This window comes from Phoxinus phoxinus (genome assembly GCF_949152265.1).
Source record: "Phoxinus phoxinus genome assembly, chromosome: 6".
NCBI lineage: Eukaryota > Metazoa > Chordata > Actinopteri > Cypriniformes > Leuciscidae > Phoxinus > Phoxinus phoxinus.
Window position 1 is genome coordinate 22276166 of NC_136881.1, and position 59757 is coordinate 22335922.

General features: G+C 41.7%; 2 protein-coding genes across 10 annotated transcripts; both read left to right on the forward strand.

The window, feature by feature from the left end:
• Positions 1–12440: 12440 nt before the first annotated feature.
• Positions 12441–14074, forward strand: LOC307000706 (nicotinamide N-methyltransferase). Its single transcript, XM_079616489.1, has 3 exons — positions 12441–12742; positions 12834–13041; positions 13400–14074. Exons 1-3 carry the CDS (start codon positions 12583–12585, stop codon positions 13824–13826), a joined length of 795 nt encoding a protein of 264 aa, XP_079472615.1. The 5' UTR covers positions 12441–12582; the 3' UTR covers positions 13827–14074.
• A 4610-nt stretch (positions 14075–18684) lies between these two features.
• Positions 18685–41625, forward strand: LOC306999741 (glycerol kinase). Of its 9 annotated transcripts, none has more exons than XM_079614674.1 (21): positions 18685–18942; positions 20722–20795; positions 21066–21172; positions 21277–21354; positions 21492–21571; positions 29280–29417; positions 29722–29831; positions 31583–31649; positions 32003–32020; positions 32719–32754; positions 32971–33038; positions 33224–33266; positions 33341–33421; positions 36571–36649; positions 36745–36841; positions 37088–37172; positions 37574–37694; positions 37849–37992; positions 38168–38254; positions 38819–38905; positions 39529–41625. In XM_079614674.1, the coding sequence occupies exons 1-21, from the start codon at positions 18850–18852 to the stop codon at positions 39540–39542; spliced, it is 1707 nt and encodes a 568-aa protein (XP_079470800.1). In that variant the 5' UTR covers positions 18685–18849; the 3' UTR covers positions 39543–41625. The 9 variants fall into 9 exon arrangements, with proteins under 9 accessions (XP_079470800.1, XP_079470799.1, XP_079470803.1 ...); XM_079614673.1 differs by having other exon boundaries at positions 18730–18942; positions 39532–41625; XM_079614677.1 differs by lacking the exon at positions 38819–38905 and having other exon boundaries at positions 18730–18942.
• The last annotated feature ends 18132 nt before the right edge of the window (positions 41626–59757 follow it).

Here is a 59757-nt window from a genome sequence, read left to right on the forward strand (position 1 = left end):
AGGACGGGCTTTTCGACGGAACCGATGGTTGCGCCCAGGGCTCCTCCCAGGGGAGGGAGCTCGACCAGCGAATCCTTCACGCCACAAAGTGCACCTCCGCTCTCTCCACGCCAATCGCTTGACCCGCTTCCTGCCGCCAGTGCGGCGGTAAAGTCTGGGCCGGCCTGTTGGCGCTGCAGGGATCCAGGACATTTCATTAACCGGTGTCCAGTGATGGAGGTGGGGACACTGATCCGGGTCCCCAACGCACCACAGGCTGCCACCGATCAAGCTGGCCTATACCAAATACCAGTGAGTATCAAGGGGGGTACATATCTGGCTTTGGTGGATTCAGGATGTAACCAATCCTCCATACATCAAAGCCTGATTCAACCTAGGGCATTGGATAATGGCCGCATGGTTAAGGTGCGGTGTGTGCACGGGGAAGTGGTGAATTATCCTATATTGCCTGTGGAAATTCAATTTAGGGGAGAAAAGCATATAATAGAGGTGGCAGTTAACCTGCACCTCCGGCATCCGATAATTATGGGGACCAATTTGCCTGCGTTTAATCAATTATTGGGGCATTTATGCGCGGATGCCTCTTGTGGAAAAAGAGATGAGAGTAGAATAGCGGTTGCTCAGTTGGGAGAGGCTGAACCGGAACCTCTGGGGTCTGTCTCAGGGGAACAGAGTGCTCTGGAGTGAACAATCCTCACAGAGCACAATGATTTTCCCCTGGAACAGTCCCAGGATGAAACGCTGAAAAACGCATTTGATCAGGTTCGCTCTATCGATGGTCAGCTTCTTCATCCTGATCAACGGCTCTCCTATCCTTATTTAAAAATTTTAAAAGATAAGTTGTATCGGGTGACCCAAAACGCCCAGACAAAACAAGATACAACTCAGTTATTGATACCTAAAAGCCGTCGGGAAATGCTTTTCCAGGCGGCTCATTGTAATCCAATGGCCGGGCATTTAGGACAAACGGCTACACTTAACCGGCATTCACGAGAATGTGCGCAGGTGGTGCACGTCTCTTCGTGAATGTCAGTTGGTGAATCCACCGGCCAACCCAAAAGCACCGTTGTGCCCTCTACCATTAATGCAGGTCCCCTTCGGACCAATTGGTATGGACCTCATCGGGCCATTAGAACGGTCAGCGCGGGGACACCGCTTTGCTTTAGTCCTGGTGGATTATGCAACGCGGTATCCTGAAGCAGTGCCGCTCCGCAGTATTTCCGCTAAAAGCGTGGCGAGCGCACTGTTTCAACTAATCTCCCGGGTGGGAATTCCGAAAGAAATTCTCACCGATCAAGGCACGGTGTTTATCTCACGTACTATTCACGAACTTTATGAATTATTGGGCATTAAATCGTTTCGAACCACCGTCTATCAACCACAAATGGATGGCCTGGTGGAACGGTTTAATCGCACGTTGAAAACCATGATTTGAAAGTTCGTACAAGAAGACGCCAAAAATTAGGATAAGTGGTTAGAACCCCTCTTGTTCCCTTGTACGAGAGGTCCCACAAGCCTCCACGGGGTTTTCCCCCTTCGAGCTTCTCTATGGACGTCAGGACTGTGGGGTGTTGGATGTCCTTAGAGAGACTTGGGAGGACGGACCTTCTAATAGTAAAAACGAAATTCAGTATGTCCTGGATCTGAGAACAAAACTCCACACTTTGGGGCGGCTATCCAGGGAGAATTTGTTACAGGCACAGGACAAACAGAGTCGGCTGTTCAACAGGGGGACTAGACTGCGGCAATTTGCACCAGGATATAAAGTGCTTACTTCTAGTTCAAAATTACTCGCAAAGTGGCAAGGACCCTTTAAGGTCACATGTATAAATTATTTGGCTGTTGATAGCGCAATCACATTTATTTATGTTGCCAGTTAAGTTGAAAACCCGCCACAGGGTGTCTGGTAAGAGACTGGTCAGTAGATGTCCAATATTTGGGAATAACCCGTTTATTTGTCACCACATCAACTCAGATAATAAAGCAGTTGTCCTTAATCAGGGTGTATAAGTGGGTGTGGTTTTTCTATAAAAACAGAAAATGTAGGCAAGTGTAAACATACATGATAATAACATTAAATGTTTTAAAACAGATACATGAGTATGAACAAAATACAGAAATGAGATTAATAATGAAAGAAAACAAACTTGCCATGTCATACATTAAATTTCACGCATTAAGTTGTTTACAACTTCAGAATACCTCAAACGCAGTCTTTGACAATTGAAATGCACCAAAAACTGATGAAATATACATAAATTACATCAATATAAACAACTAAGCAGAAATATAACATCCTATATACAGCGCAACATCGTTCCAAAGACGTGACAACTCCTACAACTAACCTTGATGAGCTAATGCCTGTTATAACGGCAAACTAAATATTAAACAGGTCTAGGATTGCACATATGTGAGATGCTAGAGATATAAACACTTACTTTGCATTGACGCACAACACCCATGAAAAGAACAAACTATTTGTCATTTACAACAGCAAAGTGCAGCGTTAGCATCCGCGCTCCGACAGAATAAACTCTCAACTTCACACTGAGCGCTGTGGGCGGGATGTTCGCATACACGTAGATCAGCGAACGCTGATTGGCTGCTGTGCGTCGATCAATCTCAGCAAAAGAAAAATATTTTAGTCAGAAGGCATATTATTAGTAATGGCCTTTTTAACAGTCACACGGCGAATTGGTGATCTCAACTTATGAGGTAGCTCGAATAGATAGGGGCGGAGCACGTCTAATCTATCACCTCAACCTGTTAAAAAAATGGTCTGAGGCAGAATCAGTGATGCTGGCGATGGTAGTGAGCGGAAAGGAGGATCTCGGTCCAGATGTGAGTTCAAAGTCCCAATCTCTCGCTCTGGCCCCTGGGGGAGACCACCTCTCAACCTCACAGCTCACTGATGTAAAAACAGTACAAGCTGAATTTGCTGATATATTCTCACCCCTGCCTGGTCGAACAAATCTCATTCAGCACCATGTTGGGACCGAGCTGGGTGTGGTTATTCGCAGCCGGCCGTATCGCTTGCCAGAACACAAGAAAAAAGTGGTTCAGAGCGAATTAGAAGCAATGCTAGAAATGGGAGTGATAGAGGAATCCAACAGTGACTGGGCAAGCCCGATAGTTTTAGTTCCTAAAACGGACGGCTCAGTACGGTTCTGTGTGGATTACAGAAAGGTGAATGCTGTGTCGAAATTCGACGCATATCCAATGCCCAGAGTTGACAAAATGCTTGATCGACTGGGTACTGCTCGTTTTTATTCTACACTGGACTTAACCAAGGGTTATTGGCAGATCCCCTTGTTTCCCATGACCAAAGAAAAAACAGCTTTCACAACGCCGTTCGGATTACACCAATTTGTTACTCTTCCGTTCGGGTTGTTCGGGGCTCCAGCGACCTTTCAGCGTCTGATGGACAGAATTCTCCGGCCGCATGCTGCATATGCCGCTGCATATCTGGATGATATCATCATCTATAGTGGGGATTGGCAGCGACATATGCAGCATTTGCAGGCTGGTCATTAAGACGCTGAGAAGAGCTGGGCTCACGGCCAAGACGAAGAAGTGTGCAATTGGGCGTGTGGAAGTCAGATATCTGGGTTTCTACCTTGGGTCATGGACAGGTGCGTCCTCAAATTGACAAGACAGCAGCAGTTGCGACTTGTCCAAGACCCAAGACCAAAAAGGAGGTTAGACAGTTCCTGGGGCTGGCGGGATATTATAGAAGTTCCCTTTCAAGAGTACTCTCTGGTTGCGTAAGCTTGCTTACGCATCGGGAAAGCCCCTCTCTCGAGAAGATTGAAGCCTAAAATTATCCTTATAATTTGCTTTAATTTAAAACGCACTTGCTGCAGCAAGCAGACCCAAGCGAGACGGCTCTCGCGCTTATTGGCTGCTCTGCAGCAATTGCTGCAACCTATGGAGAGGCGCGACTGACATGAGAGCCAATAGGGGCGCTTCGCGCCCTCTTATGGGTCACAGCCCGCCAAAATGGGCATGGTTTCGTATTATAAAATGCCGCGCCACCCATAGATGCCTTGATTTCATCTCCTTCAGTGGAGGATCCTCTTCGCTGACTCCGGAAGAAGCCTTCACACCGTCGAACGAGCATTCAGCAGGACTGCAGAAGCCGGCTAGGAGACTCTCCCCATGCCGCCTTCAGACGCCGTTCCAGCTGCGCTATCCGGCGCGTTCATATCCTTTTCACAAGCTCCGTCTGTGACGCATGCGGTTTTTTCAATTCTAAAAGAGCAAATTGCAGGCGTCGCTCGCTCCAATGGCGGCTGCCCGGAGTGCGACGAAATGGCCTTATCGACCCTGCAGGCTCGATTAGCCTCCTTCGGCGAAGACTCCACACTGCTGCTCTCTCAAGGGCCGCGCCGTAAAAAGCGCGCTCTCATAGAGCTCCAGAGGCCTCAGCGATCTGCGAGCTCACGCCGGATAACTCCCCGCGTGCCTCGCTTTCTGATTCGCCTTCACCGGTTGTCCCTGATGGCCAACGCCCATCTGCTTCCGCCTCCGTTCTCATCACTTTCGGTGCACCAGAGGGTGAGGACGGCGACGAGGACAGCTGTTCACTTGCCGCTTTGGGAAGCGAGGACTGGTCAGGCTCCATTCCGGACCCCGCCCCCTCAACCCAAGCCAGCACCAGTGGAACTAGGGCCAGCATGGAACTAAGGCCTGCTGACGAAGGCCGTCGAAGACCTCGGCCTCGAGTGGTCTTCCCCCCAGGAGCCAACACGCAACAGGCTCGACGAGTGGCATATGCAGGGGAGCCGCCTGACGCCTCAGCAAAGGCCCGCTCCGTTTCTTTCCGAACTCCACGACGAGTTGACGAAGTCATGGAAGGCGCCATTTTCCGCCAGGCTTAAATCATCTGCTTCCTCGAGGCTCTCCGTTGTGGACGGCGCTCTGGAAAAAGGCTACCAGCATCTTATCGAAGAGGCTGTGTCCGCGCACCTTTGTCCGCCCTCCTCTGGATGGCAGTCGAAGGCCGCCCACCCCTCTAAAGCTCTTGCCGGTCGCGCTTACACCGCCGCCGGTCAGGCTGCATCAGCACTCCATACCATGTCGGTGCTTCAGGTGTTCCAAGCCAACCTTCTCCATACTCTGGACGAGGCTGGCCCCAACCCTGAGGCATTCAGAGACCTGCACAGCGCAACAGACTTAGCCCTGCGAGCTACTAAGACCACTGCTCAAGCTATCGGCAGGAACATGGCGGTTCTCACTGTTTTGGAGCGAACGCCGTTTTCACGGCGACCCAAATAAATCTGAAAAAGAGCAAAATGTCTTTTTTATCCAGTTTATGCCAAATGTGTTCTAAATGTAGGAAATGTGCCCTCTATTCAGTGCTCACCCCTACTCATAAACACTGCCCATTCAGTGTCCCACACACACTTAGGGCTCCCTCCCATAACATTTCCCCGCTCTCGCGGCATGTGTATCATATGCAGAGCAGACACCCATAACTCTATGCGCGCCTCCTCATATAAGCGCTGTTAATACAGTGTCACAAGCACCAACAGTTCAGGCCACCGGATCCCTCTCACACAGCGATCCGAGCCCAGACATCATTCTACCCCTAGCCATACATCAGAATGGGTGCTACAGATAATAAAGCGAGGCTACTCGTTGCTGAAAAACGAAGTAGCACATCTGCTTCGCGCCGAAATAGCGAACCTGCTGAAAAAAGGGGCTATAGAAACCGTCCCTCTGACACAGAGTGAGGCGGGCTTTTACAGTCGTTATTTTCTCGTCCCAAAGAAGGATGGCGGTCTCCATCCCATCCTAGATCTCAGACATTTGAACAAAGCGTTCATGAGGCGATCGTTCCAAATGCTGACGACCAAACAGATCCTCGCGCAAATTCGCCCGGGGGACTGGTTTATGTCAGTGGATCTGAAGGACGCGTCAGTTTTGTTACTCAGTCATTTGGTAAATCTGGGTCTCAAAATCAATTGGAACAAGAGTTTGTTGTCACCCAGTCAGAAAATCTCTTTTCTGGGGACATAAATAGACTCTGTGTCAATGAAAGCGCGGCTTACGTCACAGCGCGCGCTCTCTATCCAGCGCCTAGCGGCATCATTCAGAGCCGGCAACGTCACTCCTCTCAAAAGTTTTCAGAGGATTCTGGGCCGCATGGCCTCAGCCTCAGCAGTGCTTCAGCTGGGGCTGCTACACATGCGCCCCCTCCAGCTATGGCTGAAGTCCCGAGTCCCGCCCCGCACTTGGACGACGGGTTGCCTTTGTCTCAGGGTTACCCAGCGCTGTGTCGAAGCACTGGAACCTTGGAAGGTAGCCGTTTGATACCAGTCAGGCGTCGATGTGGGAACTGTCTCAAAGCTAAAAGTAGTCTCGACAGATGCATCCAACCTCGGTTGGGGGGCCCTGCACGAGGGCAGGCCGATCTTCGGTCTATGGTCAGACCCGGAGAAGTGCCTACACATAAACTGTCTAGAGATGAAAGCGGTCGAGCTAGCTCTGGAGTTTTTTCTCCCACGCTTGAGGGGTCACCACATCCTAGTCTGATCGGACAACATGTCGGTGGTATCCTACATAAACCGCCAGGGCGGTATCAGATCCCGGAGCCTGTTTACCATGGCCAAACGCCTTCTCGTATGGGCTCAGCACAACCTGCGCTCGCTGAGAGTGACGCATGTGCCAGGCATCCTGAACTTGGGTCCGGATATGTTATCCAGAGGCAACGTTCCCCCAGGGGCATGGTCTCTTCACCCCCAGGTGGTTCAGTTGATATGGAGCATCTTTGGCAGGGCAGAGGTCGACCTCTTCGCCTCAGAAGACAATGCTCATTGCCCAACATATTTTACAAAGAACAGGGACGCGTTGGCCCACAACTGGCCCAATCGCTCGCTCTATGCTTTCCCACCGATCGCGCTGTTGCCACAGGTCATCATACGGATCAGGGAGAGCAGGTGCTCCTAGTCGCCCCGCTCTGGAGGAACCGAACATGAACATTGGCTGACGCAGCTAGGAGGGACAGCCCCTTAGCCGGTCCCAGTAGGAAAGACCTCCTCTCTCAGGCCAAAGGGACGCTCTGGCATCCCCCCCCCCGAACTGTGGGCCCTGCATGCATGGGCTCTCAACGGGTCCCCGTTAACCTCCCAGAGGGAGTGTTAAACACCATCACAGAGGCTAGAGCGCCCTCTACCAGGCGGCTTTATGCCTTAAAATGGTCAGTGTTCTCGAGCTGGTGCTCAGCACGAAACATGGATCCGAAAAACTGTGGAGTAACGGAGTTACTTCTCTTCCTCCAAGAGCTTTTGGAGGGTTTTTTTGGTAGATCCCCCTCCACGCTCAAAGTATATGTGTCGGCCATTGCGGCGTTCCTAATGCCAGCGTCTGGTCAGTCACTGGGAAAAAATTACCTGGTCATCCGTTTTCTCAGAGGAGCCAGGATGTTAAACCCTCCTCGACCTCCGTTGGTTCCCGTTTGGGACCTTTCCACGGTCCTAGAGGCCATGAAAGGTGACCCATTTGAACCAATTCAGTCCATAGACTTAAAATATCTCTCACTCAAAACAGTCTTCCTGATGGCCCTTGCCTCAGTTAAGCGTGTGGGTGACGCTACCTGTCTTGAGTTTGGTCACAATGACTCTAAACTCATTCTCAAACCGAGACACGGTTACGTACCCAAAATACTTGCCACTTCGTTCAGAGCGCAAGTCATTTCACTGTCAGCTCTCCCTGTATCTGACTGTGAGAGGGACGTGAATTTTCTCTGCCCTATCAGGGCCCTGAGAATATATGTGGAGCGCTCTGCTGAGTTCAGACAAACGGAGCAGCTCTTTGTCTCCTTTGGTGGCCGCACTAAAGGGCTGGGTACAGAGTCCTGCAACGGGTCCCGCGGGTGCCCGCGTAAAAGTGTCTAAAACGGGTGGATTGTGTGACATTCCTAAAATTCACGGGCGGGGATGCGGGCAGATAATTATCTCATTGCGGGCGGGGAGTAGCGGATTAAAAATATGTGCAATATTTGTGTCTAAATTACCATTGCACACATACGCAACGGAACGCAACAACAATATGACCTTTGGACCCATCACGATCACGTCACCACTGCGACAGTGCGACTTTCGTTGATGCTTCTCATAGCCTCGTTGGAGCGTTGCAGGAGACAGGAGTAGCTATGGATGATGTAAAAGTAAAGTTGGCGAGTGGAGTATATAAAATTGTTGACAACGAGTCTTTAAGGGCAAAATCGGATGTGTGGAGAAAGTGTGGTGTAATAGTATTTTTTTTTTTCATGTCTATTTGCGCGTTTTCAGGTTCCATAACCTATTTAGGTGCTGAACGATGAGGCTACTTGAATGGCGCAAAACAAAGCGCACTTTAGCCTGTTTCATTAGCCCATTCACAATGTGATGTTGAGAGGTGCGAGATAAAAAATAAAGCACTTTAATTGGAATGATTTTTGCGTGTGTGATTTATAGCGGGCACGGGTCGCGTAACGGGCCAAATATTAACGGGTCTGGGCGGGTGCGGATTTAATTTTGATATTATCACGGGTGACGGGTCGGATCTGGTGCTGAACTTTGCGGGCACGGGCGGGCGCGGGTCTCCAAAAATGGACCCGTGCAGGACTCTGGCTGGGTACCACTAAGCAGAGCCTTTCACGTTGGATAGTCGATGCTATTTCATTGGCTTATGCATCCAAAGGCCTCTGCTGCCCTCTGGGCGTCAGAGCTCACTCTACTAGAGGCATGGCCTCATCCTGGGCTTGGTCCAGTGGGATTTCACTACAGGATATCTGTACGGAGGCAGGCTGGGCCTCTCCGTCTACATTTATCAGGTTTTATAATCTAGAAGTTCCCGCGCTACAAGCTAGACTAAGCAGTCTAGTCGTGCCATAGCAGTTATTCTGCCCGACTTAGGTCCGGCATAAGTGTGATATAATGTGTCAAGCATTCTTTATTCATGTAGCACTTAGGGTCCAATCACATTCAGCTCCATCCCTACATACTCCCTGTTCAGGCCCCCCGTTGGCCTAAACATTAGTTACTCGTCATATGAGCCCCAGGCACTTGCCCTGGGACGGAGATGAAGGGAGTTTTTGTGAGCACACACTGCGTTTTACACGGGGTTCCCGATGCGTAAGCAAGCTTACGCAACACGAGAGTACTCTCGAAAGGGAACGTCTCGGTTACTAACGTAACCTCGGTTCCCTGAGATGTGGGAACGAGTGTTGCATAACCTTGCCGTGTTGTGCTCCGTTTGGTATCACTTCAGTCGATGAAAACAAGGCATCTATGGGTGGCGCGGCATTTTATAATGCGAAGCCACGCCCATTTTGGCGGGCTGTAACCCATAGAGGGCGCTTCTCTCATGTCAGTCGCGCCTCTCCATCGGTTGCAGCAATTGCTGCGGAGCAGCCAATAAGCACGCGAGCCGTCTCGCTTGGGTCTGCTTGCTGCAGCAAGTGCGTTTTAAATTAAAGCAAATTATAAGGATGCAGGCCGGACGGCTCTCCGGCCTGATTCGGGCGGTGGGGGTATGTGGTGAGGGGGGCGTGGTTTTGCGGAGTCTGTAGCGGGAGAGAGAGGACGGAACAGAGCGGGGAGTAAGTAGGTCAACTGCAGATGATGAACACCTGTGTCTAATTGGCGTGGAGAGACCGAATATAAACCAGAGTGAGAGAGAGGGTGGAGAGAGAGAAACGGACTGGGACCTCGTGAACTGTTGCTGTTGACTCCTGAGAGAGATCACCAATTTAATATTCTGAGTTATTGAGTGTTTTGTGGCTGTGCTTGTGCATGGTGAATGCGCTGCGTGCGCGCCTTTTCTTTTTGTTTATTTCAAACGTGAATAAAACGAGACTCCCAGTTCAGCCGACCCCTGTCTTCTTCCTTTACTTACAAAACTGTAAGTAAATAAATAAATAAATGTCTCAAACCACTCTTGCACCATTACTTAATGGTGACATTGGAAATTGTGGAAACACCAGTGGATTCCAGGGACATTGACTGTGGCAGAATGTTTGAGCTTAACTCTCTGTCCAGCTTCTATCAAGGAAAGACCATAATTTATGACAGTCAATTAAGGTAGCTCTGATTTCATTTGAAACTCGTCTGTACCCTATCCTTCTACCTCTCCTTCCTCCTCTTACACCTTGCTCTTCCCTTCCCTTCCATCTGTCCATGTCTTATATTTTCTTTGCTTGCTCTTTCCACTAACACCATTGCCTTCCAATCATCTCTTCTCCATCTACTCCTCTTTCTACATCCTCAGCTCTTCTTGCTTCTACATCCTCAACTCTTCTTGCTCCATCTCCTCTTCCTATACCATCTATTCCTTTCCCCTCATCTCTATATTCTGTCTCAATATTCCCTTTCAATATTATCCTTCTTCTATCCTCTCCAAAACCTTTCACTCTTACACTTCTTCCTTTTCCCGTTCTTCTTTTTTGTAATTTTTCTTTTTCCCTTTTATAGTTTTTGTAATTGAGATAGCTGTGTAAACAATTGGGAAATTTGTATTTCCTGTGTGTATTACTAACTCAGCAGATATTTATTTAATGTGAAAACATTTGAGAATTTTGTGCTCAATGTTTTGAAAAATATGCATGTGATTTGTAATTTGCATGAAATTAAGGAAAATGTATAACCTGATTATTAGGACAATTACAAAGTGTTAAGATCACTGTGTTAACTGTTTTGAGAACAGTGACCTTAGTTTGGAGAAATGTGTCAAATTGATTGAGAAAAACTGTAATGTCTTTGTATCTTTTTGTTGTTTTGAGATATTGCATCATTCAACATGGCAGAGGGACCAAGTACCAATAAGTGTTAAATCCTTTTATTCTCAGAAAACCAGACAGGTACAAAACATTTTTTTTTTCCAGATAAATAAGATGTTAGAAATACTTTTATGCAGATTTTAATAATATTTTTCTTGTAAATTTTTTTCTGTGACAGAAAATACATCTGTCCACTCCAGTGGACACCATGAGCGAAAGGGTATATTGTGCCTATGGCCTATGTTTAGATTCCGCCTTATTTTGTACGTTATAAATTATGATAATTAACACTTAATAGTTTTATTTTATTTCTTTTTTTATTAAATTATTTTATAATTCATCATCATCATAAACAGCTTTTGAAAATTGATGAAATACAAGCTATGTTAATAGGCTGTCAAGTGTACATTTTTAAATTAATACATTTTATTCATAGTTTTATTGGTGGAAGTAGGTGAATCAAATGATATGATACTGTTTTAAATCAAAGTTGGCCATTTTTTAAATTAATAAAATGAGTTTCGAGACAGAGATTTTTTTTAAATGTCTGCTCTATTGTTGGTGTTATATTAATGTTCTCATGTGTATTATTCATACCATTTGCTCTTAATAAATGTAAAAAAAATCAGATCAAATAACATTGCCAAACAATGCCAAAAAGTTATTAGCATGATATTCACTTGTTTAAAAGTAAAAACAAACCTGAAAAAATATTAGCCTACTTTGTGATTCAATAAGTCATGCATGTGTGGCAGGACGCAGGTATCAGACACAAGGAATTTCGACTACGCCACCCTTGGGAATTTCACCCAGGGGAATATGAATGACACCTAAAAAAATTGCTATTAGGTGACCCAGATTCGACTCTCTTAATAAGGTAGGCAGAAACGTGGGTATCAAAAAGTACTAACATTTTATTAATAAAGTTGAATTTATAGAAAGAAGAAAAATCACATTAAAATAGCCTTTGTTGTACTAGGCAACATCTGATGACTTGTTAGAGGTGCATGGCTGACAACAAATTCAACTAAACAAAAATAACAAACAACACGTACACGACACTTTACATAACTCATATTTAGACAGCACAAAGACACAAAACTACACGAACTTGCAGGGCTGAGGTACACCACAGGAGGAGTGATCACCAAGCTAGTTAGCCAAAGCACACGGTCACACACACAGTGACACACACAGTGACACACACCATCGAGCACTCAGATCACACAACCAAACCACTTCAAAAGTGTCACACGGCAAACGTTGGAGGGACACCACCACCAGATGATTTCCTTCACCCGTGGGACCCCAGCTGCAAAAAGGAAATAAAAAAATAAACTTCAAAATACAATTATAAACCCCAAATGACAATGGAGAAATTGTATTGAATTCTTACTTCCGGCACCGGCTGTGGGCGGGACTGTGATGCTCTATAGCCAACCAGCTGTTAAATAGGAGGAATTACTTGCTGATAGGTGCTCACCTATGTCAATCACCACCACTCACCTCATTAATTCGGTTACACATGAAATACTGGTGATTTATTTAATAAACAATTTGCGTGTTTAAATACTGTAAAATAATAATAATAATAATAAGTATGTTCATTAAAGTAATATTGTTGTGTGCTCTGCTCTTGGTCCTACCAAGCAATCCGCCCCTGCACCAGCATGTCTTTACGTGCACGCAGATGTCAGTTGCGCAAGTCTGGCAATCCCATTTGCGCCTCTTCTGCTTACTGGTCCACTAAGGACAGGACAGTTTACGCTTAAAAAATAACTACAGTCGTCGTCGACATAGGCGTACGTGTTGTAATCATGAGTGAATGCATGAACTTCACTGAGGGAGAGTTCTATCAGCGGCATTTTGATTCGCGTGCATATGTTAAAAATTTCTATTCCTGCCCTCGCGGTCACTCTGACGAGAATGATTTTCTTACTTTCGTTTTAAAATGTCTTAGCCGAGTTTTCTCCACGGGTAAGCAAACAAACAAGCCCAATCAATAATCGCTTGGTCTAAATGTTTTACTTTTCGTAAATATGTTTAACACAAATGTTTGTTTTTAAAGGAGAACATAGAGGTCAGAGGCTGGTTGATGTGGGCAGCGGACCATCTATCCACAGCGTCTTAAGCGCGTGCGAACACTATGACGAAATTGTGCTGTCTGATTTCGCTGATAACAATCGAATAGAAATTGAAAAATGGTTGAAAAATCAAGAAGGCTGTTTAAATTGGAAACCTATTTTGCAGCACATCTGTGAACTGGAGGGGAAAAGGTAAGGTTAGGCTATTTGGGTGTTTCTTCAAAGGCAGTTTTTGGTTCTTTGGACTTTTAAAAACAAACTCACTCTCACGTTTAATTACTTAACAATGCCTAGGAAAATTCATTGTTAACAAATTGTTATTTTCATCAAATTTCAAACTATATAACCATTAGGCCTAATAACAGCGGTAGCATTACGCTTTTAAACAATTTTGGAATTAACTTGCAGGCTATTCCATTGGTAAAACTATGTAAGGATGAAACTAAACAAAAAACACCCATTTATAAAAGAGCCAAGCCTATTTTACACATGTTATTCTTCTTAGTATTTTGTTATAATATCGCTTTTCATTCATCTTTGGACTATTCAGCCCGTCTGATTTGGAGGCTTCGCTTAAGCAACGAGTCAAAAAGGTTTTAAAATGTGATGTCCGGTTGGAGAATCCGTTCTATCCACACACATTGGAACCAGCTGACTGTGTCATTACATCTCTGTGCCTGGAAGCAGCGTGTAAAGACATTCAGACATACCGTCGCGCTTTACATGGGCTGACCAAGCTCCTGCGTCCTGGTGGACTTCTGGTCATGGTTGGTGTTCTGGGTGAGACCTTCTACAAGGTGGATGAACAGTCCTTTTCTTGTCTTAAACTGAGTCAATATGATATTGAGAAAGTGCTCAGAGGTTTAGGCCTCTCTATCCACGAGTTTAATCTACTGCCTGTAGAAGACCAGAAGAGCAACTCCGTGTCTGACTTTGAGGCTGTTTTTCATCTTGTGGCGAGAAAACCTTCTGACTGAATAGAGGCATTTATATAATAAAGCAAAATCGGTTGTATATAAAACTTGAGCATGTAATCAGTCCTGTTTTATAGCCTATATGCTTTTTTTGTTTGTTTATTGCACAAGATGAATATGGAATGCATAACTCTTAAAACTATACACACATATATTGATTGTTTGATGAAATAATGTTTTTTATTTTTTTTTATATGGCTTTTATTTACTAATGAAATAAACATTGGCCTACTGTGAAATAAATTTCATGACTTATGTTCTTTACATAACACACTTTAAAAGGGAGCTTTGCCTTTGGGAAATAATAGAGAATTCATCCAAGCATTCCACTCTAACTATGAATTTTAAATTTTAACCATTTTAAAAACAGAAAGTCACAACATAAATATGGGAAATAAGTTATTTCTAACTCTAACCTTGCAGTTTTTCATATATCATGTAAGGCTCAATTTCTCAATTTTTTGCACAAAACTCTCTAGAAAGTGCTTAATGGTTTATTTCTCAAAAATCCCCGGACCCCCCTAGGAAGAGCCCCCACACATAATAAATCCCAATTTAAACCCTGGAAATAACCAACACAAATTAATTAAGCCTTGTATTATTTGAAGAGTTTGGTGACAGACAGTAGACCAATGTTGGTTGAAAGTATGATAAAGCTTTGCAAACTTCCCACTTCCCCTCGGGGGAATGAATCCCTGTCGCCATTTTGAAGTGCGTTCCACTTCGTGAAGTGGACGAGGGAAGTTTAGATGGACAGACCCGATCGTTCCCTCGATTTTGACAGAGGGAGCGAGTCTACTTCATACACTTCAGGCACCTAAATGTCCCACAATGCAGTATGATTGTGTCTCCACAGATCTCGTCTAATCACCACCACAACAAACAACTCTATGATTAATTAAAATTTGTTTTAATTTAAAACAACCCAAACACATATACATTTGGATGCTGCATTAAGCAAATTCTTAAAGAAAAAAAAAATTGTAAATAAAAAATCAACTCCAGCTGATTCCAAGTGAGTGGGCACTCGTGCAACGTAACCAATGACGTATCCGAGGGAACGAGACGGAGTGAAGTTAGCAAGTGAAGGGCATGACAATAGGCTTGTTTGAGATGCGCCTTGCCTTGCCTGAAATGTAGTCGAGACTGTAGGGGGACCCCGAGAGCACTTGGGGAGCACAACTACTTGGTGTTGCTTTAAGTCTCTCACTGGCAGAAGTGTTAAATGTTGGTCGATTTACATTAATGGGCCATTTCTCCTCGCCAAACATTAGTCAAAGACTGTAAATGGGTGTTTACAGAGCAATAAAATATCTGATAAGCATCTTATCAGCCTTTTCTAAAACTTCTCCAAAGCCTCCCATGATATGACCTTACAATAGGCTTCATAAAATGCATACTTTTAATGATATCATCCTCAGATTTGAAATGAAGTATGACCACACTTGTAGCTACACTTTAGTTGTGGTTATAAGTTGATATCCTACATTCAAACAAATATTATTTTTACATTTAATAAATATATTCTTAATATTTGTGGTTTTTGTTTTATGTTTGACCTTATATATCTCAATATTTATAACAGTTTGATGAATTTTGAGTTGAACTGTAAACTCTCAAGGGTTGGCTTTCTAAATATATGTTGGTTATGTGTCTATTCAGAAAGAGTTCTGAAATCTTTTTATTTTGGGTATGTCATGAATGCATCTAGGGTGACTAGTAAGGGGTTAAGTTGTTATTTTTAACCTTTTATAAAAATAGCCTAGGGCTCTTTGTGTTTACAGCATTAGTGATTTATTTTGTGATTTATTCATTAGTGATTTAACATGTATCTACTGTAACTAATAATTATCAAAATGAATCGATATTGAATCAAGACGTCAAGCGATAATAATAGTATCCTGCCAGTAATTGTAACCATGCATCTAAACATTGTAACATGTTGCCAGTAAACTTAATAAAAATAAGTTACCAAATGTTTTGCCAATCACAACTTATTGTGATGCAAGTTTTTTTTTCTTCACATACCCCATCACCCCCCCCCCATCTCACTCCAGCTTAACTCAAAAGTTGGCAGCCCTGATTAAAGCTAATGCCTATATATATATATATATATATATATATATATATATATATATATATATATATATATATATTACTTTTTGTAAAGCTGCTATAAAACGATGTGAATTGAGCGCTATATAATTTTTTACTTCACCTGATATAGACCTATATATCGTGGCCACGAATGAAGAATTCGTTCCCCAGATTTAGCAGCACGTAGGCTATAGACTATATTACACGGCGGTCTGCCTTGAAGGGATTGTTTGTTGTACAGTAACTTCATTTAACTTACCCTTGTGTTATGTTGCGGGTCAATTTGACCCGTTTCGATTTTCTAGTTGTTGGAAATACTGGTTAACCTATGTTTTTTTTCTTGATATTTTGTGACTTTTTCTCATTTATCATCATGAACATGCATGCAAAGTTTCAACAGCTGATGTGTTTTGACATATACAAACAAAATTACTATTACGTTCGTGATGTTCGCGGGTCAATTTGACCCGCATATTTTAACGCTCTAAGGCAACTGTACCGACCCAAAATAATAACATTTATTGGTTATATTTTGTTATTGTGGCTTTTTACTACCGTATGATACTACAAAATTAGCTTGTCCATATTTATTTCAATACAGAAAAATATTTTGTCAGCCAGATTGTAAAAATTAGCTATCATTTATTTTTTCAAGATACCTGAAATAAAATTAAACCTTTGTTTTTTTTCTTGATATTTTGTTACTTTTTCTCATTTATCATCATGAACATGCATGCAAAGTTTCAACATGCTGATGTTTTTTGACATATACAAACAAAATTACTATACGTTCATATTATTACTAATGTCAATTTGACCCTCATAGACAGCTATTCAAAAGAAACTGTACAGACACAAAATAAAAACATTTATTTTATGTATGGCAGGGCACTTGTAATGTGAGGTGTGCCCATCCAAGTGTGAGAGCAAAACCAGCACCGTGTGTGAAGTGCAAGAAATTCATATGCAGAAAACACACACTTGCTGTGTGCTCATCATGTCAGAAGTAACTTCTTGACTTTATGAAATGAGTCTACAAAACAAAAGTTGAGCCAACTTAGGAAAAGTAAACATTATTTTCATTATACAGCTAAATTTAATTAATCAGTTATGATGTTCTAAGCATAAAATGTAAAAAAATAATAATAATTAAAACGTAAAAAAAACAGTATAATGTTAATCAATAATAATAACATTTTGTCAAAACAAAACAGTTTTAAAAAAAGGTTAAAAAAACATTTTCATAAATCATATGTTCTTATATTTTTTGTTGTTGTAATGTTTGACAAATGTTTATATTAAAAGTTTACAATTTGTACCTGAATCTTTGTTGTTTTTCATAGTGTCATTTTTGAGGAATTGTATTGAATCCAATTAGGGTCAATTTGACCCGAACCATAAGGGGTGTACACAGAAATCCAACATAACACAAGTTAAGTCGTATTAACTGTTTAACTCGTATTAAGTTAATAAACACATTATTTAATTGATCGTTACTGAAATCGCCATGCAGTTTGGCCGTAGGCTATACGTAGAAGATCATTCATAAACTCGTACATAAAGGAATGCGCATGCTCATGCCTCAAGTCTGTCTACTCCAATAAGATTGCTGTATTATAAACCAATTAAATTGTGGGTGACGGAGCGACACGTGTCGCCCCACCTTAATGTGTCGCCCCGCCCCAATCGTCCAGACTGCACTCTGGGGTTACTCAAGTATCCCCAGATTACAAAACCCCAGGCACCTAACCCCAGATTTATAATATTGCTGTATTATAAACCAATAAACCAATCGTGGGTGGGCGGAGCAACACGTGTCGCCCCACTCTGGCCCCACCTTAATGTGTCGCCCCGCCCCAATCGTCCAGACTGCACTCTGGGGTTACTCTAGGCCCTGTCCCAAATGGCACACTCCGGACTTGCCTTTAGTGACGTCTTTGGTGACGTCATGTAGTGCAGACCTATAGGGCCCTTGGCGCGAGTCCACGAGGACGCATTGAGAGGTATTTTTGGGACAGACTCGATCGTCACGCCGGAAATAGGAAGACGGTCCGGTTGTTGTTTAAATATTATATTTCTACATGACTCAGTAAAGCCCTGACATTCGGTTCTATTTATTTAATGAATCATAATGCGATCGTAGCCTATTATTCAACAAAGCTATTTATGTTTATTAAATCTAAATATATATTTAGATTTATGTTTGAGACATCAACCACTGGTTGATGACCATAATGTTTGTATAAACTGTAGGTAACAACTGGTAAAATGTACACCTAGGTCATACAAACCATAATGATATTAACACTTAAATATTTTCTTCTCAGCCATGTTAACAACTGTCCCGAAAGCTCCTCCCATCCGTTGTCTGATTGGCCTTTCGCAAGGATTCCTGGGTAGTTAAAGTGCGTGGTGAAGCCTGCATCCATACGGGCTTCGCGGAAGACCGCTTCAAGGGTACAAAGGGGGCGCTGCTGAGCACACTTCAGAGCGTTAAAATAATGAATGGGACGGACTACGGACTCGTAGACCAGCGAGCACGTGCAATTTAAGTCCACGAGACCGAAAGTCCACATGAAGTGTACCATTTGGGACAGGGCCCTAAAGGCTTGCTTGGGCCCTGAGTGCAATAAAAAGGCACTGATTGTATTCTAATATGATATTATACGTATGTTACATAATTCAATTGCGTCTGTGCAATTTGTTATTTTATTACATTTCACTATAATTAAAAGTATAAACTCCAAAGTGTAGATTTCAAAGTGATTGCTATTTCGTTAGAAAAACTCCTCCCTCTCGGGGCATGTTTACGTCATCATCATGGCGTCAGTGCCGCGGAGAAGTCTGAGCGGGAGTGAGGGCGGGGCGCAGAGGCGAGTGTCCAGTGTTATATTTCTGGCTACTGAAGGCACTCACGCTCACTGATTCAATGAACGGTATAATGGCTGCATCGTCGAACAGAATCATGCTAGGCCCCCTCGTAGCTGCTATCGACCAAGGCACAAGTTCCACACGTTTTCTGGTAAGTCGCATCTTGAAGACATGTCATCTGGTTGTGGTGGAGCTTACTGAAGTAGCTCGCATACAGACAGAGATTGGAGAGTCCTCCGTGCCCTTGCCAACATACAGGCAGATAAAGATGCCGAAGCCGGTTCAGCAGGAGTTCTGATTCAGCCGTCATGGAAGTTACCCAAATTAATTGCTTTTAGTTTCTGGGTCTGCTCTTCCGTATGATGACAATTGAACATTAGCTGAATCTTTCTAGTTTAGCTTTGTTTACTCGGAGCTTGTGTCTGAAAATAATTATTTTAGTGCAATCGAAGGGACATTTTGACATTAAGCAAGTGAACACGTTCCATATGCTCTTAATTTCTGGCTCTCTGTGAAATTGAATTTGCTACATTGGTAATAATCTACGTTTTACCCAGTTACACAATGTTTGGATTTGAGCAGCATTACAAAGTTCAAATATTTAGCTGAAAACTAAGTTTCAATTCCCACTTTAATATGACAGCTGTAATTATGATGTTTTCAGAACTCGACGACTAAATGACCGTCAATCACACGTAGGACAAGTTATCATACTGTGTATAAGATATTGTTTGTTTAATTGTGTTGAAGGATCCTGATAGATCCACCCCAAGTGAGTGTTAGGGGGCTGTGGAAATGTAGAAAAACAGTCTAATTAAATTAATGTAAAAAAAAGTTTAAATAAAAAGTAGATTAAAATAAGTTTGCTAAATGAGTGAATATATCAATTCATCTTACAGTACTATGAGTAAACTAGAAAAAAATATAAGGCTAATTCAGGAAATTTGGGAAATTTTTCCCAGTTATCTGAAGGGCAGAAATTGTAAACTTCACTAAATATTTTCAAAATTATATTTTGACATTATTAGTATGATTTTTTTTTTTTTTTCACAGTACATATTTGATCTTTATACAAGAAACTATAGATGCCTTTTCAATTTTAGGTTGGGGCCACTCACATGAGGAAAATTATATTTGAAGACCCCTTTCTGGTTCTGTTTGCTCTGACTTGAAATGTTACTGTTGCTTACTGTGGGCCTAATATGTTATGTACATTAGATCTCATCTAACAAGGTCATGACACTAATAGTGGACAAAGCAAAAAAATATGTTTTTTTTAGTCTTGTGCTTTTGTTTTGTCCATTAGAAAGACATAGAATAATATAAATGTGTGTTCGTGTTAAAATAGGGTGTGCTTGTAATTCCACAGCCTAGTAAAAAAAAAACATTCCTCCATATTGTTACAATTTTGTGGCGGGAATTGTTACTCAATAGAAAAGCTCAGAATGAAATGAAACTCTGTGATTAATGCCTTTGTTTGTAATACCTGGAATTACCCGTTTTCAGCATCACTGACAATTGACTGCAATATCACACTGAAATGTAGCAGGTACAAGTCAGGGAATTGCTATTCTGGCATTCTTTCTCCAAAACATTGTTTTTATACCTGTGATTTCTGTCTTTCTCCAAGTTGAACAGAGGCAGTTTGGAAGAATAATCTTAATTGGCCAGGCCATCTGACTCTTGTCATAAATATATATATATATAAAAAAATGAGTGATTCAGAGCAAATTATTGAAAAAAAAAAAAAGTGTTAATTTTCTGCTTTAAAATAGGTTAACCTTTGGTGTGCCTTTTTGCACAATTTCATCTGACATTTTTGAATGTGATATGTTTTATGATAAGTGGCTTTAATTAATGTTTTCTTTATTTTCTTGTTATGAAATTTAACTGACAGACTTGCCATCTTTCTCTCTTCTTTTACTTGTAGGTTTTCAATGCAAAAACTGCAGAGCTTCTCAGCCACCATCAGGTTGAGATTAAACAGAGCTTTCCTAAAGAGGGGTGAGTATTGTGTCCTGTCTGTCATGAGATGACATGCTGGTTCAATGGGGCAATGCATTAATATAGTAAGAGTAAAACTTGTGATTCGAATCACAAGTTCACTATTGGTTCATACTGTTATTCTGGATGAGCTGAATAGGATTTCTTCCATTCACTTGGATGGCAATGATGTCATGTGTCAACTGTGTGTAGTGTGCTGTATTTAAGATGCAGGTTTCATGTATCAGGTCTGACTGAGAACATTAAAAATGATTTATTGTCTGTTCTCAGTTGGGTGGAGGAAGATCCAAAAGAGATTCTTCAGTCTGTGTATGAGTGTATGGACAGGACCTGTGAGAAACTGACCCAGCTCAACATTGATATCTCAAACATAAAAGGTACTAGGACCACCTGCTATTTCTCCATGCACATTGCACATGTTCTTACACTATGCTATTATGGTTGTTTATTTTAATTTCTTCACTTATTTTAATCTGTGTAGCCATTGGGGTGACAAATCAGAGGGAAACCACTATTGTTTGGGACAAGGAAACAGGGGAACCACTTTACAATGCAATAGGTAAGTAACATTGCCTCACTTTTATATATATATAAAGGCACTTTTATCAGAGATTGTATCCATTCTTACATTTCAGAATCTATATAAAAAAAAAAAATAATAACCAAATAATATATAATTTATTTGGATGTGTTTAGTTTGGCTTGATCTGCGGACCCAGTCCACAGTAGAAAGACTTATCAACAAAACTCCTGGCAGGAACAAAAACCACCTCAAGGTGAGAGTGCCAGTGTTCCCTTGTAAACAAGACTGAAATTATCTTGAACAGCTACATACACAGTCCATTATTATATAAAATAATTTTCAAAATATCTCAGGAAGTCTTTATTTTTTAAATCCCCATGAAATCAAGATGGAAGTTTAGTGGCTTTTAGTATGAATATCTATAAGCTGGCATGCTCTAAAACATGACAAAATTCAGATTTAGAAGATGCATTCAGAAAGTACATTTTGATTTAGAGCTGCACGATAATGGTTAAACAGATAATCACAATTATTTTGCTCAAAATTATAATCACCATAATTATCACAATTATTCTCATTTGAGGAATTACAGAGAAAGAGAAGAGACTGATATACAGGGAGTGCAGAATTATTAGGCAAGTTGTATTTTTGAGGATTCATTTTATTATTGAACAACAACCATGTTCTCAATGAACCCAAAAAACTCATTAATATCAAAGCTGAATATTTTTGGAAGTAGTTTTTAGTTTTAGCTATTATAGGGGGATATCTGTGTGTGCAGGTGACTATTACTGTGCATAATTATTAGGCAACTTAACAAAAAACAAATATATACCCATTTCAAATATTTATTTTTACCAGTGAAACCAATATAACATCTCAACATTCACAAATATACATTTCTGACATTCAAAAACCAAACAAAAACAAATCAGAGACCAATATAGCCACCTTTCTTTGCAAGGACACTCAAAAGCCTGCCATCCATGGATTCTGTCAGTGTTTTGATCTGTTCACCATCAACATTGCGTGCAGCAGCAACCACAGCCTCCCAGACACTGTTCAGAGAGGTGTACTGTTTTCCCTCCTTGTAAATCGCACATTTGATGATGGACCACAGGTTCTCAATGGGGTTCAGATCAGGTGAACAAGGAGCCCATATCATTAGATTTTCTTTTTATACCCTTTCTTGCCAGCCACGCTGTGGAGTACTTGGACGCGTGTGATGGAGCATTTTCCTGCATGAAAATCATGTTTTTCTTGAAGGATGCAGACTTCTTCCTGTACCACTGCTTGAAGAAGGTGTCTTCCAGAAACTGGCAGTAGGACTGGGAGTTGAGCTTGACTCCATCCTCAACCCGAAAAGGCCCCACAAGCTCATCTTTGATGATACCAGCCCAAACCAGTACTCCACCTCCACCTTGCTGGCGTCTGAGTCGGACTGGAGCTCTCTGCCCTTTACCAATCCAGCCACGGGCCCATCCATCTGGCCCATCAAGACTCACTCTAATTTCATCAGTCCATAAAACCTTAGAAAAATCAGTCTTGAGATATTTCTTGGCCCAGTCTTGACGTTTCAGCTTGTGTGTCTTGTTCAGTGGTGGTCGACTTTCTGCCTTTCTTACCTTGGCCATGTCTCTGAGTATTGCACACCTTGTGCTTTTGGGCACTCCAGTGATGTTGCAGCTCTGAAATATGGCCAAACTGGTGGCAAGTGGCATCTTGGCAGCTGCACGCTTGACTTTTCTCAGTTCACGGGCAGTTATTTTGCGCCTTGGTTTTTCCACACGCTTCTTGCGACCCTGTTGACTATTTTGAATGAAACACTTGATTGTTCGATGATCACGCTTCAGAAGCTTGGCAATTTTAAGACTGCTGCATCCCTCTGCAAGATATCTCACTATTTTTGACTTTTCTGAGCCTGTCAAGTCCTTCTTTTGACCCATTTTGCCAAAGGAAAGGAAGTTGCCTAATAATTATGCACACCTGACCTGATATAGGGTGTTGATGTCATTAGACCACACCCCTTCTCATTACAGAGATGCACATCACCTAACATGCTTAATTGGTAGTAGGCTTTCCAGCCTATACAGCTTGGAGTAAGACAACATGCATAACGAGGATGATGTGGTCAAAATACTAATTTGCCTAATAATTCTGCACTCCCTGTATATGTTTCCAACATGTTTTATTTTGTTACACTTATTGATGTTCAACAAAATACTTAAAGGGGTCATATAATGCCATTTTTATACAAATTAATATGATTCTTTAGGGTCTAAATCAGGGGAGCCCAACCTTTTTTGAACAAAGATCTACTTTTAGATTTATCAGTGTGCCGAGATCTACCAGTCCAAACAGAAAGTCAGTCGCTACTCTCAGTGCATCTGCAGATTTAATATGCACAAAATAAACAGAAAAGTAGCTCTAATCCATATATAATAAATCTGTTGTGAATCAGAAGCCAGAGACATATCCATTTGCAATAATTTATTAAACAGAAACTCCAGGCAAAGGTCAATATCTGCATAGACAGTTTCAGGGATCAAACAGAGGCGAGTCGAGAACCAGGCTTTGGGTCACTAGGGAGGCAGCAGAACAATCAGGATCCAGAAACAGGCTTTGGGTCAGTAGGCAGGCAGCAGACAATCAGAGAGAGTTAGAGATAGCAAGAGTCAGAGACACGGGCAGGCAAGGATAACCAGAAACGCTCAGACATGCATAATAACAAAAACATATAGGTAATAAAGTTTTTTTTCTACCTTAGTGGGACCTCTGGCACTGGGAGGAGGCAGCTAGTGTCTCGTAGTCAGGGCAGTAAGAGCTGGTTGCAAGCCTAAAGCAGGCCAGAAGGTGGTCATCAGTCATTGTAGATCTGTACTTTGACTTGATGATTTTCATGTGAGAAAGCACACTGACACAAGTAGATTGACCTGAAAAGTGCTGTCAAGTTGAAAGCACATTTTCTGAGGTTGTGATACTTTTGTTCAGTCAATAAGTTCTAGAACTCTCCATTCATGTCAGTTGTTGCCCTGCATTTGATCTCAATGTCATGTTGCAGTGTGATAATCTCATTCTCAACAGCAGTGTTATCTAAGTGGAACAGTGATACAATTTTGATGGCAATACAATCCACATCAATACTTGGACCAAATGGAAAACACAGATAGCTGGCAACAGGCTTGATGGATCCAAAATCTGTAATGCGCCTCTCAAATTCTAACAAGATGCTCTGAACTTGCTCCTCAAAACGTGCATTGTCAAGCTGCACAAAGTCTTTGCCCTGACGCTGAAGTTCTGCCTGCATATGAGGAAAGTTCCGTAGTTCAAAGCGTTGCAGCCTATTTGAAAGCAGTTGTAGCTTGCTTTTAAATGCGTTTACTGCACTGATCATGTTGATTACATGTTTGTCTTTACCCTGCAGCTCTAAATTAAAATCATTCAACAGGTCAGTGAGATCTGTCAGGAACGCTAAATCCAACAGCCACTGGTAGTCCTTTAGCTGGGCATATTCTGCATGTTTCGAAAGCTTCAGGAAATCTTTGATTTCAGGCAACAACTCTGAGAATCTCGCTTTACTTCTACTCAGCCATCTAACATCTGTGTGCAGCAACACAGAACTGTGTGTTCTGCACCGGTCTCCTCCAAATGAGCACGAAATAACCTTCTCTGTAGACTCCTGGCCCGAACGGAACACACAATCTTCATTGCAACATCCATCACTTCTTTCATGTTTAAAACCTTACTACATAATGCCTGCTGGTGGATTATACAGTGGTAATTAAGGAAGTCTGGCAAATATTCACTCTGTTTGCACAATGCAATGAATCCGCTGGTACGGCCCACCATTGCTGGAGCACCGTCCGTTGTGATAGAGATGAGTTTGAAGAGGGGCAATTGGGTCTTGTTGACAAATTCCATGAAAGCTTGGAAAATATCTTCGCCTCTTGTGTGTCCTTTCAATGGTAAAATGGTGAGCAGCTCTTCTTTTGCACCCATGTCTCCAAAAACCATTCTAATGAAAACACATAGTTGTGCCACATCAACAACATCAACAGCACAAACTCTGCTACAATAATATGCCAGCAGCATGTATGTAACATTTTGTAGTTTTGAGATGACATTTATGCATGGTTTGTGAAAATGACAAAAAAAAATTGTCTCTGAAATAAGGTCATGAAACCCAAACTGATTATTTATTCACAAGACTTTTGAAAATTGTATTACGTAGCCTAGAATATTTGCTCAAACTATGGGAAAATTACCCTGAATACTCATTCAGATAAGACAATATATTGATTTAAAATTTGTAAGACATGTCTTGTGTAAGAAAGCTTTATGCGAGTATGCATAAACCACCCATGAATATTGAGTGTTTCACACCTGAAAAAGACAAAGACCCTCCCATAATGGCCCTATTAGGAGCTCTCATGCACTATCATTACATTACCTTGCACAAAGAATGAGGAGATTTAAAAAAGAATGGCTTTTTGATTGTTTGGATTTATTTACAACACAATCCAAAGATACACAACAAATGGCAAAACAAGCACATTATTTAACACACTGAACTAAAGACAGAGACTTAACCAGTGTTAAGTCAGTGTTAACCTTTGTGCCATTCCTGAAACATAGTGCATACCTGTCATTTCCAAGGTGTTTGATTTTTCACTTTACTTTGTTCATGCTCATGTTGAAGTCAGCAGGACTGGTACCTAAAAAAATAGAATAAAATAAAAACCTGTGAACATGCTGATATCAAGAGAAACTAGGGCTGCACGATTTTGGGAATACATTTTAGATTTGTTCTGGTTAAAATTGCTTTTTAAAATTTACAAAATACACACACGCACACACACACACACATATATATATATATATATATATATATATATATATATATTGAACACCAGGTTTGTTGTCCCTTGTAGGCATATACGTGCAGGGCCGCATAAAATAATAACAATAGTATAGCAGGCATTGTTAAAAAGGAACACTTTAGTAGTGCTACACTAGAGAAAAACATATTGATTATCATATGTTACTTCAAATGTTTACAATCGATATGACGTTATGAAATGAGATTGGAGTAAAATCATGGTGCGTTTTGCTTTTCAAACGCACGCCGCGCGACTGACTCAAACTCACCAGGGAACATTCACTGAAGCATCGAGCAACAGTTCAATGGAAATGTGAAGTTTATGCAACAACACTAACTAATATAATTCAGAATTATTTCTTACCTTAAAATCTTTCTTGTCTTCAAATCGCGTTCTTCTTCTTCTGATGTAAATCCAAGAAGTTCACAGCTAGCATGTCTTCCAAACTCGACGAACAGTTTTGGCGCTTTGTTTTTGAGGTAATGAGCGCGTTCGCGTGGACAATTTGCATGTCTATATCTTTTGCGCGTGTGGGTGTGGTCACATTAAAACTAATGAGCAAGCGTTAGAGAAACTGGATATCTTGTTGGTTTTATTCAAATTACTTATACAGAGAATATTTGTTTTCGTTTTGAATCAGATCATTTAAAACTACACACTTAAATGTTTATAAAGATATAGAGCTCATAAATAAAGTATTCGCTGAGTTTTGTTTGTGATCATTTAAAACTACACACTTAAATGTTTATAAAGATATAGAGCTCATAAATATGAAGTATTCGCTGAGTTTTGTTTGTTTAGAGATGTCCTCAAGAAAAAAAAGATCACGAGAGACAGAGACGCAGAAAGCACACCCTGTTTAATTTCTTTATTTTACAAAAGCACAATGTTTTGTTTTGATTGTAAGTGGACACATACAAACAGATTCTTTTTTCATATTTATTAAGTCTGTATGACCATAAACGTATTTTAAGTCTATTCAGCTGCTATGTGAAAAAAAATAGCGCAAATCACGCTGGCGTGATTGCCGACCCCAGAGGGTTAATAATACCTAGAATATCAAAATCGACTGCTGACGGTAGATCCTTTTCCTATTTAGCACTAAAACTTTGGAACAATCTTCCTAACATTGTCCGGGAAGCAGACACACTCTTTCAGTTCAAATCTAGACTAAAAACACATCTCTTTGGCCTAGCATACACGTCACATCATAGATTTCTATAACTCAATGTTAGGCTGCATAGTTTAGATCAGCCAGAACCGGGAACACTTCCTATAAATCGCCATCTTTCGAGACAGCTAGCCGCGTCCGCTGCACTGAAACAGGCATTCCCTCGCAGAGAGAGCAGCCGCCAGCAGAAGGCACGGCTTCAGCATGGACCCAGGCACGCGCCAGGGGCGCCTTCACCATTGGATGTGCAGTTGCTGCAGCACAGCCAATTGACCGTTCGTAAAGACCCGCCCCCCCTTAGTTACTGTCGCTATGTCCGACAAGCTACGCCTCTCACACCGCACCATGTTCTCACGCAGTGAAAAATACATCGCGGAGCAGAGAGGAGACTGACAACATGCGACAGACAGGACAGACCAGGTTACTTTCCGGTTACTTTTGATATTAATCATATTAAACAAAGTCTCACCTTTCAAATTTGGTAAAAAAAAAATTAAAAAGAAATTTAAACAATAAATACCGTTTTGTGGCTCTTTAATGTGTCGTGACAGATCGCTGTAGAGCAGGGGTGCCCAATCCTGCTCCTGGCGATCGACCGTCCTGCACAGTTCATCTCCAACCCTAATCAAACACACCTGCCTTTAATTTTCAAGTGATCCTGATGTGCTCTGAAGACCGTTGCTTCAGGTGTGTTTGATTAGGGTTGGAGATTAACTGTGCAGGACAGTCGATCGCCAGGAGCAGGATTGGGCACCCCTGCTGTAGAGCAATAGTTAAAGCTGTTTGTGAACCGATCATCTCTTCTAGTTAATTGATAGCATCAAATAAACATGAATTCACATAAGAAGGAATGTTTTTTTAACCGCGGAAAGGCATCAGTACACTCCGTTTTTCAAGTTCAAATCCTCCCATGTTAATCTACTAACTCTCCTGACTGCTTTTTCGGACAAAATGGTGGTTGGCGAAGTATCATTGGTCAGATCACCTGTCAATCAAGCTCCCTGTGAAGGGTCAATTAGTTAGCCAGTCACTCTCTGTGCTCGCTGTGCAGCTGCAATGCGTTTTACATAAAAGCTTCAATAATCTGAGGAAAGGAGTTACCCCACTGTGTATAGCTACGGAATACGAGGTGACCGTTCTCGAAAGGGAACTCCAGTGCATGTTTGTTTTCAGATCATCACAGTTCTTTTCCCTCAGTGTAGAGTGAGCATGCACAGGGTTGCCAGATTCCACAGATTAAGTAAAACACCGGGCAGAACATGTAAAAGAAAAGGGGGATTTATTTTGGGGGGATAAGCTGTTTACATCTGGCAACTACAAACATCAACGCTAGTGTTGATTTAATGCAAATGTAAAAAAAAAAGTTGTTTTCAGCATAAATGATGAGTAGGCAAATATCGCAACGATTATTTTAAATTAATCTAGAGAGGCAGATATCGTTATCAAGATTAATAGTGCAGCCCTATTTTGGTTACACCATTATGCACTTTTTTCTGTCCAATCAAATGCTCTCTAGAATCTGAAGCATCCCCAACATCAAAACACGCTAAAGCTGCATCAGTGCATCTGAAATAGGTCACTTTTCAAAACTGTTTTTTTATTTATGTGGTGAAATTTGATTACTAAAAGTGAGTTAGTTTCATATTAAATCTAAAGGGGTAATATATTAGACTTAATTTTAATACAACTATGTTTGTCAAAAGCTGTCACATGGACTAGTACTTCAATATGCCCTACGCTTTTTTTTTTTTTTGTTTCAAATGGAATTGTCAAAGCTTTGAGACAACTGCTCATCAAGCCACTTCACTGGACTTTTAAGTTTATTCATAATTATGCTCTAGTTATATGTCATATCTTACTCAAAGTTGACAAAATGTAATAATTATTGTTACTTCTCTTGCCTTATAAAGCACAAGACTGGCCTCCCCATCAGCACATACTTCAGTGCAGTGAAGTTACGCTGGTTGATGGATAATGTGGAAAAGATCCATGAAGCTGTGCTCTCCCACAAGGCAATGTTTGGAACGGTTGACTCCTGGCTTATCTGGGTAAGAGCGGTGGCAGTGAGGTATCTCTTATGTGATATATAGTGACTGTCTATATGAGTTTGGGGTTAAAGTGTGAAAGAAGAAATTAGTGCATGGCTTTGTGGCAGTCCAATGCCATCAGGCTTCTAAATAATAATGCTCATGCTTGCTGATACTGCAAAATAAACTTGTGCTTGCTGATACTGCAAAATAAACTCAAGCACTTAGTCATGGATTAAATCCTCTGGCTCTGATCAGTATGAAGTGATCATGATGTAAATATTTAAGCTTGTTAAAATAATAGGTGATAATCCCTTACTTTCAGTGCTTGACAGGGGGGAAGAAGGGAGGTGTTCACTGCACAGATGTGACCAATGCCAGCCGGACCATGCTCTTCAATATTCACACAATGGACTGGGATCCAGAGCTCTGCACGTAATTATACATTTGCTTATTTTTATTTTTTTATAAATCTTTCTGGAGTAAAGCTAACTTTCATATAGTAGCTAGTCAAAAAGAATGTGACTTAATGGGATAATCCACAAAAAATGTAAATCCTCTTATAATTTACTCACAATAATGCCATCAGAGATGCATATAACTTCCTTTCTTCAGATAAGCAAAAAGATTTTTAGAAAAATAATCTCTGATCTCAATCTCTGTGAGTACAAATACAAGTGTACACCATTGTTGACACAACAGAAATACATACGACCCCAGTTGAGGAATCGCGTCATCAAATAATATTTATTTGCTGACGTAGTACTTTACGACACTCTCATGAACCTGTCAAACCTAAGCCCATTTCCAATACTTTTTAACCTAAATTAATTTGTTAAAGACTACTTTTTTTTTCTTTTCTTTTTTTTACTAAAATTGACTAAAACCTTTGTGTTTTCGTCGACTAAAACCTTTTTGCGTTTTCGTCGACTAAAACTTGACTAAAACTATCAAGTTTATAAGTGACTAAAATGTGACTAAAACTAAAAAGCATTTTCGTCAAAAAGACTAAGACTAAAACTAAAAGGGCTGCCAAAAACAACACTGCTATGAAGTAAATTTATCGAATTAATAGAATGTTAAACAAATTAAATATTTACGTCTTTATAACTGCTGTGTATAGCTGATAATCGAACCGTGGAGTGGATTGAGCACGCAGCAGCACAAGATTGTTGAGCTGACCTCCCTTTTTCATAGATATCGCTGAAAATGTAGCGATGTAGTTCGGTCAGATATGGCAATAGCAAAGAAAATAAAATGAGAAGCATATTACTAACATTAATTGACGTGAAGAGAGAGCGTGCACTTCTATTGCATGCTCTTAATTGTTGATCGTTCACTCAGCACACATGCACCATTTGAATTAAAGCGAAGTAAAAACATGAACTGTTATGTGATTTATGTATAACGAGTGGTTCCCTACATTATTACAGGAAGGCGGTACAGTAATCACAAGAAGTTTTCGGTGCACAAACATTGAAGCGTGCTCCCAGAATACTCCCTCTTAGACAGCGCACGAATAGCCTATTAAATGGAGTTCTATTTCATCCCATCTTGGTCTTTAACAAATTCACAAACAATTATGTCAAAATGCCTGTATAGGCAATAATATGAACAGTGAAAGTAACTGTAGTTCCTACAATACATTTTAACAGGCATAATTAGGCATGAAAATAAGTGAAGGAAATGTCTATCTGCTAAGCCAACTAATCTAAGCCAACCCAATATTTATAAAAATTAAAAATGCAATGAAAATACAGGTATTGGTACTCTGATTCTGCAAGTATTACAAATAAAAGTGGTATCGGTGCGTTCCTAGTTTATACGGTTGTTAAAAAAGTTCAGGGATGACAGGGTTAGTAAATGATGAGAGAATAACATTTTTTGTGTGAAGTATCCCTTTAAGGCTGGAATACACTACAAAACTTTAAAATCTAAACGCTTGTCGACTTGTAAATGGTTACAGTAAAAAAACTGGCTATCATACAGTAAAACTGAGGTTTCTGCAAAATCTGTAAAAAATAAAATAAAACCAAATCTGCAGGTTGGCTCTGTCTTTTGGCAACTAGCATTGATGCGTCCAGACTGCAAACCATGCAGAAGTCTGGGCAAAACAGTGTAGTGTATTACAGCCTTCACCGATTCCAGCCTTTAAGATATATTTATAACATCTATTTCTTAAATAGATATTTTGATATACCAATGGAAATTCTGCCAAAAGTGAGAAGTTCTTCAGAGATTTATGGTTTGATGGTAAGTGTTTGACACCAAAGAGAGAATTTGATTTCTGTACTTGTTACATAATGTGTGATAAATTGACACACTGCTTTAAAATGTGTCCTACTCGGGGTGAAATAAAAATATTTATTTGCATGCTGTGCAAGAGAGAAATGATCTTTGCTCCAGAGCAGTGCTTGTAAAACATTAACGGTTTTCCCTTTGTTCTTTATCTGTACATACACAAAATCCACAAGCCTGAAAAATGGTTTCTGTCCAAATTTGAACTTTACTGTGGAGCAGTCATTTCACCCTTTGGATAGTTTAGTATGTCCCTCTTTATCATGATTATATTTTGTGTCCTGTGATCTCTTTGGGCTGACTGATAGAAAATCAGCTCTAATCTGGTGAGTATTTTTCTAGCTGTCTACATACACTGTCATGTCTGAGACAGCTTTGCTGTGTCCTGTCATCACAAAAGTTTGTGCATTTCCAATATGGCGCAAACATGTTTTTCCTATTGGTTATAAATGCAATTTATACTTTGTAGGGGTCTTATTGGAAATGTACCGGTTGTTGATCTTGTCATTGTTTTTCCACTGTGTTTTGGCTTGGTGCCAGGTGCACTGCCTATCCTTTCCAACAGCTCTTGAAGTTTTTATCCAATTTAGAAACTTTTTAATTTAGTGTTCTGGTTGTGGTTCACTTCAATGTTGCCTTTTTTTCGCACTCTTTATTCCTTCTCTATGGCTTAGGACGCACCATCTTGACTTGCAGTAGTGAAAATGAAGTTGCTCAATTACTCTGTTTTCAACACATACTTGTAGAGTCACTGTTTCCTCTGTGTGGTTTTAACAGTTAGTGGGGTATGTCTAGAGAAGAAAGTTTACAACACACCGCAGGAGATGATTTTGACATGCTAATGATGCTCTAAAAGTAGACTATCATTATGATTAACCTAGCTCAAGTGCCTGAGTTTTGGCATTAAGCAGAGAGTGGTGTAATGCATGTTAATTATCAAATGAATTTGTATAATACAGTATATTACTGTATTACATTTTCCCCTTGTTGTTTTACTTTTTAATATTCTATTTTGTTCTTACAGAAATCTGGCCCTTTAACTGGTGTCCCCATATCAGGGGTAAGATTATTAGATTATTATTATTAGAACAATAACTGTTTTTTTCTGTCTTCCTCTTATTTAGCCAATGTCTCTTAACTTTTGATTTGAATTTTTTTTTTTTTTCAAGTTGGTCATAATGCATATAAAATATGATGTCTTCAGATCCTCAAGTATAACACTGAAATTCACAATCTTTTCTGTAATCCTTTAAAGTAACTTTACATCTATTTACAGTGTCTTGGTGACCAGTCTGCTGCGCTGGTTGGACAGATGTGCTTCAAAGACGGACAAGCCAAAAATACGTATGTCTTAGTTTTGTTAATCTGTCTTTTATGTTTCATATGCAGCAGTATCACTGAGCAGATTATGTTGCTATTCACACACCCTAATGTGTCATCATGCAAAAATGTTTGAGACTGAATGATGTTATTTGTGATTGTATATATTTTCTCACATTATGTAAATGTTATGTTTTTTTTATTTACAGTTATGGGACTGGTTGTTTCCTTCTTAAGAATGTAGGAACAAAGGTATTCAATTTACAAATAGCTTTTAAAACATTGTTTGTGTTTTTTTATTTAATCTGCCTATGTTTTTTCTGAAGCCTGTAATGTCGGACCATGGACTTCTGACAACAGTCGCATATAAACTAGGGCGTGACGAGCCAGCCTACTACGCACTAGAGGTAATTAAATTATCATTTATATGATAAAGATCCAATACCAATGCATTTTGTTTTCTTGATCATTGAATCTATACCTCTGTGTGAAACTGATAATCAGTCTTGTGTGTATTTAATGGGATGTGTTTAACACATTAGTTCATATAAAGAAAGACAACAAATTATAAAAAAAATATATAATTGTAATCTATAGCAAAAATAAATTATAAACTTGGATCATTCAGCAGCAAAAGTATTTATTGAAAAATGCACAGTAATTTTATAAAATCTAAACATTTATTGAAAAAAAAAAAACTGGTGGTTTTAAGCGTAGTGCTAAATCTGATGAATTGTTAATAAAAAAAAAAAAATTCTTTATAGAATACATTCATGAAAACAATTCGTAGAAATTACTATAAAGTTAAGGTGTTTATTTTAAATGTATTGAACTGCTTTTTAATGGGGTGACAAGATATGATAGATATGACAGAACAATACAGGAAAAACTATAATACGCAAAACTATCATGATATGAAAGGCTCCGGTACAGAGTTGCACAAATAGCTTTAGGCATTCCGGGTGCAGAATGATGTGCTGGAGGAACATGAAGTCACAGTGAGTATCGGTGAACAGCTCATAGTGTCGGATCGGATCGTTGCATCCTTATTGTTTACATTTATTGGAACTGGCAACTTTTTCATTCCACCTCTAAAAACTTTTTTTATTTTTATGTATTAATTTCTCACAATTACTTTGTGATTTAAAGGCAGGGTAGGCAGGATTTTTCTTAAAAACTTTTTCCCAAATTTGTTTAAACTGTCTTTATATACCAATACATAATTAGTCTGAAAAAGAGAGTATACAAATCCAGTGTCTGTAGTCCTCTCAGGGCTGCAATAAACACAGCTACTTATTCCATTCACTCCCACCCTTCCTTTCTGGGCTCCTTCCAAAGCCACGCCCCCAAAACACATGAACACGTGATGGCGACCGCTCAGCTGGAGGAGGACGCGTTTACCAGCGCCCAGCGGAGGGGAGCGCAGTGCATGTAGTGATCATGTCAGAATCACATGTAATAAAATACCTAACTTTATCATTATGAATATAAACAACTAACATGGCTTAGGGCTGCACGATATTGGGAAAAAATTACATTGCGATATTTTTTTCCCCAACTATATATATTGCGATATTGAGAGCCATAACTCCAGGCTCAAGTCAATAATTACCATTCCATGATATTAATAATTTCACTAATAAGCAAGCTTCATTACAAGTGACATAAAGGTCACTTAATATTTTATTCCAAAATTAGAACATTTCTGTAAACACAAAAGCAGAACACATTTTTAAATAAAACAGCAGCTTTACACCAACCCCCCTGATTGGTTTACAACAATATAACTTAAAATAAATATATTTTTTATAAAACAACTTTAAAAACAACTTTTATAAAACTTTAATATATTTAATTTGTATTAAATCTTCTAAACCGATTAGAGAACAGAGAGGGTTTAGCAAAAATAGGAGGCGTGGTCCGGCGCAAACGCTCCCTGGTGCTATTTTGGAGTTTAAAAAAACAATTCTGCCACTGACCAGGAAAAAGCTAGTCTAAAGACAGTGGTGCGTTGCGCAATAGTCATATGCTATTTTAAGGGCGCATGCTTGGCCATTATGTACCGTGTGAACAACGCGCAAACACTTTGATTCTTTAATCTAAACGGACGCAGCAGTTTTCATTTTTGCAAATCATACATTATTACAAGGAAAAATATTAACACACGAGGGAAATCATTGTTGTGTCCATGAAGATGTGAAAAAAAATAGGCATAAATCTAGCTTACACATTTACCCAAATTATTATACGCCTGTTTAACCGAAGATTATTTGGGTGGGTTTCTCCCATCCCCATACAATGTCACTTCTCTGTATTTTACGGCCCTGACGAGAACGTCGGTCTCCTCGGCTGTGAACCGCTCCTGGCGTGCGCTGGCACACCCGCCATTATAATAGCAATCCGCCATGGAACAAGCGCGCCTGCTCTTAAAGGTGCAATGTGTATTTTTTCTGAGGATCTATTGACAGAAATGCAAGTGACTTTCTGTTTTCAATTTGCAAAACTCACCACTAGATGCCGCTAAAAATCACACACTGCACCAGGGAATGTGAGAGGACGCTCTGATTGGTTTATTTCACGTTACGCCCAAACCACACCTATTAATAATGAAGCTACTTCAGACCAACCCATTTTAGATGGCAGAGAGGGAGCGAGAGCAAGAGAGCGCGCGCGTGCCTCATGAAGGGCATGTAATATCTCCCCCTGGTGCTACTGTGCTACTACCCTTCACATCGCATGTTCCGGCGATGTGACAGTCGCTCACTCGCACATCGCGATGTCGATGTTAAAACAGAATATCGTTCAGCCCTAGCTGGTAGTACTCACTATCAAGCTAGCATATCGATACTTGTAAAGTTTAAAATATATTGAGTTTGATTCGGTAACGAGCTAGTAACATAAGGCAAAGCTAAAAACAGGTTGCATTGATTGCATTGTTTTCCCATTACCATCAGTTACACTGTGATGAAGGTGAATTTCGTGTAAGATTCATAACATATACGGTATTTTGCATCTAAGAGCTTCCACGATGAAAGCACTGTTGGCTCTGATAAGGACTACACTCCAGAGACAAGTAGCCTACCGCATCGTCGGCTCAACGACAGGTCCTTGCCTTGTTTTTGCCTTGTTTGCCTTCGCTGACTGTATGCAGGTACTGGGAATTTTGACTGCTCTTTCTCTGCCATAATTGTGATTATTCCTAGCTTCTGTGCCTCTTCCCCTCCTCGAGTCAAACGGGTGGGCGCATGTGGGCAGATCCTGTAGCGGCAGGAGTGGTAGCCATGGTAGCGAGGGAGAGTGACAGTCGCCCAGCCAATCATTTCATTCGTCCCGAATGGAAATAAGTAGCTGTTTATTGCAGCCCTGAGAGGACTACAGACACTCGATTTTTATACTCTCTTTTTCAGAGTGCTTACATTTTAATTATGTATTGATGTATAAACACAGTTTAAACAAATTTGGGGAAAAGTTTTTTTAGACAAATGCTGCCTAACCTACCCTTTAAAGTGATATAGCCAATCCTTTAACCTTATTCATATGCAATGCTCTTTTATAGGGTTCTGTTGCCATTGCAGGAGCAGTTGTGCGTTGGCTAAAGGATAACCTTGGAATTATACAGACCTCTTCAGAACTTGGTGTGTTTTTATGGAAATTATATTTATACCCAATATAAAAGCATTCAACCCAGTTTTGGAATATTTCAGTATAAACACTTCACTTCTCACCTCAGAAAAATTAGCTGCTGATGTTGGCACATCATACGGCTGTTACTTTGTCCCTGCGTTCTCTGGATTATATGCGCCATACTGGGAACCAAGTGCCAGAGGGTAAGTAACTGATTCATCCATTTAAAAGATCATTTCGGCTGATCTCTGTAAGTGACATTAAAACATTAAACACTAAAGCATAAGGCACTATATTTAAATTATAAATGTAAATCTTATTGCACATTTTATCATGCGAGGATACTTGTGGTGATAATGCATTTTCTTTCATCCTTTTAAGTCCAGTTTCAGTGCTGTTATTACATATGAAATGTACAACATTGAGCCTCTGCCTCTTGCTTACAACAGAATCATCTGTGGTCTAACACAGTTCACCAATAGGAGTCACTTGGCTTTTGCAGCACTCGAAGCTGTCTGCTTCCAGACACGAGAGGTATCTTCCATGAATTGGCATGGGTGTACATGATTGAATGTCCTAATTAAAATGATTTCTGACGGATGAATATTACCCGTTTTCCAAAGCGTTTCTGTGGTCTCTACAAACTAGTTAAATAATTTCAACTCAAATCTTCATTTGATGTTCATTTGGTTTGCAAATGAACATGTAATAAGCAGGACAATGTAGTCAGCCTCAGACTTCATGTCCTGATCATCCTGTTGGAGTTTATTTTGTAGCGTCTATTTTATTGTAAATTATCCCTTTTTTTTTTTTTTTTTTTACAGTCTATAGGCTGGAGGTGTATTTCTAAATTTGAGTACTGTATGTGGTGAATAAATAAGTGACTATAAAAACTGTTTTTGTAGAATGTTAAAGGATGCTAAAATTTGTTTCAGATTCTGGATGCAATGAACCTGGACAGTGGTATTCATCTGGCTCAGCTCCAGGTTGATGGAGGGATGACGTCCAACCGGTTACTGATGCAGCTGCAGGCCGACATACTGTGTATCCCAGTTGGTAAGATACACATTTTCATACAAAGGGTCTGAAAAAGTGCATCACTTTTTGAAAGGATGAAGTATTATTGATTTACTTGTACATGTCTATATGAGGATGTACATAAATGCTTAGAAATGGGCAGATATGTGATGTAAATTGTATTTATTTACAGTAAAACCATCCATGCCTGAAACCACAGCTCTGGGTGCTGCCATGGCAGCAGGAGCAGCTGAGGGGGTCAGTGTGTGGAGCCTAAACCCAGATGATCTCACAGAGGTCACTTCAGAAAAATTTGAACCTCAGATCAACCCGGAGGGTAAATGAATCTAAAATCCACACCCTACAGCTCATAACTAATGTAAATTGTATGTACAATATATAGTTTTTGTATTAAATTAATTGTTTATTTAGTTTGTAACCTTGTTCAATGTAATGCTGACAAACTTTTTGGAACCTTCCAGGCCATAACACATTTTTTTTTTTACACTCAGAGAGTGAACTGCGATATGCTCGCTGGAAGAAAGCTGTACAGAGGGCTATGAACTGGGAAACCACTGAGCCAGTCAACAATGGAAATGGTGTGTGTGGGTATTTCTTTATTTTTTTGACTCAATTGTAAATTTGATCAATCAACTAATCAAAGAAACACTCTGCAAATGCAAGTAATTCAGTAATTACATATCTAAATGAGTTTAAAAAATCTGGAAAATTATCTGATCTCTTTTGCTCAAATTATTTCAATGTTTTTTCCAAAAGAAAAAAAAATACCAAAAATTACAACCAGGCCCACAACAGTAGTCAAAGATTGATTTAGGGTTTGTAGTAATGAATAACCAGAAGGATTGACCCAGAATGTCCAAAGTCAGGGAGAATGGATGTTCAGAACTTTGCAAGAACACAAAGCTTGTTTGTTTTTTTGTTTTTATCAGGGGTCAAAGTCTTCCTTCTGGTGATCTACTTTTCTGCAAAGTTATTGATTACCTGGTTCAGTTAGAACTAAACTCTGCAGTAAAGCAAACCTCCAGGAGAAGTGACTAGTTTTTCGGTTTCACAAAATCAGTAGTTACTTAATTGTCCCACTTGTTTTCTCTTTCTTTTCACTGTCTTGCATAACATGGACCTGTGTTCTGGACAACCAACAGAGGAGACTAGTATCTTCAGTAGTGTACCCTTGGGCTTTTACATTCTGGGTAGCATGTTTATGTTAATTGGAGCAAAGTACATTGCAGGTCAGTGTGAGAGCGAGTAAGTGTGTGGGAGTGACTGTGAGATGGTGAAAGAGATGGATGCATGTTTTTGTCTGTGTCCTTCTGTTTAAAGTCCATTGGCCTGAGAGAGCGGTGAACATGAGCATACTCACATGGCAACATTTCAAGATAACCACCACACATTAGTTCTCTTTAGTTTATATGATGCAAGTAGATGTCTTGAAGTATGAATGTCATTGTCATAGACTAGCATTTCAATTCATGTGGGTCTGTAAGGTGGAAATTATAGAACAGGTCCTGTGGGATGAGATGTACTCATGGCAGCCGGAAAATAATCTTTACACAGTTCTCATTTTTTTAATATTAATTGGAGAGTGCCATGTTACTGATGGCGGTAAATATGTAGCTTGGTTTGGTGAATTTGGTGATTGGAAAAAGGTACCTGTTCTAGGAATCTCCCTGTCTACCCCAAATGTGCTTTTACTGTCACTATCACTTCTTCAGTCTCCGGTCATCCCTGTCACGTGTCACGCTATCTTCAAATTTTCCAAGCATGCTGAAAAACGTAGACACTTTCTGCTCATCGGTTAAGCAAAACCTAGTTTCTGCTGTTCAAAATATATTTTCTCTCTCTCTCACTAAAGCAGGGCAGAAGTAGAATTGAACACTTCCACATTTCAGAAGATCGGAGACAAAGTCAGAAGAACAGAAGAGGGTCTGTGGCGCACCCCTTTAAATTCAAGATGTGCTGTGGCTTTGGCAGATTAAACCCCCATCTAAAGACATTCCAACTGGAATAGATGTTGTTAATGTTTTCTGCAGACATACAGCCTCCAAATTATACATGAAGACTTTTCTGGCTATGTAGCAGGAAGTTTTATTGACCATATTTGATATGACAACATATTACTGTAGTATCCCCACACTGTTCTCTAGAAGGTTGCAGTGGCTTAGTGTTTCTAGCATTTTGTCTGTACAGTAAATTCTATAGGAATTTTCATTGATGAGTAGCAGCTCTCAGTTGTGCTAATCAATCTTTGTCAAATTTTATTTTTTTAATGGCACAAACAGTCATGGAAATGTGTCTGTGCATGGTTGTGACATTTATTTTGAAGTTTGAAAGAGCAAGATATAATATTAATTTAGTTACTTATGAAACCTATTCAGGAGACCGTTTTAGTGCACTTTATAATGTATTATGCTGTTTTGTGTATTAACAGCAAGGGAACCGTACAATCTCATGTAAATAATGTGACGTCTTTACTCTTTTACTATTTCATTTGCATTTGTCTGTTGGAAAAGGTTGTCATATTGTTGAAAAAAATACTGTGCACATCAAGTTATCTAGTCAAGAAATCAAGTTATCTAGTCCAAAACACTGTGACCCTGATAGATAGATGTTGCACTACTGCATATTTTCAGCCTTTAAATTTTGTTTACCACTATGAGAGAGACCATTAAAAAAGAATGTCACTTAAGCAGTGTTGAGTCAATATCGAAAAAATTACTGACAAGGTTTGTGTAATTATATTTAAAAAAAACATGCCATGTTGTTCTATTTTTTGTCATGTCACTGAAAGTGTGCATGTTAATTACATTACTGTGCAGCTCAATGAAGTTATGATGAAGGATGTTAACAGATCAAAATCATTTTACAGTAAGAATTTCCTTTGAGTTCAAATTAGAAATTTTAAAAAGGAATCAGTTGCTGAGACTGATTCCTTTTAAAATAGTTAATTTGATCTCAGAAAATATTTAGCACTTGATTTTCTCTCATACTTGACATCTGTGTAATGAAATCTAAGATTTATGACAATGACAAATTTTTTAGAGGAAGAAAATTATGAATTACATAGTTAATTTCATGTGCCAAAATTATAATAATACAATTGCCAATTTAATAGATGCATTAGTTTTAAAAAACAAATGATGTTAGCAAAGGTACTTCCTGCATCCATAAATATTTTTTATTCTTATTATATTATACAAAAAAGTTGCCTGTATTAAATTTCAGTAATTTATTTTCTTCAGTGTATGTGGCTTTGATTGTTGAACATTTGCAAAAAGTAACATTTGGGTGGTACATGCGTATTTTTCCTTCCTTTAAAACTTGTGACATTCATTAATTTGCACGTATTGCGTCTGCTGCATCTTGCATTTCAGTTCTTTCCACCCAACTTGAAAGTAAACTTTAAATTAAATTAAATTCTGCAAATATGGGCCTATACGTGAAAGTGAACTTGCTCCCCTGTCACTTCAAAATACAGCAAAATTATGAAATCAACACATAAACCAAAATAAATTGTGAGTTGCCCTTTTGGCTAAAAGGTTTAGGATAAGAAACAAACTCCTTTTACCCCTGCAAAATCTACTCACCAAGGTTTTTTTTTTTTTTTCCTTGATCAGGGTTTTCCAAATGGTTGGTGAACTCTTGAGGGTTTGTGATGGACAAATCTATCAGTGCACTTACCCAAACGTAATGAATGTTTCAGTGTCATAAAATGTTGTTGAAAGTGTTCCAATTTTTAAACCTTTCTTTTACATCTGGCCACTTCAAGTCACAATCACCTAATCTGAGGGCATATCATTATTGATGATTTGTGCCAATGAAGCCAGAAATTAACTTGTTTCTACAATCATTTGTAAATGTAAATGAAATGTGAAGACTTGAATATCAAGCATTGCCATGTCAGTGAAAGGAAGAAAAATCATAGTTCAATAAACAATAGGCTGTGTTTACAGTTGGCTTCGCATTTGTGGCTCGTTGTGCGGTAGAGAATGTCAAGGGAGAACATTGCTGTAAAGCTGTTGATTCTGGAACATGCATAAATGGTCTAATCTCCATTCCTCTAATGCTGTTGATGTTTTTTAAAAAGGTTGATGGGTTTGCATATGAATACAGGCATGGCATATTAGGTGTTTGTCACCAAATGACTACACTATGACTAAATACAAAGCCTTGATACATTGGGAGAGCAAACTGAGTAAAAGTTACTTGCCATTCAACTACTTGCAAGAAGGGGTGATTCTAGGATTTTAATTTTAGGGGGGCGCATCCCCCAATGAGGGTATGATTTAAAAAAAAAAAAACACTTTAATTTAGGGTCTAATGCTCACTATTAACTAGTCAAGTCACCTTTATTTATATAGCGCTTTTTACAATACAGATTGTATCAAAGCAGCTTCACAGTGATAACATGAAAATAATACAAAAAACAATTTCATCATCGTCCACCTTTAAGGCAGATCTATAATATTGTTGAATATTAAATGTCCCCAACTAAGCAAGCCAGAAGGCAAGGCAACAGCGGCAAGGAACCAAAACTCCATCAGGTGACAGAATGGAGAAAAAAACCTTGGGAGAACCCAGGCTCAGTCGGGGGCCAGTTCTCCTCTGGCCAACGAGCGAACAGTGTATGATTATGATTCAGGAGCATTACAGGTCAGAAGTCAGAATGAATCAGAGTATTTGTCCAGTTCCGGTTGGGAACTAGTTTCATTAATATGCATATGGCAGGGTTTTATAATCACTGAGGTCACTAATATGTGAGGCAGGATAGTTAGGGGGGTTTAGGGTGCTCCCCCGAGAAAATTTAGATTTCTCAGATCTACATGTATTTTAAGATGTTTTGGAGGCCAGAAAATTGGATAAAAGTGGGCTGCTGATTATTTTTCTCTCTTCGCCATGTAATCTATATGCCTCGGACTCTTGGTCCGTATGAATTAGCTCAAATGATCTATAGGGAATTTTAATAACTAATCATGAATATGATTAATATTCTGCATATTACTTTACATTCAATTATCGAAATTGAAAATGTATAGATTATACGAATATATGAATAATCGATCACAACGTCTTATAATTCCTCATTCATATCAATAATCTTATTTAATTTCGATTATGAGATAACCTTTAAGGGAAATTCATGTAATGATCAGATAGGTGTTTGTCCTGCAAAAACCATCAAAGATCACCCATCAACCTCTCAGTAAAGCTATCTCCTTATAAACTCCAAGAAACACCAACCTTCTGGCCGTGAACATTAATATTTCTGGTGTTTATAAAATTAAAACTACTTAAACAGGGAGCGCGGTAGCTCTAATCTACCTCATTGACGTTTGTGGTTTTACGAGCGTTTTTTTCACAGACACAGTCTTGAATATATTGTTTTAATAAATGCAAACTACAGAATATAACGGATTACACATATTGATTATATATCTTACATGTGGACAAACAAGACGAATAACAGATGAGAGAGAGAAAGTGAGAGATCAAGAGAGAGAGAGAGAGATTATTCTGCTTTAAGCTGGTGCTATTGAGCAGTAGTAACGCACACCTCGCACGCGCGGGGAGCGATTTACAGAGGTTTTTGGTCGTGCGTTTGGGAGAGAGAATAAGAGGGAGAGAATGAGATCGAGGGCCGGGGCGCGCTCGATTTGAATGTGGAACAGAGAGAGAGAGGGAGCGAGGGAGAGAGTGCTCTGGGGCCCGCGCTCGATTTGATTGCGGGACAGAGAGAGAGAGATAAAGAGAGGATGAGAGAGAGAGAGAAAATGGTCACGTGTGACCATAGAACAGCAAACATCACAGACCTTTGAGAGAGACATCAATCAAAACACCTTAAAACATTAAAACTCGTTAGAGCTTGATACTTGCAAAAGGTTCGTTTGCGTGCACGAGCTGTGTCCAGCCTGTGCGTATTCTCGGAGCAGAGTGCGTGCGCTCGTGCTGAGGCGCGCGTGCTTGTTGCCAGAGCAAGCTGTTCGCGGGAGTTTTGAAGAAGGCGCCTCTTTGGAAGGGAAGTTGCTGAAGGAATTCAGGCTTCGTTCGTTTGACTCGTAGGTGGAAACGAACACAGTGGAATTTGAAAATTAAACAAAAGACTGAGATAAAGCAAATAAAAGGAGGGAACTCCTGAAGGAGTTCAGGTCCGAAGATTTCACATGATGAGTAGACGAAGGCAGGACGCGAGAGACAGGAGGGGCTTTGGGCTCTCTCTTTTAAAGGAATGTAAGGATAACGCCTTCTCATGGCGGATCGTCCAATCACCTTCAGTGATCTGAGAGCGGGAGACTTTCCTTTGTCCGCTGGGAACATCCCTCTTGCTCGGATTACCAAAGCGTTTGACTTAAAACTTTTCGGCCCCAGAAATATGAAATGTGTAAAACAATGTACGTTACTGCATTCTGCTATCGGAATTCGACTCCGTTAGATTTAGAGAATTACAAAGATACGAAACACATCATATTAACATTAATAGGAATACAACATTTGATTATTATGCATTAGTATAGACATTTAAAAGTTTAATTAATACATGCTATAATTGTAAACTAAACCCAAATCTGTCATGACATATAAATGGCAACACAGAATGCATTTGGTAATGTTTTAAATATGACTTGTTTGAAGAAAAGTCTCTTGGTGTGTGTGTGTGCTTATCTTGGGAAAGGAATGTTTTTGGTGTCATATTACATGTCTCTTTGTGTGTGGGTGTGTGTTGTAATGGAGAAAGAGACAACGCTCTCATCTGGTCACACAACGAATGAAGTGTATTAAAGAATCACGATTCATTGATCGAAAAGCAGCAGTCATTATTGCTACATATTCCCCCTTTTTGTTCGATTAAGTCAGGGGATGGACTTCATCGAACAACAAATTAGCACAATGGATGACAGGTGGTTTCAAGGCTGAGGGTTCAGCTCAAATGATGATGATGTGGTCGGTGGCTTGGCACCCCCTTTCCGGGGATTCCGTGTGAAACCTCCCGACACAGAGTTTGTGAGCTTGACTGTGGATGTTTGCATCTCGTTGCGTCTGTTGCAGGATGAAGGCCGAGACGAGTGTCGGGCGTGGTCGGTGACCTTGGAAAGATACAACAGTATCAGCTGCGGTCCAGGTTTGGGCACAGGTGAGGTATTCAGGCTTGGCGGTTGCCCATGCTTGGAGGGCTGTGTTGCCAGGAGCAATGTTCATGAGTTGGGACCCCCTTTTCTCAAACCAGAGATCTCCTTCTGGATCTAAGGTGACGTTGTAGTTCTTAAAGGATGGGAGTTCCGGTGCGGTCTGGTACTCTTTGCTCTGAAGATGATACCATGACCGGTTACCAAGGTGTGAGATGGCACCTGTCGGTACTTGAGTCGGCCTACTCTGGCTGAGCAGGTTGACACGGCTGGTTTTATCATGCGGTTCATGAGTGACAGTGGCTGTGTGCGCAGGTGTGTTAGCCAGCCATCGTTCACCTACAATCTTTGCTTGTGTTTCTGTGACTTGTGTGCAAGGCTTAGCTTCAGCAGGGCAGCGTGTGTGGCTGACCAGGGGTTGCAACTCGCAGATTCCTTCAGCTGGCGTGTTGATGCTGGAAGCCAGCACAGTTCGCACAAGGCTTAAGAATTTCAGGTACGGTGGGATTACACCTGTGGCTAGGCTGTCATTGGAGGAGCTGACCTCCCACAGCATGTCTATCGTTAGCGCTGTAATCAGCGGAGTCTGGGCAAAGTCTTTCTGGAAGATACTAAACAGCGGTTTCATGGAGTTCACAGTCTGGTTCGCTGCGTTGACACTGGACATACCAATGTTAAACAGAGTTCTGGCGGCAGCTACGGCTGCGAGCAACGCTCCCAGGAACCGTTCGGATCGGTGGTTGGTGCTTAGGAGTCCTGATTGCGTGACAGTCACTTTCTCAAGTTGGTTGAGCAGGTGTTCGACCTTGGCTTTGGCGTGAGAGAGGGAGTCCTCTGTCCGTTGGGCACTTGCCCAGATGTATGGGGCTGCGGTGCTGGGGTAGTGTGCTCTGTAGACCGGGCGGGACTGGATGAGTCGACCATACACTGGCTGAGTGTAGGTTCCGCAGTCGGTGATCAGAAGTCTCAGTTGTTCTCTCGGTGGCAGCTGTCCTCTGGATGGCTGACAGCACAGCATGACGACCCACAGCAGCAACCTGGTACAGATGACAGGGAGAGAGAGAGAGAAAGGGAAGGAAGAGGCAAACGAGGGTTGTCTTTGGTTGGACAGGGCAGTTCTTTTGCTTTGTGGGTGGCAGCTAGGTTTAGCTCGCCTTGGCCCATGTTTTGTCACATCTTTCTGCCAGCCTGTCGCTTGCTTCAATGTCTCGTCAGTGACTCTGGTGCTGTGTTGTGCCGCACATGATGCGTCATAGATAAACATTGGCATGACCCCCCTTTTGCAACAGTTCAGCACAAGCTTTTGCGCTGTGATGTCAACAGGTGCAGAACCCGTAATGTTGTGTGTATGCAGCGTGTGCATGTTATGCAGCGGTTTGAGGCACTGGCTGTCAGTGAGCTCAGACGGCGTGCAAGGGAGGCAGGAGGGGTATAAGTGGAGGCAATGCCAAGTCGTTGTTGTGGTGTCAGAAGCCCGCATGTCCGCTATGTTTGGTGTTGCAGACAGCGGAGCCTGCGTAAGAGGCACAGGGTTAGGCAGTGTAGCCTGTAAAAGTCTTGTGCAGTGTGTAGTCGCTGCAACGTTGAGGGCGGGTGGGTGGGTCGGGTGTGACCACCGCTTTCCGTTTGGTGCGCCAGGCTTGGCGCGGGCATGAGTTTGTTCATGTGGCTGCAGGTCAGTCTTGACCTTGGCGCAGCATTTGTTAAAGTCTTTTGTGGGCTGGAAGGTGCAGGGTAGCGAACTTGAAACTTGACCTGTTGCTAAGTCTGTGTCGTTGTGACTGGCTGTGGGAGTTCCCATGAACTGTGTGACCTGGCAGTCTGGCTCTGTGGAAAGTCTCGTGACCTCTGTGATCTGACAGTCTGGCTCGGGTGGCCTGTGTGACTGGATGGGGAGAGGTTCTGGCACTTGAGCCCAAAGAGTTCGCTTTTTGAAGTCCAGTAAGGGCTCGAAACGATCCAGCAGGTCTTTGCCAATGATGAGTGGATGAGTGTTCATTGGTGAAACGTACACAGGGTGAGTCAGCGACATAAAACCTATTGACAGGTGGATTAGAGTTAGCTGTTCGAGCCGGATGCTATTTTGGCTGTATGAATGCACATTTAGCTCACAAGTGTGGGATTCAAAAGTTTGATTCTGTCTCTTAGCTTCGACTTTGAGTCTTTTGAAAAGTTGAGATGAGATCACAGTGAGGTCTGCTCCTGTGTCTATCAAGGCTTCAAGTTTCACTTCCTTCTCCAAAGTGCAGGCTAGGTAGGGTTTCCTGGTCACCCCCCTTTCAAGAAGGTTTCCCAGAAACTGTGGCACCGGGGCTGTTGTTGTCAGCCGGAGTGAATGGTAGGTGTTGTCAGTTTGTGATGCAACAATGAGTGAGTGAGTGGAGCTGCTATTTGGTGATGTAACAGCAAAGTTCATGGGTTGCGATTTGATAACAATGTCTGGTGGGTTGTCCCCGGGAGGGACGTGTGGCTTGCTGCGGGGGCAGCTAGCCGGAACAGCACTTCCTGGGACTTTGTGATGTTGGTCCCAGGTGTGATGTGTTGTGCTGTTTCGTGTAGTGTGTGCAGCTGTCAGCTGTGGTGCTGGAGCGGAGCTGTCACTTTGTGGTGTGACAGCTAGCTCTGTAGTCTGTGGGGGACGAGCAGTGTTCGTGGTGCTTGGCTCAGGCAGATGGCAGTCAGACAGGGTGTTGGTTTCAGTTCTTATGCTTAGACATAAGATGTCTGGTTCGTCCTTGTCTCTCTTGCGATGTTTCTTGTGAAGAAACTCTTTCAGCATCCTCACGATCTCTGCTGTCTCCGACGTGGCTGCACTGTGTTTTTCTGGTGTGCGATGAGGCTTGGGCTTACCAGTAGCATGTCGAGAGGGGTTCCAGGGCTGGCTTTCTGGGCTTGGAGTTCTGGACGGCGGGTGATGCAGGTCCCAGAACCTCTTAGAGCGCTCGCTCCGATGCTTTGGATGAGCACCGTCACGGTTGTGCTGCCCTCTGCTGGCTTGGAACGGTCTTGACTCTCTGTGGTACAGTCTGTGACTGTGGTGCTGTTGGGCGCCTTCTGTGTCTAGCTCTGAGCAGTGCTCAGAGACAGAGTAGGTTGTGGGGTCTTTTACAGTCTTTTTGGAAATAGTCTTTTGCTTGGTGTAAGCTTTGTGGACCAAGTCACGTAGCTGTTGGGTGGACATGCTACGTGGACAGGCCAGAACGCCTAAGTGGTGACTCACTGTGGGATGCAGATTTCGGAGGAACAGCGTCCTGAAGTTGACATCTTCTTCCATACCGGGCTCGTTTCGTGCTCCGAAGTAGGCGTGTCGGAGTCGGCCGTAGTAGGTCTGTGGGTGTTCAGGTCGGGCCTGTTTGACGTCCATGGCGGTGAAGACCCCTTGTTCTGATTCTGGATCAGAGAATTCACGGATCAAAGCTTGTCGCAGCTGCTGGTAGTCCCTTTTGACAGACTCTGGTTGACGGTCTAGGAAGCTGCGCACGTCACGGCTAGAAGTAATTCTGAGCAGGCAAAACTTGTCCCGAGCTGTCACGTTGGCGACAGTTTGCAGGTGAAAGTCAATGTCTTGAAGGTAAGCATGTACATCATGGCCTCCTGCAAGGTTTGGAGTGAACGTGGGGATGTTTCTGGCCAACTTGTCAGAGTTCGTGGGGGAAGAGCTGTGGTTGGGGGCCCAATCCGTCTGGAGGGGATTCTGACCCTTTTCAGCTCCGCCCCCTTCAGCTTTGGGAGCCGTGCCGCGATTAGCGGTGAGTGTTCTCTGTGAGGGCCCCCCCCTTTCTGCTGACAGGGGTTTTTGTTGGCTGGCTGGTGTGTACCGGCTGGTCAGGGGAAACTTTGTGGTGTGTGTTTCCCCTACCCGGTCACTATTAAGTCTGTAAGAATGTCTCAGTTCTCTGTGAACAATGTCAAGTTCGTCTCTGAGATCATGTCTCTGCAGAGTAAGCTCATGGATTTCAGCTCTGGCCACCTGTAAGTGTTTTTCACAGGCTGTGGCTTTAGCGTTTTTGTCTCTTAGTTCAGTCTTTGCTCTCTCGAGGAGAGCGTCACTTTGTTGGAGTCTTTCGTCGAGTTCTTTACAGGTTTCTTTCTCCGACTGTTCTCTTTGGTCTGTGTCGAGGCGAAGATCTTGCAGGGCCTTTCGAAGTCTTTCTACTTCTTTCTGTAGCTCTGGATCTGTGGCGTCCTCTTTCTCGGTCTGGAGAAGAAGCTGGTCTAGATGACTTTGGGTGTGGGCCTGGTTCCTCCGGGCCTCCTCTGCTTGAAGCTTTAGCGCTGCTGCTTCCTGCTCCAGGTTGATGTGGCTCCTTTCGCTGAGCCGTGCCTGGGCGACGAGTTTGTGTGCGAGGCTTCCGACGATCTTGGCCCAGTCCTTGTAGCTGTAGCTCTGTGTCGGATCGTGGGTCATCAGTTCGACCAGGTCGGTGTCCAGCTGTTCTCGGCTCAGGGGCTCTGTGTCAGCGGCGTCTCCGGGCAGGAAGTCGGTCGTCATGGCTCTCAACCACAACTCGAGTTCGTCCCACTGGGCAGCCATACTGGACGGCCGTGACCTTGGCACACTGTAGGCGAGAGAGAACACAGAACACACACACAAAGAGACCAATGCAAGTTCGTTTTAAGGTTAACGAGCTATGATCATACGGTTATGCCGTTTATGAGAATTTTAGGGCTAACTGATGCCAACAGTTAGACAGTTCACGGAGCCAATTAACTTGGGTCGTCTGAGGACCTGCACTAGGGGTTGTGACGAGCAGTAGCCTGGCGGGTCACGTGGTGGCCCCGGCTGCTGGTGGTCACTCCACTACTTAGTTTCCTTGATGGCTCTCTCTGGTTACTGTTTCTAGGTGAAATGAAAGAAACAAATCACAACAGAACAAAGGATAGAACAGATCAAAGTGAAATAAGATCAAACAATAGTAACACGGTATGTGTCAGAGAGAATAAGGAGGCCTAAGCCTATTACCACTGCCAGAGTTTACGATAGGGCCTACAGGTGAGTGGGGGCTATCGGGGTAGAAAACCTAGGAAGATGGTGAGGCTTGGAGAAAAGGCTAGGGGCCAAACACTTAAATGACCGGGGAATATCTAATATTCTGTGGCTTATACTAAGTGTATGGGTTTTACCTTATTTAGTCTGCCTGGGGTGAAATGAGGTCACTCAGGTGGGAGCCAGCGGCGCGGTCAACCTTCTTGACGGTCCCAAACACTCGACCGCAGTGGACCCGGGCCCTCTGTTACTCTGTGTACCACGGTGCGACCTTCTCAAAACAACTTGCGACCTTAAACACAACCTGGCAACGCCAAGGTGTCAACTGCCAGACAGCACGACAAAAATGGGGTTTTCCCCGGAACCCGGCCCCTGCAGCAGGCCCTGGTTCAGGTACTTGTCCCGAAATTGCCTTGTGTGTCAGCTGGCGTGGTTGACTTTACCCTTGGAGTGCTAAATTGCTGATGTAGCAGTTGCGTGCCACCCCAATGGTAAGAGACAGAGGAGTCCGAGACTCACGCACGGCCGGTGTCGGTCGTGACGACCAGGTGACCCCGCTCGCTGGAAACCAACCAGAGATGACTGTCAAATCACCACAGCGCCCTAGGGAGAACTACACATAAACACACAAAAAGGGGTAAACAGGTGAAAGTTAAAGTCAATTAAGGCTTTCTTGTTTAACCAAGTTTAGTAATTATCTATGTAGAAATAAAGGCAAAGGCTTTGAAATAATGGTAAAACAAAAAGGGAATTATGATAACGTTGGTGATTATCAGAATAACCTAACCTAAAAGAGAGATAAGAAAATTAGGAATAAAAGTAATAATAATTTTTTTTTTTTGAAAAAAAAAAATTTATAAAAATTTTTTTTTAATAAAATAAAATAATGAAAAGTCAGGATGACCCCAGAAGAAGAGACAGGCCGCAGTAGTGGGTCTGTCCCACAAAAGGGGCGTACCTCCTCTCAGCGGTCACCCTGTTTGAACAGACAAACTCATTCAAATTAAATTCAAACTGGTTTAAATTCAAATTGAAATAAGCCTGTGCCGAAATGTAAAAATCAGAGTGATATTTTATAATAATCCAGATGACGTTAAAGCATCAGTAATTACTATGAAATAATCAGAAGGGAAAAATGAAATAAGTACACACTTCAAAAGAGTGAAAGGGAGGAAAAGAGTGGCACCGACTTAGTATCCACAAGGCCACACGGTGGCGCTGTTTCCTTCTAGTGGATCTCAGTGGCTGTCAGCCAAACACAATTTAAATCCAAAGTTTAGATCTGGTCTAAACTCAAATTTAAATACGCGTGTAGGGGAATTTGAGAAATCAGAATGATATTGTACAATAATTAAGATGCATTAAAGTATCAGTAATTATTATAAAATAATCAGACGAGAAAACAGAAATAAAGCAATTCACACAGAATTGGAAACAGAGAAGCGAGTTGAATGAACCGCTTTAGCGGGAGGCGGCCACTGGGTGGCGGACTTCCCTCTATGGGCTCTCAATGGCTGGGCTGGGATTTAATTTAAGTTTTAATTCACCTCTTGTTTGAACCAAACTCAAAGTAAATGTACCAGTCACAAGCAGGAAAATTGTCTAACACAAAATAATATTCGCACGAGCAAAGCTGGAAATGCCAATAATTATTGAGAATTTAGACATAAGCTAATTCACTATTCATCATAGAACACTTGAATTTAGCAGTACGAGAGCATTATCTGAAACGGCCACGAGATGGCGTAGTCGCGCTCATGCAGGCTGACGTCAGTGGGAGGCGGTGCTCACGCAGGGTGACGTCGTTGGGGCGCGTATTTTGAGACTTGAACACCTAAAAGGACCTCTGGTGTTTAGTCCGCGGAATTACAACCAATTTTAAATGTGACTCTAAAGAGCTCAGAGCGTTCAGCTCAGTCACGTGCTGATTTTCTGCAATAAAATCACAAAGGAAACAAGATCTCTACAGATCTTCGGGTGCTATACTGCACAAGAGAGAACGTGTCAGGACTTCTTCACTGCACTTTATTACTCAAATGTGGAAAACAGGAATTATCATCTGTTGTTGGGTTCCCGTAAACATTTAACCACAATAGCACTTATGATTTAAAAATGTCTTAGGTTTACAAAATGGGTAGCTAATCCAATTTTCGACCAGGAGTTATCGTTATTTTAACGATCTAATATTATTATTAGGCCTATTATCGAAACGGAGGAGACTCGCTCTGTTCCAATCTACCGTGTGAACAAAGAAACTCGTTTGATTTCAAGCGGGCTAAAGCAATATTAATTACAGGCTGAACAGAGATTCTTTTCTCTAGGACATTTACCGGTATTGTCACTTCCAGCGTCTGTTAATATGCTTGAGCTGAGCTGGCTCGGCGCCAGTCAGTTCTTCAGTGAGCGCGCGTGGGTTCGCATTTGGGCGCGCGCGTTTCCTCACTGAACCGCGTGGACTCTCGCTGGAGCACGCGCGTGGGTAACACAATATTAAGAATGTACAGTCCGAGACATGTACAGAGATTCTGTTCTCTTTACCGAAACAATATTAATATAATACATCGAAGTTTATTTTAGCAATTAACAGAGGCTGAAAATGTGAAACATATCTTAGCAGGGGTCAATTTGCTTTGACTGAGATCGGCTTCGTGCCTTCTAACAGTCCTTCAGTGAGCGCGCGTGGTTTTTGCCTTACTAGGGCGCGCTTGTTTCCTCAATGGGAGCGCGTGGGCTCTCGCTGGAGCGCGCGCATTACGTTAATACACAATATAGACAGACTGAAACTGATTTGCTCGTAAAACACAAAGTTTGAGATTGCGCGTAATTTTCTCCACCAAAATGTAATCTATATGCCTCGGACTCTTGGTCCGTATGAATTAGCTCAAATGATCTATAGGGAATTTTAATAACTAATCATGAATATGATTAATATTCTGCATATTACTTTACATTCAATTATCGAAATTGAAAATGTATAGATTATACGAATATATGAATAATCGATCACAACGTCTTATAATTCCTCATTCATATCAATAATCTTATTTAATTTCGATTATGAGATAACCTTTAAGGGAAATTCATGTAATGATCAGATAGGTGTTTGTCCTGCAAAAACCATCAAAGATCACCCATCAACCTCTCAGTAAAGCTATCTCCTTATAAACTCCAAGAAACACCAACCTTCTGGCCGTGAACATTAATATTTCTGGTGTTTATAAAATTAAAACTACTTAAACAGGGAGCGCGGTAGCTCTAATCTACCTCATTGACGTTTGTGGTTTTACGAGCGTTTTTTTCACAGACACAGTCTTGAATATATTGTTTTAATAAATGCAAACTACAGAATATAACGGATTACACATATTGATTATATATCTTACATGTGGACAAACAAGACGAATAACAGATGAGAGAGAGAAAGTGAGAGATCAAGAGAGAGAGAGAGAGATTATTCTGCTTTAAGCTGGTGCTATTGAGCAGTAGTAACGCACACCTCGCACGCGCGGGGAGCGATTTACAGAGGTTTTTGGTCGTGCGTTTGGGAGAGAGAATAAGAGGGAGAGAATGAGATCGAGGGCCGGGGCGCGCTCGATTTGAATGTGGAACAGAGAGAGAGAGGGAGCGAGGGAGAGAGTGCTCTGGGGCCCGCGCTCGATTTGATTGCGGGACAGAGAGAGAGAGATAAAGAGAGGATGAGAGAGAGAGAGAAAATGGTCACGTGTGACCATAGAACAGCAAACATCACAGACCTTTGAGAGAGACATCAATCAAAACACCTTAAAACATTAAAACTCGTTAGAGCTTGATACTTGCAAAAGGTTCGTTTGCGTGCACGAGCTGTGTCCAGCCTGTGCGTATTCTCGGAGCAGAGTGCGTGCGCTCGTGCTGAGGCGCGCGTGCTTGTTGCCAGAGCAAGCTGTTCGCGGGAGTTTTGAAGAAGGCGCCTCTTTGGAAGGGAAGTTGCTGAAGGAATTCAGGCTTCGTTCGTTTGACTCGTAGGTGGAAACGAACACAGTGGAATTTGAAAATTAAACAAAAGACTGAGATAAAGCAAATAAAAGGAGGGAACTCCTGAAGGAGTTCAGGTCCGAAGATTTCACATGATGAGTAGACGAAGGCAGGACGCGAGAGACAGGAGGGGCTTTGGGCTCTCTCTTTTAAAGGAATGTAAGGATAACGCCTTCTCATGGCGGATCGTCCAATCACCTTCAGTGATCTGAGAGCGGGAGACTTTCCTTTGTCCGCTGGGAACATCCCTCTTGCTCGGATTACCAAAGCGTTTGACTTAAAACTTTTCGGCCCCAGAAATATGAAATGTGTAAAACAATGTACGTTACTGCATTCTGCTATCGGAATTCGACTCCGTTAGATTTAGAGAATTACAAAGATACGAAACACATCATATTAACATTAATAGGAATACAACATTTGATTATTATGCATTAGTATAGACATTTAAAAGTTTAATTAATACATGCTATAATTGTAAACTAAACCCAAATCTGTCATGACATATAAATGGCAACACATAATGCATTTGGTAATGTTTTAAATATGACTTGTTTGAAGAAAAGTCTCTTGGTGTGTGTGTGTGCTTATCTTGGGAAAGGAATGTTTTTGGTGTCATATTACATGTCTCTTTGTGTGTGGGTGTGTGTTGTAATGGAGAAAGAGACAACGCTCTCATCTGGTCACACAACGAATGAAGTGTATTAAAGAATCACGATTCATTGATCGAAAAGCAGCAGTCATTATTGCTACAGCCATCAGCATCACACTTGTTGTGGCAAAAATTCTCATTAAACAAACATCACTGCGTAAGAGACACTCCGAGTCAAATTATAAAAAGAGAAGTATTTATTCTTGCAAGAATAGGTTCAGTCTAATACACAGAAGTTGCCCCGTGCAGAAGAGTGACACACTCAAACACAGACCAGGCATATCTCTTATAGTGTCGTTTCCAAGGCATCTCCCCCCAGGGCCCTCCTTCCTTCTTTCCAGTAGTTTTCCACAGACAAAGGACCAATATCTAGTTTAGATTTATCACTAGTTGACCCACTAAGCCCCCCTACACTCAGAGGTCCGAGGTCTTTGCCCGTCTGTTTTCTAGAGTGTGTCCCCCTTCTGTCTCCTAAACACATACATTTTAATGTAAGTAACAGTTTATTTTTTAGCTTAGTCAGCATTAGCTCAAACAGACATTTCAATTGACATAATTAAGCAAAATTTACTTTATCTAAACGTTAACCTTAGCCTACCTTTTATGAGAAGCTTCGTTACATGGGGATCATTAATAACCGTTGCGTACGAACAAAACATGCCCCGAAAGAGGCGTACGTCGCTTCCGACGCATAAGTTGTGTTTTATAAAAACAAACTTAACGGGAAAATTTGCGCACCTGCACGCAAACTTATCTGACCCATGCGTACGAACGTTTGGAGATGGAGCAGTTTGGCGACACCGATGGTGAGCTGGAGTTAAATGTCTTTTTGCTCACTTTTAGACAGAAATTCTAAATAAAATGATATACAAAATGATAATACAAATATAATTTCACTCACCAAGCCTATATCACTTGAAGCAAATATCCAGACCTTATGTCCGCACCAGCGAGCGCGTTGGGCCGTTTAGTGAGACGCATATCTAACGGTAGATGAAGTAAAACTATAAATCTTCATTATGAGTTCTAATCACAGTGCATGTTCACAATAACTGTTTAAATAAAATAATGATTTAATGATTTTTTTTTTTTTACTTCTGATATAAACATTTAGATTAAATATGACATTCTCATTGATGGAAACACTATGAAATTTACTGAAATGTTTAAAAAAAATAGGCTATATATTCAAAAATAGCCTATAAATATTTGTTGTGGATGCAATGCTTTTGAACACTTTTTCTTTGGCATGCAGTGTTTTAATGTTTTAACTACAGATACAATTGCTTATCATGATAATAGCAGATTGTGATAATGCACAACAAGGTCTGTTTCCATTAAAAATATAAATCAATTAAAAATACTATTTGGTCAGTGGAAAAGATTGAGAAAAACTTTCTCTGAAATGTATTTTACACTTTTTGATTTATTTATTCAAAAACAAGGCAAGGATCCTGTTGAGGCCTTACGTTCTCCCTGAGGTTTCTCCCCTGCCCTAACAAAGGAGATATTGTGCCTCACTGGGACTTGATGTTTAGATTCCCGGATTGCGGTGCAGATGGTGTCCGCTACTACCTTCAGCACCTAGTTTTGGCGCCACGTGTACCTCCCCTGTCCTAGTGCTACAGAGCAGCAACTCAGGATGTGCTCCAGGGAACCACGAGCCGGACACAGAGGGCATGTTGGTGTTTCTGCTAGGCCCCAGATGTGAAGGTTAGATGGACTTGGGAGGACATCATACACCGACTAGATCAAGAACTTAAGTCTTGCGGGTTCTGACTTCCATAGTTCTGTCCAGGTAATCTTCCGGGCGGCTGCATGATTCCAATTGGTCCAGGCTCCTTGCTGGCGCATTGCCACGGTCCTACTTAGGCGATCCTTCTCCACCTCAGCACGAATCTCTCCCTGCACCATCTGGCGTCTCTCTTGTCCTTGGGCTTTGTCGTAGCGTGGTTTTATGTGGCTACCTAGACCCGCTCTTCCCACTGCCACAGCGCCAACTAAGACACCATGTCTCAGCCTCGCTTCTGCCTTTCTGACTGCCTCTTGCGCTCGCCATTTCCTCCCAGTTCTGACCTTGATACCGGCAGAAGAGACTCTGGTGTCAGCAGAGTCTCTGTAAAGCAGCACCTCCCTGGCTCTGGTGACTTTGAACTCCTCAGTCAGGCCAGTAAAAGGAAGCTGCAACTTGTTGCTGTGCCCATACAGAGCAATGCTGCTCAGGCTCTTCGGCAGACCCAGCCATCTACGCAGATATTGGCTGATATTACGTTCAAAGCCCTCCACAATGGATACTGGGACTTCATAATCAGTAGCGGCCACAGGAGTCTTGGCAGGATACCATGCTGGTATATCCATGCCTTGAACTTTCCCAGCTCCATGTGGGCTGCCTCCACCGCTGCCTTGTCCTTCAGGGTGCTGTCGAAGATCTTTCCTAGGCTCTTCACGGGCTTCTCTGACATTGTTGTAATTGTGACTCCATCCACATAAAAGCAGTATTTGTCCTCCACTCTCCCCTTTCTCAGGACCAAGGATCTGGACTTGGCGGGCTTGAACATCATTCTTGCCCATGCCGTGATCCTTTCCAGACCACGGAGGAGCCACCTGCACCCTGTCACTGATGTTGATGTGACAGTCAGATCGTCCATGTAGGCTCAGATTGGCGGTTGGCGAATGCCGGATCTGGACAGGGGACCCCTACATTCCACCTCAGCAGCCTTGACCAGCATGCTCATCGCTAGGGCAAACAATACCACTGAAATGGTGCAGCCTGTGATAATGCCCTTCTCTAGGCGGTGCCACGCAGATGTTACTGTTCCCGAGGTGAATCTCAGGTTGAAACTGTTGTAGTAGTCCCTTATGAGTTCAGTGATCTTCTCAGGGATGTGGTGTAACATCAGAACTGTTGTCACCAGCTTGTGTGGAATTGATCCGTAGGCGTAGGCCAGGTCAAGCCAGAGATCTGCCAGGTCTCCTCGATTTTCTCTTGCCTCCCGGATCAACTGGGTGATCACTCCTGTATGTTCCAAACAGCCCGGCATGCCTGGGACTCCACCCTTCTGCACCGAGGTGTCAATGTAGGAATTCCTCAGGAGATACTCAGATAACCTGTTGGCAAGAATCTTGAAAAAGATTTTGCCTTCCACACTGAGCAGAGAGATGGTACGAAACTGCGTGATGTCACTCGCGTTCTCCTCCTTTGGTATCCAAACACCCTCTGCATGACGCCATTGCTGGGCCACCTTCCCCCTCCGCCATACTACCCTGATGAGTCTCCACAGCCTCTCCAGGAGTCTCGGGCAATATTTATAGACTTTGTATGGCACTCCACTTGGGCCTGGGGCTGCGCTGGTGCGTGCAGCTCGTACAATGTTCCTGACCCTCTGCCAAAGTGGGCTCCTTGGTGTTAAACTGGAAAGCGGGTTCTGGTGGTGTGGGTAGCTCTTTTTGCAGGTGGGCAGGTTCTCCTCTTGCTGTCACTGTATTTGTCACTGAGGTGCTGATTGATCTCCTCCTCTGGGCATCGCAGGGTCCCACTCCACTTTTGCCCCAGCAGCTGCTTAGTAAAGCTAAAGGGATTTGCAACGAAAGCCACTCGCTTGCGAGCTCTCTCTCTGCCTCTCCTCCTGTGCCTCTCAGCCCGTCTTAGCGAGATGAGTTTCTGCCTCAAGATGTCCCTGAGCTCTGTCAGGGCTGGCTTTTCCTCCTCACTCGCCCTCTTATATTGACGCCTTAGGGCCTTCAGCTCTTTCCTGAGCTGGGAGATCTTGATCTTGTTCTGAGCCTTCGGTAATTTGATGCCAAATCTCTCTGCACCGATGCTGATGATTAGTGTACTCATCCACTGCAATCGCTGATCAACTTCTCCTCTGCATGATGCATCTAGAGTAGCCTCAACATCCTCGTCAAATTGCCGCGGGCCATAATACCCAACGGTGTTCTGATGGTTTGCTAGGTGAAGCATGGCGAGCATGGAGGTTCTGGACACTATGGGGTGACTCCGGTTCCTGCTCCTCCTCCGTCTCACCAGGATCAGTGCTTAGCACTGGCTCTGTGCGTTGCTCCACTTGCTTCCTCCTTGTGCACCCCATCTTGGCCTGGTGGATCTTTAAGCCTCTGAGGTTCTTACAGATCTTGCCACAAAAGCAGGTTGCTGTCATCGTCGAAAATATATATATTGAATATCTTAATATATATTTTCTTAAATAATTCATTATAATACATTAAAAAATTGTTTTGTAATTTATAGGCCTGAGGGATGAAACGAGAGTTAAATTCAACAAGAAAAAGCAGTAAGCCACTTTTGCTTGTGGATGAAAATTGTTGGATATAAAATAAAGATGTTAACAACATATTCAAGAGATGACAATTTTGGGATTTCGTAATAAATAATATCGTTAAGGATAAAACGGTGGGTCAAATTAGTAGGGTTAAATATAAGAACTTAAATGAACCCTATGTATTCACAAAATAAATGGGCAGCAGTTTCTTCAAAAAGACCATAAAATGAGCAAGTTTAATCAATATCAAGATATTTACAGATGGATGAATTAAACGTGTCGGTCAAATCTTTTAAGTTGTTGCACTTATGTAACGCGTCGTAGGTCACATGATAACGTCAACATGGCAGATGTCCGGTTCGCATTCATACTTAACGAGATCAGGCTATAAAGTACCTACTCTTTTAGCGCTCGTTAAGTACTTTTTGAAATTAAGTACCTACTCATTGAGTATGCGGTTTCAAACGCAGCCTAGGACTTAATAGGGAGTGGCCAGGCAAGATGGGCTCTGATAGACTGTAAAAAAATATGGAGGTAGTGTCCGTGACGTCACTCGTAGGTTTCTGAAGAGCATTTTTGAAGCCTAAAGTGGGCGAAGCTGGCCGTCGCATCACTCCTAGATAACAGAAAATGGGCAAAGAGGCGGGGCGTGGGTGAAGCGGAGGAGCCTGGCTATCTGAAACCACGCCCACCTAGCTCGACGTGATTGAGTTAGCTCAGGCTTGGGAGCTTGACAGTTGATGATGTAAAGCCAATTAAAAGTTCCTGTTTTTGCCCTTCGAAGTATTAATAGTTAAAAGACATGGCTACAAGTGAGACTGTGTGTTCGTGATTCTGTACTATTCTGCTAGTTGAAAATGTATTATGCAGTAATACTATAGAGAGTGTGTTACAGTGATTTATGTGCATACATGTCAGTCACTCTTTTTTTACAGTCTATGGTCCTCCAGCGTGGCATAGCTCGTCAAGTTCGTAGAGAGTTTATTTAGTCCATTTTAAATTCTGATATTGGCCGCCTCTCAAATGGGTTAAA

Excerpts from the sequence above, each read along its gene's own strand:
- LOC307000706 (XM_079616489.1), top strand. The coding sequence starts at position 12,583 with ATGAGTGAATGCATGAACTTCACTGAGGGAGAGTTCTATCAGCGGCAT. Across the intron at positions 12,743-12,833 it reads TAGCCGAGTTTTCTCCACGG|GAGAACATAGAGGTCAGAGG; the intron begins GTAAGCAAACAA and ends TTGTTTTTAAAG. Across the intron at positions 13,042-13,399 it reads TGTGAACTGGAGGGGAAAAG|CCCGTCTGATTTGGAGGCTT; the intron begins GTAAGGTTAGGC and ends TGGACTATTCAG.
- LOC306999741 (XM_079614674.1), top strand. The coding sequence starts at position 18,850 with ATGAACGGTATAATGGCTGCATCGTCGAACAGAATCATGCTAGGCCCC. Across the intron at positions 21,572-29,279 it reads GGAACAAAAACCACCTCAAG|CACAAGACTGGCCTCCCCAT; the intron begins GTGAGAGTGCCA and ends TGCCTTATAAAG. Across the intron at positions 36,650-36,744 it reads ACAGACCTCTTCAGAACTTG|AAAAATTAGCTGCTGATGTT; the intron begins GTGTGTTTTTAT and ends TTCTCACCTCAG.